Source organism: Alosa pseudoharengus, unplaced genomic scaffold, assembly GCF_046254945.1.
Source record: "Alosa pseudoharengus isolate Yale_2024_CS ecotype anadromous, Long Island Sound unplaced genomic scaffold, YU_APseudo_1.1 YU_APseudo_1.1_scf_5, whole genome shotgun sequence".
Taxonomy (NCBI): Eukaryota; Metazoa; Chordata; class Actinopteri; order Clupeiformes; family Clupeidae; genus Alosa; species Alosa pseudoharengus.
In genome coordinates this window covers 15622035-15694123 of record NW_027468837.1, presented here as the reverse complement: position 1 = coordinate 15694123, position 72089 = coordinate 15622035, and the positions used below count along the sequence as shown (strand labels likewise).

General features: G+C 41.5%; 4 protein-coding genes across 5 annotated transcripts; 1 reads left to right on the top strand and 3 right to left on the bottom strand.

Moving 5' to 3' along the window:
• Positions 1 to 17967: 17967 nt before the first annotated feature.
• cyld2 (cylindromatosis (turban tumor syndrome) 2) lies at positions 17968 to 31556 on the bottom strand. 2 transcript variants are annotated; one of them, XM_076268041.1, is made up of 14 exons: positions 31447 to 31556; positions 25216 to 25724; positions 24760 to 24886; positions 23889 to 24133; positions 23084 to 23258; positions 22818 to 22959; positions 22052 to 22159; positions 21511 to 21590; positions 21213 to 21279; positions 20966 to 21104; positions 20492 to 20600; positions 19976 to 20091; positions 19518 to 19722; positions 17968 to 18718 (listed from the first exon to the last, which is right to left on the bottom strand). In XM_076268041.1, the coding sequence occupies exons 2-14, from the start codon at positions 25630 to 25632 to the stop codon at positions 18543 to 18545; spliced, it is 2106 nt and encodes a 701-aa protein (XP_076124156.1). In that variant the 5' UTR covers positions 25633 to 25724; positions 31447 to 31556; the 3' UTR covers positions 17968 to 18542. The 2 variants fall into 2 exon arrangements, with proteins under 2 accessions (XP_076124156.1, XP_076124157.1); XM_076268042.1 differs by having other exon boundaries at positions 22818 to 22956.
• Positions 31557 to 34173: 2617 nt separating this feature from the next.
• On the bottom strand, positions 34174 to 39930 carry LOC143104577 (glutathione hydrolase 7-like). The gene is made up of 9 exons (XM_076268692.1): positions 39916 to 39930; positions 39158 to 39309; positions 38813 to 38930; positions 38168 to 38235; positions 37871 to 37944; positions 37311 to 37504; positions 36846 to 36933; positions 36457 to 36558; positions 34174 to 34373 (listed from the first exon to the last, which is right to left on the bottom strand). Exons 1-9 carry the CDS (start codon positions 39928 to 39930, stop codon positions 34174 to 34176), a joined length of 1011 nt encoding a protein of 336 aa, XP_076124807.1.
• A 1148-nt stretch (positions 39931 to 41078) lies between these two features.
• tp53inp2a (tumor protein p53 inducible nuclear protein 2a) lies at positions 41079 to 45802 on the bottom strand. Its single transcript, XM_076268619.1, has 4 exons — positions 45604 to 45802; positions 42766 to 43050; positions 42262 to 42391; positions 41079 to 41549 (listed from the first exon to the last, which is right to left on the bottom strand). Exons 2-4 carry the CDS (start codon positions 42881 to 42883, stop codon positions 41288 to 41290), a joined length of 510 nt encoding a protein of 169 aa, XP_076124734.1. The 5' UTR covers positions 42884 to 43050; positions 45604 to 45802; the 3' UTR covers positions 41079 to 41287.
• Positions 45803 to 57776: 11974 nt separating this feature from the next.
• On the top strand, positions 57777 to 61520 carry snai1a (snail family zinc finger 1a). The gene is made up of 3 exons (XM_076268116.1): positions 57777 to 58087; positions 58552 to 59097; positions 60388 to 61520. The coding sequence occupies exons 1-3, from the start codon at positions 58012 to 58014 to the stop codon at positions 60570 to 60572; spliced, it is 807 nt and encodes a 268-aa protein (XP_076124231.1). The 5' UTR covers positions 57777 to 58011; the 3' UTR covers positions 60573 to 61520.
• The last annotated feature ends 10569 nt before the right edge of the window (positions 61521 to 72089 follow it).

Here is a 72089-nt window from a genome sequence, read left to right as displayed (position 1 = left end):
TGGGTGTACTATCAAACATATTACTTGTGTTACCAATAGCCGCCCTTATAGAAATTACTTTGTTTTTGAAGAAGTCTGCAAATTCTTCGCATCTTAGAGAGGATGCCTGACTGAGTGTATCAAAAGGTGTTTGATGCAATAGCCTATCAATGGTGGAGAACAACACCCTAGAGTTTCCACTGTTTTCAGCAATTACCTTAGAAAAGTGGTTCCTTCTCTCATTCCGAATGCTCTATTATAATTTGCTATTTTTTCTTTTAGAATGGCACGGTGAACCTGTAACTTAGTTTTTCTCCATGTTCTCTCAGCTTTTCTACATGATCTTTTTAGATCATGGATATTTTCATTCATCCAAGGTGTCAGTTTGCTAGAGGGCCTTTTTTTAGTCTTTAAGGGTGCCAGTCTGTCAAGCAGAGCGCCTAATTCACAATTGAGAGCCTCTACCATTTGATCAATGGGATGATGTAAAATATCTAAATTTATGGAGTCTATAACTGCTGTTCTGCTCTAATGTCCAAGAGTCGCGATTTGATTGCAATTTCGGGATGAATTTTTGGAGTATGTAGTACTATATTAAAAGATACACAATAATGATCAGACATATTTATATCACTTACTGATAAGTCTGTGACTTCTATCCCTCTAGAAATGACTAGATCGAGGGTGTTGCCAAGGTTGTGGGTGGGTCCTGTAACATGCTGCTTTAGCTCTAAACTGTCCAACACATTAAGGAACTTACTGGCTTTAGCATCAGTTGTCTTATTGACATGAATATTAAAGTCGCCATTTACAATTATCCGATCATAGCTAGTGATGATGAGCGACATAAGTTCAGAAAACTGGTTGAGAAAGCCAGTCCATAGTTTAGGAGGGCGGTATAAGGTTAATAGAAGTAGGCTACAGCTGGGTCAGCCTTCCGAGTGAGGGCAATATACTCAAAGGAAGCGAATTCGCCAAAGTTGACTCTAGTGCAACTATATTTGTTTGAGAGAATGGAGGCAATTCCACCACCTCGTTTGCCTTGTCTAATTGAGTGGAAGAAATTATAATTTGGGGGACAAGTTTCAACAAGAACAGCTTCGCTGTCTGAAGCCAGGTTTCAACAAGAAACAGAAAATCCAATTTTTTTTCACTAATAAAATCATTGATTGCAAAGGTTTTAGTAGAAAGTGCACCTATATTTAGTAGGAATATGGAAAGAATATTTGTTAGGTTTCTAGTTTTAAATTTGTCTTTTCTTTTTCAGGCATGCAAACTGGTCAGGGGTGAAAAAGGTGAGAAGGGCACGCAAAGTGACAATAGTGCATAGCTTCCACGGAGTATGAAATGGCCCAAAACCAGAGATTTACAAAGAAAACAAACTATAAAATCACAAAAAAATTGTGGCCAAAAATATCATATGTATGATAAAAATAAGTGAATATAAAAAAAGTGTCTTCTTCTCCTATTTCTCCTTAAGTGTGAGGGGCCCGTTGCACTGTTTGGCAGCATGCTTCAGCATGGCCCTCCTCTCCTCCTAAGCAATCTACATGAGTTTTCTTTCTTTCTTTTTTCTCTGTGCCTGAAGTTCAGACATTTCTGAAGATTTCAGGCTATTGGACATGAAGACATAGTAGGTATAGTATTAGAATAAAGATGATAAGTTTGAATATTTGTTAAACCAAACCAGGTGAAACTTGCTTGAGACACACACTATTTCAGACTAACATTATATAAAATAGGGTAGACTAGACTAATTTGTAAAATCGATTTTAAATGTTTTAACTTCCTATGGAATGGGCATTTAGACCAGGTCTTGTGAAGCCGTGTGCAAAAGTAGATCAAAATAAAATGAAAAATGAGTCATTTAGACCATTATTTGCTAAGGTATGCTCATGCGTTTTGTAAAATGCCCAATGGAAACTCCCCATAGGACTTTTGGTTACCCAAAATGCATACTGACAATAAAAGCCTTACTGTGTGGTTTCTGGACTATTTGCATTGTTTGTCAGAGGTTCTGATGGAATGACTACACTATAGAATAATTACAGAAATGTCTTTGCATTTTCTTTGTTGGTTCAATGGGTGTGGATAAGATGGATTATACATCTGCACAACAAATATTGGATAAAACAATGGATAAAAATATGGATTCCTGTGACTATTTCAATACCCAATTTGCTGCATCTATCTTATTAATAAGGATACACACTGCAGCTAGAAGGTAGGGAAGCACCGGAGGGGGAGGAGGGCAATTTGATACAATTTAATTGAGACATAGTAAGATTAATCTGATAATGTAAAGCACTATACAGATTGTACATGAAAAAGGTTGTCATATATGGATTCCCAAGTGTCCAAGCTTTCAAATGGTGTATAACATTACTATGCTACATATCAATATGGTGCAATTGATTTATAATGTTGGGGGAGAGGGGGGTGGGTGTGTTGTGGAGGGCACACTGTTTCATAACAAGTGTTATCCTGCAGCCTAGGTTACTTACAGATTGTGGCATTGTGCTAGTTAGTTTGTTTAACCAACCAATAAAGTTGTGTTGTGTGAATAGTGTTCACACTACATGTTAAACTGTAGCCTACCCTATAGGCACAGGCTACTTCAGATCAGGTCACTGAACGTTTCTTAAAGACATGTCAATTAACACTGATTTTGTCTCTGAGCAAGATCAGTATAGCAAATATCAGTATAGCAAAGGCTAATGTGAATAATTAAAGAGTTAAATGTGAATAATTAAAGAGTTAAACATTTTGCACAGCCCAGTTTAGGAGACATTTAACACTTTAGGTTATTCACATTAGCCTTTGCTATACTGATAAGGTCTGTGTATTTGGGTGGTTGACGTTTTAGGCCAAAAAAAGGTTTTTGAAAAGAAATTCAGATTTTAGGCATGGAAATCACTTAGTCCTGTTGTACTGACCCTTCCATTCTCAAAAATGGTATGGTCTTTTAGATTTTGTGTTGAAATTCATATTTATTCACTAATTAGTTGTGGTAGTGACTAAAATTGTCATATGGTGTGACATGAAAGTTATTGTTTGTAAAATTATAATGGGGTATTTTGTTTTTAATATGAGCAATGTATTATAATCTTCTATCATTACTTCATCAAGATCTAGCATTTCCTTGTGCAAATGTATTACATTTTACAGTATATTTCTTCATCAATACACAGAGTAAGGCATATGTCCTCAATCTTTCAATAAACGTCATATTCATTTTGACATACCTTGATATAAAAAAAAGAAAATGCTTGTGACTTTTGCTGACCCTATTTTCTATCTGTTCCATTGAGATTTGTATGATTTAGACCCCAAAAGCCTTTTTATTTTCATAATTTCTTGATGTCACACCAAATGATATGGTGTAACGCCATATGATAAATAACACCACAAAACAATCTGTTAATACAAAAATGTGTATTATATGTATTTCACAAGCAACAAAAGACAGTTTAAGACATATATCATGTAAAGGTTCACTTTCAGAAATCACAACTATGCAAAACAGAATGCCACCAAATATTGTATAGCTCTTGGGTTCCCTGAGTTTTTCTCTTCTCAATGGTGGGCTTCAATCTGAATGTTTGTAGTTCCCCTTTGAGTTTATTATGACCGCCGCGCAGCGAGGTCATATAGGTTTAGTCAGATTTTATTTATTTATTTTTTTTCCCGCATGTCCAAATTTCCGTCAATGATTCCCGGGACACTGAAAGACCGGGGTAGACGAAACTTGGTGGGCATGTAACCCCATATGGATAGCATGGAACCATCGTTTTTCGTTTTGATCTGTAGCCCCCCCGCTGGACTGCACCCCCCGAAAGGAGGGTAGGTCAGACACAGTTTTCTGTGAATATCTCGAGAACCGTAAGGTTTAGGAGGACCATTTTTTTTTGTATGTTGATCTCAAGGGGCCATGTCAACCCATTCCATAACCACTCATTTCATGTATAGCGCCACCTAGATAAACACAAAAAAGTAAAAATGAGGTGTTGTAATCACAGGTATCTGTGACCTAACATAGTCAAAACTACACGAAATTGGAAGTGTAGGATCATTATGACACCCTCTGAATGCACGCCAAGTTTCGTGGAATTCCGTTCATGGGGGGCCACACAATAAATTAATTTATGTTACTATACACCAACTGGCCTGTAGGTGGCCGGAGACAGTTTTCTGTGAATATCTCGAGAACCGTAGGGCCTAGGAGGTCCACCTTTTTTTGTATGTTGGTCTTAAGGGCGCATGTCAACCCATCCCATTACCACTTATTTCATGTATAGCGCCACCTAGTTAAAAATTAAAAAGCAAAAAATTAAGTGTTTTCATCACAATATCTCTGGCTGACATGGTCAAAACTGCACGAAATTGAAAGTGTAGGATCATTATGACACCCTCCAAATGCATGCCAAGTTTTGTGAACTTTCGTTTATGGGGGGCCTTACAATAAAATAATGTATGTGTACATTTAGTGACCGTACACCAACAAGGATTCCTGGGACACTGAAAGACCGGGGTACACGAAACTTGGTGGGCATGTAACCCCACATGGATAGCATGGAACCATAGTTTTCCGTTTTGATCTGTAGCCCCCCCGCTGTACTGGACCCCCCGAAAGGAGGGTAGGGCAGACACAGTTTTCTGTGAATATCTTGAGAACCGTAGGGCCTAGGATGACCAATTTTTTCCGTATGTTTGCCTCCAGGGATCATGTTAACCCATTCCATGTGCACACATGTGCATAAACAGATACACACGCACACACATACATTCACAGTAATCATACGTATGACACATACTCACACAGTAGACATATACGCATACATGCACATGCACAAACACACATACGCAGGCAAACACACAAGCACGCACACACACACACACACACACACACATAAACATAAACGTGTACACGCACACATGCACACAATTCCAGAATTTCTCCGAATTATGAACAGGCAAGATGGGGGTGGGGTTGTATAAAATTAATTTTACATGTGAAATCTATGAACTAATCATGTTTTGGTACTTGTTGTCTAGCAGATACCAGTGAGAATTGAGTGTGACTAATGCAATTTAGTGAGACAGTTAGAATCATATAGGCCTTTCAGCGTGATTTATTTTTGTGGAAAAAATGTGCTGGACTGGGCGGCGGTCATATTTTGTACCGCTCTGCGGTACATCTAGTTTTCTTTATATCTGTTAAAAGACAAATTAAACAATTTATTCAGATAATTTAAAAGAAAATCCTGCATTATAATCAGATTAAATTGTTGCAATTACTTATAGTGCTAAAGACAACATTAATATACTGTTTTCTTTAACACCAGAATTTATTTTCTCAGACTATTATTGATATTTAGAATGGCAAATATGTATCTTTTGTATCCAAGGCTGTAGAGTGAGTGTGTGTGGGGGTGATTTCTGTGTTTTATGTGTGTGTGATTCGCAATACATGCAATAGTTGCACATCTTAAATAATAAATGTTAAATCATGTTAAATATGTCAAAATATATATTACACTTAATTACGAGTTAAACATATGTATTAAAAAACATTATTTATGCAGGGAAATGCAGTTTCTATCATACAGTGTGACAAATAAATCATATGGTGTGACGAGAAAACCCGGTCACACTATATGATATGGGGTCACACACCATATGAGGTTTCATGTACTTAGCATGACATTAAGCAATGTGCTTTTATGCTAACATCCTAAAAACATGCTAACTGCAATATGACAATATAGTTTTAAAGGTAATATTGACTGAAAATAAATTTTATTTGGCCATTTTTGCGTAAAATGGGTCACACCAAAAGACAATGCAAAAGGGAACTGAAGCAGGAGTGCCGGATATACTTGATTTTTTTGAAAACATGAAGAGAGAAAACTCACCTTGTAACTTTCAGTGTCCTTCTGAGGTGTTGTTCTTCCTCATAGACATATACACTAGATGTCGCCTAGAACATTTACCTCTGCTACTACATAGGCTACGTCAGTCGTTACTTTTATAATCATGGGTCAGTGCCATGGGCAAACGAGATGTAGCTGAATTCATAAATGACAAAGCCATGAGAAAGGTGATTTTCTTACGTTTCAACAACAAAGAAGACGATCTGCCATCATTGTGAGAAGTTCCCAAATTTGTCGATAATCGCTAAAAAGGTTTTCTATCGCCGGGGATGGCCAAACGTCTCTAAATAGGTAACGCTGACAATACAGGAGAACTAGTTTAGCGCTTCAGATCCCTGTACCAAGATGGCGGCGGTGTTGACGCATGCTGAGAAGCAGAAGGCGACATCTAGTGTATATATCTCAAGGGGGTAGGCGAATTCCCGGAAGTAGAAGAATTGACGTAGGCTGGAGGGACCACCTCTCTGCTAACTCCCATAGAAGTCCATTCATTGTAGGATTTTTTTGAAATACCATAACTTCATATAACATATATCCTGTGCCGATATTGTAGCTTCTGTGTAATCCACATAAACACTACAAAGGCAAAACAGACTCCACTACCTCGTCCGTAACGTTGGTTACCCGTAAGAAGAACGGTTAGCTTGTTCGGTTGGAGGGAAGCTAGCTTTGACGTAATCTCTCTTTCGCGCCGTAGGGAGATAACCGTATTGTTTGGATCAGAAGCTCAGTCCACCTTACGGTAACTCGTAAGCAAAACCTAGCATACACGACCGTATGTTAAGGTAAAGCATTACACAGAGGGAACCTAATAATAATAAAAAAGTAAACCTAATTTTTTTTAAAAAGGGCACTAATCATTTCAGAGGTTTTCGATGGATTGACCGTAGGTCGGAAAAGTGGAAAGAAGATTAGCTTCAAGGCTATAACTTTGTTTTGTTTTAGCATGACTGTTTTTGAAGATGATCATGTGTGGTAGCTTCAACATTAAAGGAATTATCCGGAGTAAAATGCACTTTAGATCGATTTACGGATGATTGGGGGTACATACGTTGAGTTGACATCAAAATCATGTCATTCGGATGTGTTTTGAGAAAGTTCGATTGTACCGTTTTCAGTCACACAACTCGTAGCCTGGAAGTGAGCAGGGCATTTCAATTTCGCCGCTACAAAACGCTATTTTTATACCTCTTCTACAGTTCCAAACAACATAACACTTACGTGGTAGTGAGTAGAGTGTCCCTAAAGCCAAACCGAAGTATCCCGAGGTCTTTATGTGGTCGAATAGAGAGTCCAGAATAAATTTCATCAAGCCAGTACCTTTTTGGAAATGTTGCCATCTTTGCTGTAGGAGTCTTATTGCTGAGTGTGTTGTAACACGCTCTGGAAATTCACAATTTCGTCGCCGTTTAAAAAAAAAAAAAAACATAGTCCAGTATTTCTTTCGAAATTGAAATGAAGTTGTATGGACTGGACTATGTTTTTTTTTTTTTTACAACACACTCAGCAATAAGACTCCTACAGCAAAGATGGCAACATTTCCAAAAAGGTACTGGCTTGATGAAATTTATTCTGGACTCTCTATTCGACCACATAAAGACCTCGGGATACTTCGGTTTGGCTTTAGGGACACTCTACTCACTACCACGTAAGTGTTATGTTGTTTGGAACTGTAGAAGAGGTATAAAAATAGCGTTTTGTAGCGGCGAAATTGAAATGCCCTGCTCACTTCCAGGCTACGAGTTGTGTGGCTGAAAACGGTACAATCGAACTTTCTCAAAACACATCCGAATGACATGATTTTGATGTCAACTTAACGTATGTACCCCCAATCATCCGTAAATCGATCTAAAGTGCATTTTACTCCGGATAATTCGTTTAACTCGACTTGGTGAGGATGATAATACATAAATAAATGTTTAACTTTGATGACTTTGAAGGCGAAGGAAGTGTGAGAAGAATTTCTGTGTATCTATCAAATGAGTTACAAGATTCAGTTCGATGGCTAACGTCATGAAGTTAAGTGTGAGTCTGCGTGAGTGCGCAGTACTGGGGGGACCAACTGAAAAATCGTTCTATTTGACTCAGTGCCCTCCCATTGAAAACGACGGAGTCTGTTCGTCCATTTCTTTTACTGTCTATGATCAGAGCCCTTCTAAGGAGAGCCTCCCCACTCTCTATTAATCCCATACAAACCGAATTTGGCTGCAGTTCACCAGAGTTCACCTAGATGGCGATCGCGGGCGAGTCCAAAATACATGGGGTCCTATGGAGCTACATGGCTACATTTGTTGTTTTCACCTATTTAACAACTGAAACCCTCAGATTTTATTTTATTTTTCGCAAAATGGATATGGATTTTCAATCAAAAGTGAAATAATCCGGGAGTCATGTCCTTTCGTTTTCTTACAGGTTGGGTCGTTGTTGCCCATAACACGCTAGCATTGATGCTATGCTATGCTATGATCATGCTAATGAATGATGTCATTGGCACGTTTGAAAGGCTTTTTAGAACAATTAAGTGACTTTAAAAAATATAATACTCAACCAAGTGTATTGTCTTTGCCTCCCCTTTCGAATACAATATTCAAATTACTTGAAAAAAAATTATATCCCGAGAAAAGTGGATTTTGAGGGGTACAGCTCCATAGACCTCCATTCATTCTGGACTCGCCCGTGAGCGCCCCTAGATGCAGTACCACACCGGAAGAGTTCCGAGAGTGAAGGTTCTATATATCTATGGTTCTTCCTCCTGAAAGAAGGAGGACCCCTACTCCCCAAAGGTCTCCAAACAATTGCCCGTTTAAAAAAAGTAATATGGCGTCACACCATATGATATCCATTTCTGGGACAAAGTGTTTTAGTTAAGGGTGGCTTCACAATATTATGCCTGAACTTTTAGTCAAGCAGACACACACATAGGCATCTGGGTTATCAATATATGATTGAATAAACAGAAAATGAATTAATTTTCTTGTTTTTATTCAAAATCAAAATTTGTGAAATGTGACTGGGACAGTCACGCCATATGAGCTTTTTCTGGTTTGGCTGAAAATTGTGAAAAAATGGAAGATTAATCCCATGAATGCTCTGTATGTTAATATAAAACAGCATTTTCTGAACAATATCACCATAGTTTTTGATATATTTGTTTATAATTTACCTTTGACACATTGGACCAAAAAAGGCCATGTCATGTCAACCACCCATTTTCTTCACCTTTTGCCGATCTAGACCAAGTACAGCACGTAACCTATTCATCAAATTAACTCGTGTCTTCTGTCTCATATCGCTAACTTTAACAACATTAAAACAAAACCGCCAATGCTACGTTGCTACACTAATCTCAACGTCTTTTGCTAACAGAAGTTGAAAGTTTCAACTAGCCCACCTGTGATCTCTAGGCACCTCTCCTCGCCGTGCTCACATTCCAGCTGACATTTCAGACGCATCTAGGCCTGCGCTCACAAAAGGAGGCTATACCTGCACGAGCGTTCTGTTCACGTTGCCTCTGCAGCAGCAAGCTTCCACTGATGTTTAGTAAACGCACATAGCCTAACATTCGTTGCTGAAATTTTTAATGGCGCTCTGGCAACACCAAGATGTGTTTGCGTCTGCACAATAGTAAACTCAGCTCACGTTGACCCCCCCCCCAAATATTTTCTCATCGGTTCTGCACAAACCACGTAAGTCAGTCATTTTGGATTCAAAACGGCGAATTTCGCCGAAAGGTGAGGAGTTTCAACGTTGGAATAGAACTATAAGCATAAGTCATGCTATTGCATGAAGCTTGATCTATTGTATGTTACCCTGCAGAAAACATTCTCAGACCCATCCACATGTATAATGCCATTCGAATCAATAGGTAACAAACCAAAACAATTTGTTTCACATTCCTCAGACAGCTAAACTTGGAATAATTCCGATTACCACTTACCTACAGCATACCCTAGCCAGCCAATGTTTACTATAATTAGTGTGATCCTCTATTTTCATAGACAATTATACATTGCATCAGTCTGATAACATTTGCATACAGTGGGAGAAAGTGAAAGCATCAACATGTCTTTCAGTATATTTCCCCTGAGGCTATTCACATTAAATTTCACCAGACACCGGTATTAACTCAGGAAATCCGCAAATATAAAGGATTCACAACAGTCTGTAAGTAAAGATATGTGGAATAAAGTGGAATGACACAGGGAAAAAAGTATTGAACACGCTCAGAAAAAAACAGTACACCAAAGCAAGGAAAGGCAATGAACCAGATGAAATCTGTAAGTAGTTAGAAAGTAATTACATCTCCTATCTGTGCAATTAATATCAGCTGGGTAAGTAGAGGAGCTTGATAAGGCTCCATTATTGAAGAAAAGCATGTTGAAGCTTGTTACACAACATTTGGATATGCCAACACTAAGAAGGCAGTCTGTTCAGACAAGAGCAAAAGGTTATAATACAGAAATGTCAAAATTGAATGAATGAATTTATTTTGAAAATAAATTAACTAATCTGACCAATGTAAAATAGTTAATTTATATACTCAATACTTGGACGGGCTGCTTTTGCACAAATTACTGCATCACTGGCATGGTATGGAGGCAATTCGCCTGTGGCACTGCTGAGGTGTTAAGGAAGTCAGGTTGTTTTGACAGTGGCCTTCAGGTCATCTGTATTGTTGGGTCTGGTGTCTCATTTGCCTCTTGAAAAATGTTCAGGTCAGACGAGTTTTCTGGCACACAGGCACACACAGTAATACCTTTAATACAGGCTTTAAAGGTGCGATTTGTAAGATTGTTACCAAACGGCCAAAATCAAAACACTGGTGAACGTTCTCAAGACTACCAGACGCGAGCCTCTTCTGGGTTGCCAGATGTAATGAAGACTTAGCTAACGTTAGTTGACCTGCAGCTGCTTTAACGTTTCTCCAACCATGACCCAGCTACACATTACGGAAACAGTGAAAACAAAAAATACCTCTCTAACCAACGTAACATATTGTAGCGTCGGCGCAGAAAGACAGTGTTAGCGTTCTCCCGCGCAGGGCATCCTGGGATACGAGAGCGAACATTTGGGGGGTTTATGTCGTTAATTCTCCTCAGTTTTGAGTGTAATGTTAGCGTCCCTCGTGTGTGACCCTTTTTGTGTGGGGGGCTGCGTCCTCCCCTGTATGTGTAGTGTGTGTGTCTGCTTGACCTGCCCCGTGTGTATTGTGTTCTGTGTCTGTGTCTCTGCTCTCGTTCTCAGTGAATAACATTGGTGTCAGAAGCGACTTTCGAACATGGCCTCCGCTCAGCGAGAGAAGCTGGGAGCGGGAGACCTCACCACTGAGTGGAGGCCCACGCAAGAGGATCCGGAGAGAGCCCTTGTAAGGGCTGCTGAAGAGCTTGAGGCCTATCGTTACTGCCGCCGGAGGAGAGGAGCTGTTGCCGGGACCTGCCTGCTGCCATGGGAGGAGATCTGGCCGGAAGAAGCGGTCGCGGAGAAGACGACGCTGGCCTGGGCGCTGACTCCACGGCGAGCCGCGACGCGTGAGCAGAGCCGAGGGAGTGCGGCGAGGAAGAGGTTCCTAGACGATGGACGGTTGGCGGAGCCGCTGAGGGCAGCGAACTCACGATGGTGGGGCAGCTTCGACGGAAAGGCTCTCTGAACTTTAAAAACGTTTGGGTGCGTGTGAGAGGCACCGTGCTGTGTGGGCGCCCGTTCTAGTTGGCCTGTTGGCCGGCGCCTTTTGAAAAAGTTTGTGGTGTGGAGTTCGTTAGCATGGCCATCTCGGGGGGTCGTACCTTCGCTGAGGCCACGAGGGAGTGGAACGGGCCGGGAGTAGAGCAGGACGGCTCTGCGAGGAGGCAACACGAGGAGGGACGCCGAAGACGGTAGCTACAGCGGGAGAGCTCAGCGCGGTCCGGTTGCCGCGGAGTCGGTGCCTGTCTGTCCTGGTCGGCGACTCCACGGAGCGGAGTGGCGTTGGTGCAGCTTCATCTGGCCCCCCTCGAACCCCGGTGCTTGGTACAGTGTCGACGGTTGAAAAGGCCACCTAGGGCCCCGCCAGGAGAGGAGGAGTGCCGTGGTGACACGCCGCGAAAAGTGCAGCCTGAGGGCGGCTGCTGAGAGGGAGCTGGTGACGAGCGGGGTCGGCCACGTGGCTGCTAGCACGCCCGAACTGGATTGCTAGCAGCGTGGCGCCCCGTTGAGTGAGCTCCTGCGGCGTGTGCACCCCACGTGATTTGGCGGTACTGTCGCACTGGACTGAGTGGCGGGCGATGCGCGCCGACGCTAGCATGTGGCTACCTCGTGGTCGTTGCCGAGGACGGCAACGGCTTGTTGGGGGAGCTATGTAGCGTCGGCGCAAAAAGACAGTGTTAGCGTTCTCCCGCGCAGGGCATCCTGGGATACGAGAGCGAACATTTGGGGGGTTTATGTCGTTATTTCTCCTAAGTTTTGAGTGTAATGTTAGCGTCTTTATTGTGACATGTTTCCCTTTTAGTTCTCCCTCGTGTGTGATCCTTTTTGTGTGGGGGGCTGCGTCCTCCCCTGTATGTGTAGTGTGTGTGTCTACTTGACCTGCCCTGTCTGCATTGTGTTATGTGTCTTGGTCTGTGTCTCTGCTCTCGTTCTCAGCTAATAAACCTTTTGATTGGACAATTGTGTGTGTCGCTATCAAATCGTTACAATATTTAGCTGAAGTTAGCGATGCAGATGAAGTTTAGCCTAGGCTACCTGTTGTGGAGAAATATGGCCAGCTCTGCGTCAGACTTGATATTCTTCGTTTGACGAAGACGTCACCATCTCAGGAAGCTCCTCCGATGTCCACTTAATTTGTTTCTTGTTTTAATTTTGGAAATTTGCCTGCCTCTCGTAGGCGTTCATGACTACAACTGACAGCTGTTGACAGTTGGCCTTTGCTAATTTGGCAACCCAAATAGGAGGATGCGCTAGCCCATTATTAATACGCTATTCTAGAATTACTCGTTCAAAACATAAACGAAAACGAGATTCCGCCCCGTAACTCGGGTTAGAGTAATGTTGTCAAATAAGCCATTACTTCAATTCATCGTATTTCCTAACTCTCTGACAACATATGGTGATCATTTTTGGAATGGTTACAGTTTATTTTTCATTATTTCCTACATACTGGACCTTTAAGCATACAATCTGGGTCAATTAAGACTACACATCCTATTCAACTGTTTCCTCTGCCCAAAACTGTTTCAAAATAAAAGTCCTCACTACAATAATCCACTGTTAAACAATGTAACCCATTAAACTACTGAACTTTTTACATTCAACTTCTCAACAATATATAAACTTTTACAGATGCACCATTGAAAGTATACTGACTGGTTGTATCACAGTGTGGTTAGGTAATCTGTCTGCCCAGGATCTCAAACTCTTAACAAGGACAATCCGGTCTGCCTCCAGAATCATTGGGGCCGACCTTCCTCTACTACAAAACATTTACCCTGTACGCTGCAGGAGTAGAGCAGAGTCTATCATCAAGGATGTCAATCATCCAGCCCATCCCCTCTTTTCATTACTCCCCTCTGGTAAACGCTACCGGAGCATTACCTCACACACAACACTTCTTAAGGACAGCTTCTTTCCCCAGGCTATCAGAATATTAAATGGACAGTGACCTCAATCATGAACATTCTTAATATAATTGCTTGTGTCATCAATATGGTACCTTATGTATCACAGACATTTTATATATTTTTATAATGCCTCAGTGCATTTCTTTTTTTAATCATCAGGTCTGCAGGTCATTAGGGGCCTGCAGGTCAGTGTAGGTCTATGGTCTTACATGTATGTATGTTGTCTTTTACATGTATGCAGTCTTTATGTATGTATGTGGTCTATATGTCTGTGGTCTATATGTATGCACAGAAGCTCTATGTAGGTTTTCTAATGGGTGCATGTCGACTGATGTGCTTGTGTATCTGTGTGTGTTTGGGTGTCTGTGCATGCTTAGCAGCACATATGTCTCATTCTTTGTATGGTGCCCCCCCCCACCCCCTATACTATTTATTGCCTATATGGCACCATTGTGCTTCTTAGACCTCCCTTTTTACCCCCTGCAACTTGTGGCACAAGCATTTCACTGTATTGCAAAGTATATGTGACAATTAAACTTTGAATTGAATTGAATTGAATTGAATCTCATTATTGTGAGATAGGTATATCATTATTGTGAGATACCTATAATTAAGATAGTATCTCGTTATTGTGAGATAGTATCTCGTTATTGTGAGATAGTATCTCATTATTCTGAGATAGTATCTCGTTATTGTGAGATAGTATCTCATTATTGTGAGATACTATCTCGTTATTGTGAGATAGTATCTCACAATAACGAGATACTATCTCACAATAATGACATAGTATATCACAATAATGAGATATAATAGATCAGAATTGTTTTTTATGTGGCGCAAACGGGCTTCCATAACTTTTAAACTATCATTAAACTATCTATTAAACTAGCTGTCTATCAACAACTTTTAAACTATCTACTGTCTATCAACAACTTTTAAACTATCTACATTCAGCTTTAAAACAGTCTACTTTTAAACTATCAACTTTTATTAAGCTATGCAACCACCATGTCTATCCTAGCATCACCGTAGTAACCATCTCTGTATTATCTGTTTTAACTATACATGATATTTTACATCACAACTTTAGCATTTTCATGCACTGGTAATTCCTTGGAATTAAATTTCTAGTTATTATTATTCCGCTTACCACTTTTTCCGTACGCAATTTCTCTTGAACAGTTTAACTTAGAAACTTCATTCAAACTTTGTAACGTAGGTATTCAAACGGACCAAGCTGCTATGTCTTTTCAACTTTGAAACTTTTATACTTTTTAAACTATTAAAGAAAAACTTTTTAAAAATCCCCATAGACTTAACATTGCCGATTATGACATCATAATACAGCCATTAAGCAATTAGAATCCTATGGCAGGTGTTAGCATTGTTAGCATGCTAGTTAGCATAGTTAACATAACTATTAAAAATGATAAGCTAGGTTAGCTAAAGCATGTTAGCATTGCTAACATAGTTAGCATGTTTAGCAAAACTGCTAGAAAACGTTAGTTAAGTTAGCTAAGTAGCATAGTTAGCATTGCTAACATAGTTAACATGTTTAGCAAAACTGCTAGAAAACGTTAGCTAAGTTAGCTAAGTAACATGGTTAGCATGTTAGCATTGTTAGCACTGCTATAAAACATTAGCTAAGTAGCATGGTTAGCATAGTTAAAAATCTTAGCATAACTGCTAGCAAACATTAGAACCATTCCAACTTTCATTAATCGTCTATATCTACCTATATCTACCTATACACAGCCATTAAACAATTTGAATATCAACATTCATTAAACTTCCAGTCTGTCAACAACTTTTAAACTATTTACCTTCAACTTTTAAACGGTCTACTTTTAAACTATCATTAAACTATCTATTAAATTAGCTGTCTATCAACAACTTTTAAACTATCTACTGTCTATCAACAACTTTTAAACTATCTACATTCAGCTTTTAAACAGTCTACTTTTAAACTATCAACTTTTATTAAGCTATGCAACCACCATGTCTATCCTAGCATCACCGTAGTAACCATCTCTGTATTATCTGTTTTAACTATACATGATATTTTACATCACAACTTTAGCATTTTCATGCACTGGTAATTCCTTAGAATTGCATTTCTAGTTGATTACGTTCCTCAAAAGGAGAACACATCAATCCCATGGTATTGTTTGCCCTAAAATGCATGAAACATGCAAGTTCAAAATCCCGCCGGTAGCCACGTTACATATCCGTTTCATATTTGCCTAGGCTACTAGCCTACAATAAATGAATTGAACGAACTCAACTGACAAGGTAAATCTACTGATTCGGTCAGACTCTGAATACAGTAGCCTACAACAAACTTTCTGTCTTTCTGAAGTTTATTTTTGTATTCCGGGGTAGGCCTACAGTAGCCTAATTGCCTAATGTCTTGACAATAGTTTTTCTTACCGGCTTGCTGTTTAAACTGACTACGCCGCTCTGAACTTTCCTGCCAGGTTTATGACGTAAACCGCTACATCTCGGCTCCCATCGAGTGGGAAATCAGATTATCTGTCAATATTGGGCTTTGAAAATAAGGGATAGCCTATTTGCTCAGTAATAGTAGCCTACATTTTGTAACATTTATAGAGAAACCAAGGGGAAGTTAAATTAGAAATTAGAATCGTTGGAAATTGAAAACACATACAAAAAAAACATTTGGGGCTTGAGCCCCCGAGGCCACCCCCTCGCTCAGCCAATGCTTTCATCCAGGCTGAAATATCCTAAAGGCATGCAGAAATCCGGTGGGAAACACTAGAGTCATCAGGTGGGAAAGACAGGTAAAGTTGAGTGTCGTCTGCATAACAGTGATAGTCAAATCCATGGGAGGGAATGGTATCACCTAAGTGGTGTAAATAGAGAAAAGCAAGGGTCCTAATACTGATTCCTGAGGCACACCTGTGGTGAGGTCATGAGACTTAGATACCTGTCCCTGCCAAGACACGTTGAAAGAACGCCCTTTAAGGTAAGATTCAAACCAATCAAGAGCTTTTTCAGAAATTCCCAGTTTAAATAGTATAGATAGGAGAATGTCATGGTTAACAGTATCAAAGGCTGCAGATAAATCTGAGTAGGGGAGACTAACTTGCCCGACGCACTGTCCAATAATTTCCAGTAGCCTATAGCTTCCAAGAAAGTTAAGTTCCATTATTGTAGTAAAATCGGCATCTTGAGAATATCCAAATACAGTTCAATGTCTATCAATTCATAAACGTCAATAAATCCATTTCCAAGTTTCATGTATTCCACAACAGCAATAATTCCATTCAAAAGCTTAATTATTATCGAATGCAGTCAGCAAAAAGTAAGGCTCCATGACCCCCTCTCTGTTCATTCACAAAACACTTAGCAAGTGAGCAGGTGATATTATGATTCTTGCCACCACCACCAACACCATGTGACCCAATTACAGTGAGTAACCACAGGTGCACAACACAGACGTCATCTGACCCCAACAGTGGCTGTTGATGCAGTCTCAAAGCCTCAGTCCACTCCTTGTGAAGTTCCCACAAGTTCTTGAAATGGCTTGACAATTCTCTCAAGGCTGCGGTCATCATTGTTGCTTGCATACCTTTACCACACGTTTCCCTTCCAGTCAACTTTCCATGAATATGCTTTGATATAGCACTCAATATATGAAACATTCACTTTTTGAAATAAATTATGGGGAGAAAATGAACTTTTCCATGATATTCTAATTTGAGACCCACCTGTAGGTGGACCCAGAGCGGTAGAGAAAATAGAGTGGTGACACTCCCATAAGAGACTGTGGGAGAAAATGGCAGCGCTTTCCCATGCCTTCCATGAACTTAAAACGGCCAATCACTTGGTTAGTAGTCAACTGATGAGTTAACTGATTATGCCCTCCAGCTCAGAAATACATACCAATACTCTTTTCCGGTGGCATTCTACTTTTACAAATAACTTTATAGAATTTGTTTGGATTTCATTATGTCTGGGTTTCTTGAGTTAAAGTCTGGTATACATTTCATGTGAATAGCCTCATTGAAAATACATTTACTGAAAACAAAAATGTTGACATGTTCAATACTTATTTTCCACATTGTACATACAAATTGTGATCCCTCTGTGCTGCAGTTTTGATATTCAAATCCTATCCACAGAGGATCTACAGCCTTGCCTGTGATCATGCTGAAACTGTATAGATTTATTGTCAACTTCATGAAACACTGTTTCATGATAGTAGGCTCATACTAAACTTGTCTTTTATTGTAAGATATGCTGCATGCCGGACTCTGACATCACCGATTACTATTAGGCTACGATCCTTCACACTAGTGCCATGCCAAGCGCTGAGTATTTTTATGGGTACAAAGATAATACACAGCAGCAACAAAGTCGTACCTCTCTTTTCAAACCTTACTCTGAATCGTCTGATGTGAATTGGATCATGGTAATTTTGACTCACCACCATACTAATGTATCTTAAGAGTTTTGAACATTTAATGATATTACGTAAACATACAAACACAAGATTTACAGGCTGACTTCATACTTGGTCAGTTGTCCAAACCTCTCATTAAATATACACCCTCGATCACAAAATAATGCATATTCTGTCTGTGCTGTACACTGTTAAAATGTAAAAATAAAACCACAATTTACAGAAAGAATGAGAGGTGATACAGTACAACTCTAATCATTTTACATGTAAACCTACATCAAGACAAAATATAAACAAGCTAAAAACACGTCTTCAACAAATAAATATTTAAGTTTCATATCTCTAGCTGGACTCAGATCAACAAAACACGACTTCACTTCAATGGATCACTTGTGGTGTTAATGTGCCACAAAAGCCTGACGCAGACCTTGATGGGAACATGGAGTTAATTGTTGTTACATAAACATGTTAAGTTATGGTGCTCCTGTTCCTCCCACTGTCCTCGGACACTTGTCGCCATGACGCCACCTGGCCAAGGTTATGACATCAGCTCTGTTTATGTGTTAGTGGGCACTAGCTCTAGCTGAAGTCAGGCCAGACTTCTGCTCCAGTTTATCTGGAGCACTGCTGGTACAGGCACATGAAGGAATCGCAAAGTAGTCTGCGCACAAGGCCACTGGTTTGTGATAGGTTGACGCAAGCAAGGTCCTCCTCCGACTGGGAGAGAAAGTCGCCCACCTCAGGACACGCGCGGACCTCTGGAATGTTGTAGCCAGTGTGGTCATCCCCTGTGGAAAGTATAAGTATAAGTATAAGTATATATACTCTTGATCCCGTGAGGGAAATTTGGTCTCTGCATTTATCCCAATCCGTGAATTAGTGAAACACACTCAGTACACAGTGAACACACAGTTAGGTGAAGCACACACTAATCCCGGCGCAGTGAGCTGCCTGCAACAGCGGCGCTCGGGGAGCAGTGAGGGGTTAGGTGCCTTGCTCAAGGGCACTTCAGCCGTGCCTACTGGTCAGGGTTCGAACCGGCAATCCTCCGGTTACAAGTCCGAAGCGCTAACCAGTAGGCCACGGCTGCCCAAAGCACACACAATAGTTCAGGTGTCTGCCAAGAGTGCCATCATTTCAGGCGACCTTTTGACCTTTTCATAATGTCATGAAGACTTCCAGCAAACTGGGAGGAATACAGGATGATTCCTTCACATTAAAGCAGTATTTAATTTAAAGGAAACAACTGAACAATTATAATATTTTCAGTTCAGTTCATAAGTTCCCTAATTTTCATTAAATTCCCTAATCTTTAAATCTTTCCCTAATCAGAATTAAAACACAAGGACCAGCAGAGGAACAAACAGCTCAGTATTATGAGCTACTTTAAATTCAGGGTCAAGAATAAACTTGTGTTAATTACCACGATTTGTAAAATGATCCAACAGACTAAATTCAAAAATGTTGACTGTTTTCCTCTGAAACACTAAACTAACCAGAAAATCTCACGTGCATTGTCTGGAGTCTACATTCTCAAGACGTTTGGAATGTAAAAGAAAAACTTGTATGTGAGCATGCTTCACTCACCACTGCGATCAGCCATGCTGTCAAAGAACATCCAGGACTGAGGCTCAGGGCCGTACTTGACAAAGGACACGTAGTGGCTGGTCTGGATGCACAGGACGGCAAACAACTGCATGTGAGTTCTAGACACAGGGCTGCTGACGCTGAGCTCAGCAGGGAGAGCCAAGCTGCGAGGGGTATGACCTTGTCGGGAAGGGTGAGAATGAACCTGGGGGAAACACACCAAGGGGGAGAGACGTCATTGTAGTCAGGCGATTCAGATTAGTCAGCTTTCCTCTGCATGTTTTTTTTTTAAGAGAGGACCTTTAAAAAGCTTCATCAGCTAGACAGAAAATCATATGGGTTTCCAGTACTGTACTGTACTGTACTGTTAGTCACACCATATCAAGTGGCTGTAGCAAATGTTTGCTACTGAAGAACAATGATATGTGAGCCTATGGGACAATAGTATTTGAGTTTACCTGGGTGTTGCAGGTCCAGCAGTATTGCTTGATTCTTCCAGGCAGTTTACGGTCTCTGAAGCACTGGGTGCATTCGTGCTGTGCAAGGTGCCCACAGATAAAGCACTCCCTCGGGGCTGTAGACAGGGGCGAGAGGGTAACACTCTCAGTCATGACCATTTAACTGAATTCAGTAATACTACTAAAGGTAATCATGTCAAACACATTTAGCCCAATGACTAAAGTCTAAAGAACCAAAGCAATTATATTCTATTATTAAATAGAAAGGCAGAGATTAAAGCATAGAAAGTGATTGACAATTCAACATTGCTGCTGTGACAGAATCATGTTGAAGATAGTGAAAAAGAGATGCATCTGAAGTTGTCTGTGCTTAAAATGTGATGGCCCTGAAATGTGGGACATATACAGTAGGCCTTTCTATCTCAATAAGGTAAGGATCACAGAGTCCTTTGAGTTAAAACTTCAGAGTTGCCATTTAGCAGTTTTTAAAGGAAAGTCTGTCTATTAGGAACTCACATTGGTGTAGGAGGTCTGTAATGTCCAGTTCTGTAGAGGGGATGATGCAGGGGAACATCTTGAAGTTTTTTCCAAACCTCGGCATCTGAACCATAAGGCACAATGGAACCTACAAGGAGAAACATCATGTGAAATCAGGTAGTTTCTTTCCATATGAATATCTTTTGGGGTGAAAGGTATTACTACACTTTAGTTTTTCATGATCAAGATCATCACCATCATCATTATAATTTACGCTTCATGACTTTACTTTAAACGGTTTATCTTGATGCCAATGCAATGTTTAATGATGTCATTATAAGTGGCTTTGGACAAAAGCGTCTGTAAGAACCATAAACAAAAACATATTAGGATTTCATATATAATCACTTGAAAAACCTAATCTGCTTGTGATCATTAGATTTGTGAAAAACTATTTGATCAGCCAAAGCCTTAACCTCCCTTCAACCTTTATTTTGACTGCACATAACCCACCTCCTCAAACTTCAGGTTGCAAGACATGAAGGAGGTCTCCAGCAGCTGCTGGACGGAGGGACAGGGGCCCACGTCGTTTTTCTCCAGAATGATCTGGTGCGTGTAGGCATCTTGTGACGACCCTGAATCTCCATTAAATCTGAGGTGAGATGAGGAGATATAATTTGAATAACACATTTCTGGCAAATACCAAGTGTAACGTTTCTGTCCCACTGGATGTACCGAAATGCCAGTTATTGTCTTGTACCTAATTTTCAGCAGCGGGTCCATATGTAGGATGCGCTGAAAGAGGATTGCGATAAACTCTTCTGGATCTGTGGGAAAACAACAACAAAAAAACAAAGGTGAACTATCATTACCTCGGCCAGTTCAGCAAGCCTAGGTGGGGCTGTGCTTCCCTGCTGACTGCTGTGCTTCTCTGCTGACTGCTATCATGTTAACTCAACATTGTCAGCCCATATTGGACAGATACAGTGTGTCCTTATGTTTGCAGAAAGCCTGGTAAGCATCAAGTCTGCGTGCAATGTGGGATGGCTGGGACATACCTTTCTCCTCGGTCACATACGTGTTGCATCCCAGCTGCTTGCGGAAGTTCATTACGTTCTCTGCTGGGACAAAGCCATGCCTGCGGCAGAAGACAGAGGAGTCAGGTTCTCTTTCACAACTAGCATAGGTTGCTTGCAGAATAACATGTACACATAGTTCTACTGCTCTTTTACCTCATGTCATATGGTGTATGGTGTAAAGTTCTTCACATAGCAAAAGTCCAAAGACTAAGGGTGTCCAGTTGTGGAAAACACCTAAAGCTAAAACTTGAACCCACTTAAACAATTGCAGGTATTTTACATGACCTGACCTGCAAAGACACCAAAGGTCAATGCCCAAAAAATGACACTGAAATTGACACCTAAATGAGACTGTGAAATTCCAGCCAGCGCTTCAGTCAAACAGTCAAAACCAAATGTGGAGTCTAGATCGGTCAGTTCCTAAACTCTTTACATTCCCCGTTGACCCTTATGGAGTTCATGTGACAAGTCTGTGAGATAAAATCTACAGGTGGAGTGTGATCAAGTGACAAGGTCATACCTTCGTAGGTGGTTCACAATGTCTCTCCTCATCTGCCGACAGATGCTCATCTCTGCGTTGGCTGAGCTTTGCAAAAGCCTGTCCAGGGTCATTGACGAGGTGAACAGACTACACAAAGAAAGAGTAAGAAAGAAGGAAAGAAAAGAAAAAAAGAAAGAAAGAAGGAGAGAAAGAGGAATTTCTTACATGATCCTTACAGAGGATTAGAGATTATAGATTTGTTAATGGATTAGATATCACTTCCTCTTTGTCACTAAATAATTTACTATATTTACCTACACAATGAATGCAAGCAAGTACAATTACATTATGATTTTTCCCAATCATAAACATTTTTAAGGTGACATTGGAAATGTACATGGTTGGTTACAGAAGACCTCTGCCAGGTACTGACTCAAAAACCCTTTGAATCCTTGTATGCCAGTCTTTAGTAAACTATCTGGCCACAGAGTAACCACTACAGAAAAGAATATTGGGGGTTGAGACTATTGAACATTTGTTAGAGGGAGGGAAATGGAAAAAGAAATGGCTCTCTTTTGGCCGCTCTGAAACCTGTCCCAGCCTCTTCCACCATACACCAACACCAGAATTAACCTTTTTTTCAAGGTCTCAGTAGCCTTTAGGGAAACGTTTGCATTTTTTCCAACAAGGACCTATTTTCACATCTTTTAGTTTTGTTTTTCCTTTAGTTCAATTTTTTCACTAGGTACCAAAAAGGTCACAATGGATTAAATTAGGCTAACTTGTTTCTCAGCTGACTACCTACCTGAAGAGCGTGGCATCCAGGTAACAGGAATTGAAATGGCCTTGGATTCCTTTCATTTTCCCCTCTAGCACACGGAGGACTTCAGATTCAGTGAGAGGGGGTACGTCCTCCTCCCCTTTGTCCTCCTCTATGTGAGTGACTGCTTCAAAACAAAACGGCACATGTAAACATTTCAATCATATGTCATTGTGTCATACTACACGTCATACTGTTTGTGCTGTCATTTCTCCTCAACTTTAAGCTGAGGAGGGGAGGGGTCCGCTCACCTATGGGAGTCCGAGGGAACTCCTCAGTGTCTGCACTAGAAGAGGGGGAGGGGCTGTGGAAGCGTCCGTCTGGCACGCACATTTCCAGAGGTACAAACACTGCCCTGTTCCCTTGACAGGTGAAGTATCGCTGTCCATGGAAAGTCCCATCTGTGCAGGTGCCAACCTCGTTATCCTGCGACAGAAGCACAGAGGGCTAGGTCAGTCAATTCACTGGCCAAAGGCAGTGAACAATACCAGATGTTATTTAAAAAGCTGCTGAACTATGATAGAAAGACTATGGGGAGTTTTTTCTAGTAAACGAATCGGTTTATATATGTAGCTCAACATGAAAAAACCAGTAAGGACTGCTGTGAGAACAGTGTTTTTGTGAATTATGTGTACACTGTGCATATGGAGGACAAGTTACTACATAAATAGCAGTGTATTAGGGCTAAAACATTGATTTTTAATTGCAATTTAAACTAATGCAATTAGGAAGTTGCGAATGCCGGAATTAATCGTGGAGCTCATGGCTGATTAATTGGGAATATTTTCCTACTTCCAGAGGTAACATGATGTACCAACATTTTGAAAAAGCACCATAGGCAGCGTGCAATGAATGTACGGCAAAAAAAACAAGCAGAAGTAGCACTGGTCTTGCCCAGAAAGTAATGGTTCAGTCATTTTTTTATGTATTATATTGAAACTGAAGGTAGACTTTCAATTGCTATATTATTATTGCACATCAAATCACAATCATAATATCTGTCAGAAAAATTGCACGATGATACTTTCCTATAGCCTATAGCTTATATCAACTCACAAGTTCAATCCCTGCCCAATTGCCTTTCTTTCCAGCTGGTACACCAATCCATCGGATCACTCCATACAGAATGACATTTCTGTCTGATGCCATCTCCACCATGGACCCCACTTCCAGCTGGTAAGTATTAGACAGGCTCTTGATGTCAGGGGTGTTCTGAGATGATATTTTCTTCCCCAGAAACCCATTTCTGGACCCCATGATTGGCAAGGAGTTGATGCGGGATACAGTCCTCCTGTTGATGCCTGAGGTGTGTGTGTGTGGGGGGGGGTGGCAAAAAAAACTATTCAAAACAAAGGAATGGCCTCGTGTCACAAGTCGAAAGTTTGGTTTGCTACACCGTGCACTCTTTCACATGATAAGAGTCATGAGTTGCTAATGTGAGTGACAGGCTTCAAGCATTCCAGCATTCTTTGGTCCGTTTTTCTAGTTCTTTAAACAGTCTCATATCTCTCTCTCTCTCCGTCTAATCATGGGATAACATGGTGACTAACTCAGAACTCGGCCATCTAACCCTCAGCCATCCTTAGAGATAAGAGTTAAGATGCGTCATTCTGAGAACAACAGGGTTTCTCCATACCTTAGCAATCACATTAAACATATAACCCTTGGCTCTTCCTGATCAATTTAGAGACATTTTACCTGTGGATATCCTTGGCACCATTTTTAATACAGCTTCAAATAGGGAAAATAGCAGCAACAATGTTGTAGGATTACTACATACAGTATAGGTACACCCATATTTATTAAGCGGACATGATATGATATTACTGCCAGAATATCCAAATGCATCACAGACTAAGTCTTCCGATTGATGACCAAATGTTTACAGCTAACCAAGTCGCAAGAACAGCACAGACACAGCACTCACCAATAGTGTGGTTGTCTCTCAGTGGCTGCTTAGTGCTTGACTGAGCCACTTGTATGATGTCTGCAGCACTGAACACAGGCAGTGGAGCTGGCTTCTTAGATGACAACTTATCTGGATTCTGTGGGGACTGAATAGAAAGCACATAGAAACCATTGAGACTCTCTCTCAGCCTGATTGCACAGTAATTTAGGCTATTGTATTTTTCACATATGATGCCCCCCCTCCTCCCGTCTAGCCAGACTGTTTATTAGTGGCCTATTATGTAAGAACTCATCCTTGTCATGTCACATAACTTATAGGGTCATGTAACAAGCTCGTGTAACAAAACTATACTTGCATAGCTTGCATTCAACTCCAAGATGCTGCAAGATGGAAAAAATATAGCAACAATGACAAAACAAATCAGCAACAAATCAGCAGAAAAAGGAAAATGTCATAGATCACCAAGGAACACACCACAGGCTGTAGTTCAAATCCCAGCATGTTGAGGTCATCCGATCCATCCTTACGTCCAATCTGCATCAGGTTTTTCACCAGACATGGTTGGAAGCCTTTCTTGTAGCGCACCACGACCAGGTCATCTTGTGCCAGCTCACAGATGACCTTGAAGAGCATTTGATTGCAGAGGATCTCTAGCCTTCGGCTGGCCGGCGACACGAACAGAAGGAGTTGAGCCTGGTGGCGTGTGAGTGAGTATGTCTCCTCCCGCTTCAGAAGACCGCCACTTTTGGCCGTGCCGCCACCGCTGCCGTATACAAGACCTACAATATCCCCCGTTTGCGTCTCAGCCTCAATTCGACCAATGGAACCACGAGAGAAGCCTTTCCGGGTCTTGGTACGTGTAACGATGAAGTATTTGTCTATGCTCTCCATATATGCTCTGTGAGGGGGATTCAGCTATTTTAGGCACACGGCGCAGAATTGCCAACAATATTGGATGACAAGGCAAGTAGTGGGTAGGTAGCCTGTAGAGACAAGCACATAAATTAATATACATCTCATTGCATTGTATAAGTAGTAAGTATAAGTATATATACTCTTTTGATCCCGTGAGGGAAATTTGGTCTTTGAATTTATCCCAATCCGTGAATCAGTGAAACACACTCCGCACACAGTGAACACACAGTGAGGTGAAGCACACACTAATCCCGGCGCAGTGAGCTGCCTGCAACAACAGCGGCGCTCGGGGAACAGTGAGGGGTTAGGTGCCTTGCTCAAGGGCACTTCAGCCGTGCCTACTGGTTGGGGTTCGAACCGGCAACCCTCCGGTAACAAGTCCAAAGCGCCAACCAGTAGGCCACGACTGCCCCTATGTGGTTAGACATGGAGGAATGAAAAGTGGTATAGAACTCGTATGGTTAGGAAGCCTAAATTACGTTATAATTTTCATCTGAAAGGTCCTATCGGGCTATCCTCTATTGCTATAACATTTATTTGTGTAAAAATACTGTGCAATATTGCCAACTTGTACATGTAGTGTTAGGCCTTCATACATTACGCAAACGTACAAGTGGCATATGTCTGCTATGACAAGAGAGAGTTAAGAGAGAAAGAGGCATATATTAACAAAGAATAATATAGCGTCAAGGATATGGCCGGATAAATAATCACTTGGACAACAGTTTTAGGGGCAATTTCACTTGAAAGCCCTAGCCTACATTCTCTCTCTTTTCCTACCCTCTTTTAAGCGCCCTTAACTATCATGACCATATGGACAAAACTATGTTTGCACTTTTAACATGACACGTGTAAGTAATTATTCCATTGTGTTTGATATATAATTAATCCATCATTGCATTTCATGCATAGTGAAATTGTCAAACAATTCAAATCCATGTTAACTCTTTCGCAGTTGTAGCCTACCTTCTTTGGGATACTTTGTTTCGGTGTGTCTGATTTCGCCTATGAACAGTTTGGGTTTTCGTTGACGAATAACGAAAAATTTGCGTCAGAAAAGGCATAGGCCTGGCATGTCTCAATCATAGACAGTAAAACTCAATATGCGAGACTTATCATTTCTAAGCACTGTTGTTGAAAAGGATGTATGCAAAAATGTACCGGTATGTACTTGGTATAAGTATACTCTTTCGATCCTGTGAGGGAAATTGGGATGTTGTGTGCCTTCTGGTTTCTCCACCTACTGGTTTCCTTGCGCGTGCATGCGCTGCAGCAGTTGTCAGTCATTCACAAACAAGTTGTTTTTAGGCGGTTTAAAGTCGCTTTTCATATACGCCATGAGCGCTCGGCTACATTACAGCCACTCGGACAAAAGACATGTAAAAAAATATATGTTTTGAAAACTAGCATTAAACTGGATTCTATCCCGCAAAAGCAACACATGCATGAATCTCTCCAGCCTGATTCCCTACTCCTCGAGCCAACTAATACCTGGCTGTAACGCAATACAATTACCTATTGTAGGCTACCATCAATTAATAACGTAGGCAACACCCTGGTAATATGTTGTCCAGGCTATCTGAAACAAGTGGTTGCCCTTCATCTAAACAACTGGTTACCTTAGGCTGCAACCGTCAGTGCACTGTGCACAGTATGCTACTCTTTGTGGTTGATCAAATAAAAACTAGATGTACCGCATAGCGGTACAAAATATGACCGCCGCTCAGTCCTGTACATCCGTTCCGCGAAAATAAATCACACTTCAATTTGTCTCCATATTTTACTCCACCCCCACTCTTGAAACTTTTGTGTATGCTTGTTTGGCATGCCTGAGTGTGTGTGTGCGGCTGCACAGAAAGTAGCCTACTGGTGCTGAAAAGGTGAATAGATTGTAGAATAGCCAAAGAAGATGTAGCATTGTTATAAAACCTTTAAAATCTCTAAACAATCACAAGTAGGGCAGTTCATCACAGTTTATCCATTGCAACTGGATTGATGAAAGGTCACTTACACCTGTAGGTTACATTGTATTTGGGAAAAGCAAAAGGTATCAGCATAATGTTATTTATTTATTTATTTATTAACAAAAACATCTCTGTCAGTTCCATGCCGTTTTCAACAGCTATCAAAAACAAAGGTCATTTTTGGATGGATGGATTTTTTGTGAATGTTTCTTCTTCTACTGTACATAAGATTTTAGTCATCTTTAGTTCATGTAATACTTTATTGTCAATGCACAAATTAAGTAACAGTAGTCTGAAACGAAATGCTGTTTTACATCTAACCAGTGGTGCAAATAACTGACATGTCCAAATGGGCCTTGATAAAATGCGTCGCTAGACTGTTCATACACATTTTAACGGGCCAAAGTTGAAGAGCTGTTGTCCGTTATTGTTCGTGCAAATATAGGCTGATTCATGTTCCCTTGCATTGTGTAACTGAGGTCCATGGCTAGTCTGGCTTTCACCAGACCAAGCTCAATCTTTTAAGAAATCAAAAAATAAATAGCGGGCAGATCAGGCTGGGTTCACCCAGCCTAGTCCATAGGCACCCGATATTTTTTAATTTTCCGATTGAGATATCCACGCTCTGGCTATTCTAAATGCAAAAATGCATCAGGGAGTTATGACAAAACTGTAACTAACAAACTAGATCCTAATAGAAAGCTGTTAGCTTCCCTAAGCTACAGGTAGGCTTATAAGGTAGGCCTATTTACAACATAATTTGTCAATAGGCTATGCTGGCGACACAAATAAAATCTCCTTTGGAAACCAATGGCTTACGCCTTACAGTATCAAGCAGACTTAAACTGCCATATCGTGGCGAAAAGTTGTAATAAAATTCACGCAGCTCCATGAGTCAAGGAAAGCGCGAATGAAGTAGCCACTTCTAAATGGGACCCACTACACAGTAGCTTAAGGTGTGTTGCTAAAGCAGCCATAATGAAATGAAGGTGTCATTGTTTGGATACTTCACACACACGTGCTTTTTAATTTCACAAACTACAACTACCAAGCTGGAATCAAAGCACATCGATTCCCCTCTCACACCCTGCACGCACTTAAAACAAAATAAACAGGCGTCTCAGTCTCACGCATGTATAGGCAAAACTGTATCAGACCGGTGTAACGTTGGTAAATCTTCCATTGCACAGAATGATTTTTGTAGCACGTGCAACAATGACAGTCGAAAGATACAATTACAGTGCTGCTATCAATTTGCTTGGTATAACCGCATTTATAGTTTTCTACAAATGCAATCAATCAAATTGGCCTCCATCACTCAACCAACGCTAACGGTAACATTACCTAGGTCCTTATTGATATTATAAGATTAACGTACCTGCAGTAAAAACCAAGCATGTCCGATAAACATCCTCAGATTTATTTCGGCTTCAAGAAGAAATGGGAATTACATTTCATGTGAACATCATCCTATCCTTATTAGATGTTCTCTGCGGTAGTCCTTGTAGGAAGCGTCCATTGTTTTTCCAACCCACTTTTAACTTCCAACAAAATTACGTCTCACGATGCGCCATCTAGTGGACAAACGACTACTTATCGCAAATACTGGAAATGCAGCCATGATGATGATGATGAATATTTATTTTGGCTTTCTTTTAATCCTACTGAATTTGTAATTATGTATCGGCCGTTCTAATACCGATAGTATGTGGGTGCCTGTGTGTGTGTGTGCATGTGTATATGTGTGCACTATGGATCATAATTTTAGCACTTACATATAATCCACAGTAATTTTTTATAAATACAGATTAAAACATGTTCAATGTTTCTGTCTTGCAATCTTTTACGACATGTGCATACCTGTAATATACACATGTGCATAGCTGAGTAATCTGTACAAAACGTATAGCTATGACACTCAGCACAGCTGCAAATATATATATTGTTTTTCCAAATTGCGGAGCCCACTGTAAGGATGAGTAATAATTTGACCGGTGGCATTTCACTGCGCTATGCCACAGAAAACAATTTATTAGGCTGTCTGCCAGTGGCGACTCATAAGGGAAGCCAAGGTCAACAACACTTTTATATTATTTAAAAGATAATAATGACAGTAATTTTGTTTTAAAGTATTAATTTCTTAAGAAATACTACACATTTGATGCTGTTTATCTCATTTGTAAATGGTGCACTGTCACTTTAAACCCATTGTGCCACTGTCCACACGTTCTCATAATGATCTTTTTTTACTAGCTCCATTCAGCCTATGGCTAGTCCACAAACTAAAACATTTGTGCCACATGTATAGCACAATATTAATTAAGTTGGCACAAACAGTATTCCTTTGGAAAGAGAAGCATGTATGACATGATGCTTGCTTGACATTTTCTGTTTGCAATTAAAAGTGAATTATGGTAGCCAGCAGCCACCTAGCTACAGTAGCTGAGTGGAATGCGTTTCAATCGGCATATCATGTGCTTCATGTAAATAAATTATAGAATACTTCAAGACTAATCAGTTCCATTACACAAAGGCAAAGACGACTCTTCATATTCTTGTCCACTTTCCAAATCACAGTGAGTGCAGCTAGTATGTCATAGTGACCTGGATCTGATAGTTTATAACAGTGAGAACCTAATCTCGTATTTGTTGCCTTCACGATTTCCTAAATACGTTTCTTGTATTTAAAAGATATCAATCATCATCAACAATGACAAGCCAGCTGAAACCTACTCGTTTTCTCTCCCTCTCGTGCGCGCTTAGATGCGTTCTCAATTAAATGCAGTAGGCACTGCACTGCGCTCTGGCCGCTTGTAGAGGCAAAGTCCGAGTCAAGTCTCGAGAGAATAGTATTCAAGTCCAAGTCGAGTCGCAAGTCATGCAGAATTTTATCAAGTCTGAAGTCATTAAAATCATGACTGAGTCCAAGTCATGTGACTCGAGTCCACATGTCTGATACCATTTGTGTCACCTAATGCAAGACCAAATGTTGCTTGCGTGGTTAATAGGTGATTTGATAACGGTTTTCAGAGAATTGGAGTGGCTCAAAGAGATAATGCGCTGAATAGGTCGGTCTGGTTCATAGGTGTGCGTATTTATTGCAGGTTCGAATCCATTTTAAATGTAAACTATGCAGAATTGGCAATTTCCTTACTGTTTTCTCGGTTTTTGCTTCTTTTTTCGCTGGCTCTGTCATGACGAATGTCTGAGAAACTCCATCGCTACCTTTTTCTAGCCGGTGCCTGGCGTGGTATTTGAATGCAGTAAAGCAATTCGTTACACTCGTTATACTTCCTGACACTGAGGCCGTCGGCCCGCCGGCCCACAGTTGCAAGGGTGATTTTTCCGCTCACAGGCGCTAGGGGGAAGTGACACGGCCACCATTCAACCCGAAAAAAGTCATATAACCATTCCAATGACTCTGAAGCTGTTAAATGAAGGTAAATTAAGCTAAAAAACTTGCATATTAATCTAAAAAACCTGCATAGTGTGCCTTAAAGTGCTTTATATGCTATAAAGTGTGCAAAATTATAGCCTTTATTTTACATGTATTTTGTACGAGTGGTTGTAGTGTAATGATCATATGAAATGCGACTTTAAATCCGTCTAAAACAACTTGTTTGTGAATGTCTGACAACTCCTGTAGCTGTGGTGAGCAACGCGAGCACGCGCAAGAGGGAAAACCAGAAGGCACACAACACCGGTACGCATGTAGTCATGTAGGAAAACCATTTCACAGCTAAAAACACAGTTAGGCTACATTGCACCAGAAAGTTTCCTGTAAGTAAAAAGAGGAAAGCGGCAACCCATGTTTGATTTCACTCACCTTTGGATGAGGTTATCCAGGCCTATTTGTGTGAAGGTATGTTCTGGTGATGGACAATTCACTTAACATTCCGGTGCACGACTGAGGCGTCTCTTTCTGTGCTGTAAAGTTTTCCCCGATGTGTCTAACCTCATCACGACCGAACACGCCCCCACTTCACATGAGTTGTTTGCACCTCCAAGTGGTCTGTGACGTAGGCCTACATTTGTGTGAAAGAAATCTGAATCAAACAGACATATGAGGTTGGAGTAGTGGCAAATAATGAAGACCATGATGACATAATTCTGTAAGTATGACATTTTTTCGTAATGTTTAATATTGGTGTTACATACACTTTCCTTTCAAACCAAACCAGTTAAGCAGGCTTAACAATATACTGCACCTGCCTCTGCCTGATATTATCAACTTGAATGTTAGGTGGCTGATTATAAAATAAAGAAATATTAGAGGCTGATTTATTGGCTAGATATTTTTTGCTGTCGAGGAAATTGCATACAGAACATACTTTAGTGTCAATCTGCTTGGTGTCACAGACTTGACGTCACATTAGCCTTTTCTCAGTGTTTTGATTGGCATGGAAATTGGGCCGCTATGTAAATGGTAGACCCCTCTTTAGCCAATGAGTATTCAATAAATGATATAGGTGGATGAGCTCACCGAGTTGCCACACCGAGCTGCCACAAAAATTATTAAATAATCTGCAGTAGGCCTGTGTCATGTCTGCACATGTGCATGACATCATCCTTTGACTTCTGCCAGACAATACATGAGATCTTCATGAAAATTTACTACAAAAATATGGTTACATATGGTTTCATATTTATCAAATCCATGTCAAAACACCACTTTGTGCAGAGTAGTAGTAGTCGTCATACTTTCTATTATATCATGAATCATCACAAATGCCCTTACCATGTCTTGCACACAGACCTTATAATATTGTTAGGTTACTTTAATTTAATTGTATTGTCATTTACTGCACCTTCCAGCATAGGTTTTGCATTTTCTATTGTTCAGCAATCAGATGAGATTAGTGCTGTGTGTCAGGTTGTGACTGCGTGACAGGGATGCTTTGGTCTGATGCCAATCAGTAACTGCTAGGGATAGGGGTGATAGTTATGCAAGCATGCCATCCATTACATAAGTATATATACTCTTTTGATCCCGTGAGGGAAATTTACTTCAACATCACTTCAGCAGTTCAATAAGTTAACAACACTGTTGGACCACACCAAACAGACGTTAGAGGACAATTTAGGAAATTATTATTATTATTATTATTATTATACCAGGTGGCAAACAAAGGCAGAGGCCCACAACCTCAAGATAAAGACTGAAGAATATTTTGTAGCAGGTAGGCTTATAAGTAGATTTGTGTAGAGTGTGAGGGAGAGGAATTGAAAGAGATTACAGCAAAATTGTCTAAATTGTCTCTACAAGAAAGGACAGAGCAGGCTGTACTTCCTGAGGAGGCTGCGGTCCTTCAATGTGTGCAGCAAGCTCCTCAGGATCAGTCTGTTGTGGCCAGCGCCCTCTTCTATGCAGTGGTATGCTGGGGAGGAAGCACAAAGAAGAAGGATGCTGGGCGACTTGACAGGCTGGTAAGGAAGGCTGGCTCTGTAGTGGGAGCTGAACTGGAGTGCATCACTTCAATATCTGACAAAAGGACCCTAAACAAACTGATCAACATCTTGGACAATAAATGTCATCCGACTACAGCACTATCAAAAACCAAAAGAGCTTGATCAAAAGAGACTTCGCTCACTGCCATGCACAACTGAAAGGCTGAGGAAGTCATTTGTTCCTAGGGCCATTGAACTGTTCAATGCCTTACTAAAGGGAAGAGGAGAGATAGACTTCTCTGCTTAGTCTGTCTGCCTCTCCATGTTTGAGTACTGACTGCCCACCACTGCTTTACTACTGTTTTACTAATGTACACAGCCTAATGTTTTCACTACTGTTTTACTGCTACACTGTTTTTCATGCTATATTAGCACACATGATCAATGGCTGCGGTCAGGCTTCTGCTACAATACTGAATGAATGAGTGGCTATAACCCTATTACCTCAACCTGTTCTTGCACTGACAGTTTTTTATTTTACCTTGTCTACATTATACTTTACTCTCCTATTTGTCCATATTATTTATGCTGGTCTCTAGACCTTACTCTTGCACTGTTGGACTAATGTTGGACTACTTTTTGCACCTTCACCATGACACTCACTCTCTTGAGCACCTTGCCATGCACACATAACTAAGGACTATGGTTGGACTACTGTTTGCACCTTCACCATGACACTCACTCTCTTTAGCACCTTACCAGTCCCGGCCCTGTCACTACAAGCGTCTTATGCTTGATCACCCTCAAGCACATTGGACTTAATTTAATTTATATAGTGTATTTAGTATTGTTAGTTTTCTTATCTTCTACTGTCTTTATTGTACAGTGGAGTTTAGTTATATGTTTATACTTATGTTTTGCCATTGCTGCTGTAAGTGCATGTTGTGTGTGATGTCTGTATGCTACTGAGACCCTTGAATTTCCCCTTGGGGATCGATCTATCTATCTATCTATCTATCTATCTATCTATCTAAAGCACAGCAAACACAAAACACTTGTCTGTCCACAATTCACCTTTTTAATCCCGGTACACTCAAACATGGTCATCAACTTGGGCCAAAACATGGTCATTAATGATCAACCAAAAGATCAGCAGTAAACCATCTCAAGATCCTGGCTTAATCTGGACCCTTGGCGAGGGCCTTGTGATAGCCTGAGCCGAGGCCTCAGTGGAGCGTGGATCTGTGACTCCGTGCATCACATCTCCTCTTCGTTCGGCTCCCAGCACCAGGGAGAGATGCTCCACCCTCTGGACAACATGGCCCCTCTGACGCAGGGCCTGTACACGCCCCTCCTGGAACTCAGCTGATAGGTGAAGAAGAGAGGGAGAATGGGGGGGGGGGGGATACAGGACATGAGATTAGAAACAAACCCCAGAGACCCAGATGTTAAGAAAAAGCTTTTTATATGTGTGTGCTTTTACTTTGCTTAAATGTATAGAAGTTTTTTTTTATTATATACTAAACATTTATTTATTTATATATATATATATATATATATATATATATATATATTATATATTTATAATATATTTATATATATTTGTAATTTTGTAAAACATTTTTTTATATATAATTCGTATATATATATATAAAACTAATTATATAAAAAAAAAAACGTATCCCAGTCAATAAATAAATGCCTACAATCAACCAGAATAACGTTTGTTTGCAGACTTGGGTGGAGTCTCCCTTCCGATAAAGAGTAAGTCAGATTTTTGTGGGCTGACATCAGTTTAATCAGCACCTGCAAAAATATTATAAAATCAGTCATAATTAACATAACACCTTGGGTTTTGAAACCATGACCCAACAGTCAACAAACCACAGTAAATAATCAGAAAAATATGCTATAATTTTGCCATTTACATTAAATTATGCAATCAAATCAGTCTCGTCAACCAGCATGACTCATGATTGAAAGCAAAAGTGCACCATGACTTGATTTCAACACAGATTTTAGCCTCACGTGAGGTCCCAAGACAAGCTGACTGCATACCTGAGCTATGCCACTTAGGGCCCAGTGACCTACGGAGGCCCCCAGGGCCACAGACTGCCCACACTGCCTGCCCATCTGTCTCACTATGGTGGGCATGAGAAAGGACAGGGGCCTCTTCCCTCTCTGGAGCCTGTTATGCTAGGATTGTGCAACAAAGAAAAACAAATGTTTGAGAGCGTATTCATCTGACTAAAAATATAATTGCAGTGAGACATACCTAACATGGCATGTCAGATATAAATGCAAAGCTATTCAAAAAGGGAAAAGATGTCTGTTGCAGTTTTTTCCATGGTAATTGGAGCAGAACCATGTCATCATTTGTCAAGGATTTACATGTTTAGGATGTTTTACCATTACCTGGTTCAAAAAGGTCATGTTCGGAGGAGCTGTAAGCCAGGAGAAGTTCATAACTTGGCTGTTTAAAACAATACCAGATGGGGTGATGAGTCCACTTCCAAAGGGCCAATTGAGAGAGCTGCAACAAGAGACAATGAGAACAGGATAAGGTCACGAGCAACACAGCCCAACAGGTTTGAGTGCATCATCGTACTTGTTACTGGTAATACGGTTACAAAAATTACCAAGTAGTGAATCACAGTCAAAGACACTGTATAAATATTCTATTTATTCTTTTAAAATAGAATATAAAGATAAGAATATAGATTTAAGAAGCATACATGACGGAAGGCTTAACATTTTATATTTGCCCCTGCAGTGAAATGTTTACTGTACCACGACAGTGACACAATAACGTCATCAGGGCCCATGACAAGCACTTGGCTGGAAGCACTGGCATCGCCCCGCAGGCTACGGAGTCCTGAGTGTTCAGAGCTTGCCCGGGAGTTGAACCCAGGACCTCCTGCATAGCTGGAATTGCTAATCATATGACGCAGCACGGCGGCATGTGATTTACTACAGTGTAGGCAAAGAGGACAAATACAAATCAGCAGAGCAAGCAAGGAGAGCTGCCTAAGAGATTTGAAATTCAGCATAACTGTAAAGAGGTGTTAATGGCACTTTAAACAGAAAATCTCTCCCTTCTTTGAAGATTCTTTAGTGTGTGAGAGTTGATACAAAAATGGCCTGCACTGGGAGAATTATTATACATTTCCAAACCAAATTATATTTTGTCTTCGCATGCATGAACATATGGACCTTACCTGAGCATGTTAGAGATTGTGCCTGAGACAGAGGAGTCAAACTTGGGGTCCACTAACCCATTTGCCAGGTCTAGGGCTGCTTTTAGGGCCTGAACAAAGCACCTCAGAATGAACGCCTTCACATCTTTCATTTTACATTTTAACTTCCACTTTAAGCGGTCTATTTAGTGTACAACTCAATCAAGGAGGAGGATTGGCCAGTACCTCTGCAATCCAGTGGGGGGCACTACCTTCTTGATTTTGTTCAGTGAATTTAAAGCCCTCTATTATATTGAGGAAGTACAGCAGAGCTCCACCAGCACTGGGTGGAGGAGGTACATGCACCTGGTATCCTGGTCAGAGCGGAGGGAACAAGGAGATAATAACCAGAGTTCTATTTTAAACAATTGCTAAATTTTACTATATGTAATTTCATTTCCTTAACAGTTTGAGTCGAGAGATAGCAGTGGAAGACTGAATGTTCTGTTGGCAGCCAGATTGGGCACCTCTGGCAAATATGACTGTTGTTCTTGGCAGGCGCTTTTGTCCAAAGTGACGTACAACAATTCAGGGTAAACATGTAGCCAACACGAATAATGTAATAGACTAAATAATTTAAAAATAATAACAACACCTTTACCTTTAAACTGGCTTGTTAAAGCCTCTTGTAGCACCGAGCTGTAGTTAGCCAGGTCCGCTCTGGTAAGCACTCCCCCATTTGCCTGCACCTATAACCAACACATGATCGTTACTTTCACCTCATTTGACACCCACTGCAACAACAGAATACAACGATAAGTGGAGTATGGAACCATCACTATCAGTATTTTAGAGTGTCCAGTTTAAATAGCGAATTCTAGGTATTTTCACATCACATGGAATGTGGAGCGAGTGTAGTTACATTACATTACATTTGGCTGATCCACTTTTAACCGAAGTGACTAACATGGTAAACAGTTTAAGCTTTAAAGCAATTCTTAATAGTTCTTATAGCCACAGTTCCTATGACGATTTTAGTTCCTACTTAGGGGTAGGGTCTTTTCCACTGCAAATATGTATATGAAACCAGGAGCATTGACACACCAGTAATGAAACATAGGCCTACTGTTAATGCAATTTCCTCAGACACATTCCCGTGGTAGAACTCCTCCATCCCATGGCTGGCAACACGTTCCAGAAGAGTGGCCAGATGGGGTAGCTTCAGGGTGGAGAGTGGAGGAAGTGGCTGACCCCGAGGTAAGAACATTGCCCTGAAGTTCTTAGAGACATTCTTCCCTTTCTGAGAGTCTATGGCCCGAGCTGCCAGGGAGATTCACAGTCGAGGGGAGTGGAGACAAAGGACAAACACACACAGATCATGAAGGTAAAGAGCTTATAGCATGCTTATACAACATGCAGATTTACTTCACAAAGGATTTCAACAACATTTGGGTCAATTATTACTATATACCTGTAAAAGCCATATCATTTTAAATTAAGTTACAGAAAATACAGGCATATGTCCATCCTACGTATACATAGACACACACAACATATATTTCATTTTTATGTATTCACTTATTTGCAATCTGGTAGCATTTACTTTTCAAAATCAGCTACATTTGAATATTGAAAGAACTATCTGTCAGAAAGGGAAGATATCAAGTTCACAGGATGTTTTATTACCCAGGCTGTCAGAGACATTGAATCCTTCTTTTGCAATGTTGGCTGCTCTCACCACCACATCATGCCATGGCATCCTGGGTAAAGAACATAGACGAGAACATAAAAAACAGGTGGAGCAAGAATACTATGTCTAACAGACATGCAGCATGCACACTAGTAGATTTTAATTGAGTGGTTTAAAAGGTACTAACTGATCCTTGATAATGTCAGATAGCATTTATTTTAGTTCTTAAAAAAAACATTTAATGAGTAAGTGAGAGCAAAAAAAGACTTGGATAGACTGGACAGTGTCCTGACCTTCCATACAGCTGGTGTGCCTGGTGTAGCCCTCTGAGCATGCCTGGCACTCCAACAAGAAGGCCTGACTGGACAAATATTTACATTCATGCATTTGGTAGACTAATATAATCAAGAAGATACTGCATGTTGAGAGTAAGCACAAAGTATTCAATTTAATGTAGTGGTTATCTTGGTCAATATTGAGATCACAATTATATAACAAAATTGTTCAATGATTCTGCAAATACCATCAATGTATTAAACTACAAAAAAAAAAAATCAACTGAAGAAAAAATGTAAATATATGCAACATTTATACAACAGTTACTGTAAAGCAAGGGGTACACTGGATTTTTAACTCAAGGCAAAACAGGCGCAAAATAATCAGAGTATATTTTGTGTATACTTAGAGTATATTTATGTTATTAGAAAAGCGAAATGACCAGGAAACCAAAGACACATCCTCAGAGAATGTTAGCTGGTCATCAGTCATGAAAGAGTTCATTTGTAACATTAGGTGAACAATGAAGAGGACATTTTAATGTTGGACGGATTGGATAGATTACTAGTTGGTAAGAAAGCACCTCAGATACAAACACCCTGATATTTCAGGGTGACATTTTCTTTCTTCATAATCACATAATACACCACTGTGTGGCCTACCTTGTGCTGCAGGTCATGTTGTAGTATTTTCTCTTGAATTCTAGAGGGAGCCGTTTCACCAAAATCAATCACCACACTTTCATTTTTCCGACCATCATGAACCAGCATCACCCCACCACTGTACGAAGGAGGTAATTCATTAACACGGCTTATAGGCCTACACCTAGATGTCAAGGAAAGCCCCCCAACACTTAGAGTTAAACATAACAAACATGGCGGGTACATAAAGTAACTTATTGAGACAGTATTATTATCTTGGTATATACCAAGTAGCCTAACCAGGCCAAAACAAACTGTAGAGGAAACAGAATTAAAAAATATATAAACCATCAAATTCTCACTCACCCTCCTATGCCAGAGAGGTGTGGATGTACTATACCCTGGCAGAGTGCTGTGGTGATGGCAGCGTCCACACTGGATCCCCCATCTCTGATCACCCCCAGCCCTAGCGATGCACACAGCTCGCTGTCAGTCACCACCACCCCAGGGCCCACTACCTGAACACCAAACATGAAACCCAAGGAGATTGTGTTGTCATAAAGTGACACACACCAGCACAGACTCCACCCTGACATACATTCAGGAAGAATGAGTTAATAAGTCATCCTCTTATGACAGTCTTATGATAACTTATAGTTACTGCACACTGTTACTTCTGATCTGACGGTGTATCTGGTGATACTTGCCTCAGGAGGTGCGATATAAATATGCACAACAAGTGCAAGGGTCACTCCCAGTGAAAAGGTGATGAAAGCGGCGAGGAGCTCTGCCTCATCACCAAAGCGACATTTCCTAGATTTTCGTTCGAAAGGGTCACTGTGAGTCTCTCTAAACGAATCCAAACTTTGGCTTTCTGGGTCTCCACTCATGTCACGCAGCTCTGTCATTTTCTCTTCAGAATCAGCCGGCGCGACGCCTACCCCAGCTGTGTGCGATTAGCGAGGAAAGAAACGGTTTAGTCACAAAGGCTACTCAGAAAATAAATGGTCCATTTGCAGTTGCACATAGCCGTATTTTCGTTGGTATTGGGGGAAACTGGTGGTGATAAAAGTTTACTTTACTGTCAAACAATTTATGATGGGAAAGTGTTCCGGTCTGACTACCTGGTGGCCTGTCATGAAGACCTGTCCATGATCCAAGGCTCTTGATAGACGCAGCTTGTAGGCCTGTGGAATTATAATCGAGCACAGACTTGCCGCCGATTAACTTCTTCTCGTGTATTAATGTTGTCCCATCACAGCGAGTGTTTTGTCCGTACGCTTGTTCGTTACTGGTAGAAGAGTTATGCACGTCCATTATAGACTAGCCTACTACGCTCGTTGTAAAATATGTCGATGTCCACACAAAGCATGAAGATACAGAAGTAGGCCTACTAAGCGATCCTCATTTTGAGGTCAATGGTTATCAGGTGCAAAATGACAGGATCAGAATGCACACAGGTGATGTGATGTCATTACAAATGACTATCGACCTTTGCCATGGTGGATTCATTAGAATGTTGATTAAATTGCAGTTTATACCATATAGCCACTACACAGTTTTGCTGTATCACTTGCACTTGATACCATTTTAGCTAGCCTGGGTGCCAGCCGGATTTATAGTCCCGTCCACAACATTTGAGGTCGGAAAGTTCGGTCTGAGACGGAGTTAGATTATTCGTCGGCATTTGTCATACGGAAGTGCTATCTTACATGCCACTACGTGCCATCTTACATGCCAATACGTGCTACCGTACATGCCACCTGTCACTTTGCCGTGGCATGTAGGCCTACTTCCGTATGACTCATGCCACCGAATAATCTAACTCCTACTGAGTATCAGACTCATATTCTGACTAGAATTGAGTATGCCTATTTTAGCCACTATCACACAGTTTTGCTGTGTGTCTATCCATACAAAACTACTGAAGACATAAAAGTATTAGCATACTGTAGAAGGTTGATTTATCTACCCTATTAAAAGCAGTGTTTTAATTTAAGCAGTTTGCCTGAAATCCTGATGAAGACACAGACAGACATGAATTACCCTGCACAACATGATTTATTGCCTGGTTTGTCAATATAATTGCATCATCTTGTCAATTCCTCTCAGTTCTCATTGTATGGACAGTACTGTGAGTTAATGTTTTAAACAATTCATATTCTTTGTAAACATGACACATTAAAGTCAAGCAAAAACATGTTCTTTAAAAAACACACAATCAAGTTGCCTACATTGGATCGAAAACAGGTTAATGACAACAAAGAGTAAACTGTGCAAAATGCTCAAAACGTTTGAGGCAGGATTTTATTTCCAACATTGTGAAACTCCTAAACAAAATGTGTGTGTGTGCATGTACGCAATATGTGTGTGTGAGGGCTTCTGGAGTGTATCCGCTTTCTTACAGCTTCCTTGCTGAGCTAGAGTGTGTGTGTCTGTGTATGTGAGTAAGTCTGTGTGTTTGTGTGTGAATGTGTGTGTGGTGCTTCTCGCTTCTCAGTGGCAGAAGTTGCGGTGGCCGGGCTGCTGCAGCATCTTTGGGTGTTGCCGTGTGGCGTGGCGGGGCAGCCTCTGCCGGGTGCTGTTCTGCCGCTGGATGCAGTTGCGGCCCAGGTAGCAGCGGTGTGCCCGTGCCTGTGCGTGCTGCACGCGGGTAATCTGTGTGACCTTAGCCAGGGCGCCAGCCTGCGACGCTAGCCCACGAACCAGGCGACCTGCCGTGGCTCTGAGTGGAACAGGCACCTCTTCCTCTGCCAGGCTGGGGGATGTCATGTGGACATACATGTGTAAGCACATCATCATGTACATCGATGCTAAATATAGTTATCTTAATATACGTCAGGGGTCTCCAACAGGTAGCTCGCGAGCTACCAGTAGCTCCCCACCTGTTTCTTAGTAGCTCTCAAAGATTTGAAGAAGATGTTTATAAATCTGATAACGCAGTCATTTGGGAAGCATGTTAAAATTCCTATGAAATCAAATTCATAGTCTACAAAGAGAGAAGGTAAATGAGTTGAAAGAAACCTTTAAAAAGCATACAAATCTTATTCAGCAGTTTTGGGTGAAGATCAACTATGTGAATACATGGCATACTACTAACATAAAAGCTCTCGGCCATGTCCATTTTGTCAAAGTAGCTCTCGGAGAAAAAAAGGTCGGAGACCCCTGATGTATGTGATTATCGATAAGTGAAACATACATTCAGAACCTCACTGCATAACTTTAAAAGGTAATTTCATCTGATAAACATATCTTTGTGTGTTTATGGGCCACAACAGTCACATGAAATTGATGTGAGTTCCAATACCTAACAATCGAGACATTTGATGTATTGGAAAGTTATTTTGAAAATATAAGGTAGAACTGACCATTCTGCAACAAGACAGCAAGACAGCACAGGAAGAGAGTGTTAAAGCACAGACGGCTTCACTATAAAACAGGTGTCCCACAATTGTTCACTTTGAACCTACCTAGTGTTGTTCATGAGGCTAACAACACTCTCCTCAGAGGCCTGGCTAGGCTGGGGAAGACACACTGGTAGGCTGGGCTGGTTCATTGCCACATCTGCCAGAGAACTGGACCCACTGGGAATGTCTGCTTCTGCAGAAGGGACCAGAGAACATACTTATCACACAATTCCATGGAATGGATAAAAAAAGCAGACTACTACAGACAACACTGTCTCTAAAGTCAACATGGAGCATGATCAAGCAGGACAATTTGTGGCTAGCCTGTAAATGAATGGACAGCAAATAGGCCAACAGGACATTTGCCAGAAACAGAATAGGAAACAGACAACCCCTTTTATCCAAGCCATTTCTCCTTTCTTCCTCCTCCACACCAAGGCATACACCGAAATGTCAAGATGCCTTTTCCATTTCAGAGAACGGACACATCCCTTTTGATTGTTCATAACAATATAGCCAGTACCACTTCTGTTGATTGCCCCATTCCCTGCCCACAGAGCTGCCCACCAGTGATGTTGACGAGCTGCCATTCCTCCTCATCCTCCTCATGAGGTCTGGGCACCGGAACTGCAGGGGAAGAGTCCTCTGCACTCCCAAAGAAGAGGCTTGTAAGACGCTGGAACATGGCTAGGAGTCTGGGTTTCTGACTCTGATCTGGTCCACTTGTTGGTTTGTTAGCTTGTTGGCTGGTTGTACACTTGGCCCCTTCGTCTCCTCGAGGGAAGTAGTTGAGGCAGGAAGGGGTTTTGTGTGGTAAGTGTGGAGTTGATCAAAGCAACGTGCACCAAAGGCCTGTGTAGAACAGAGACAAAGGAAAATGTATACATTTAAATATTTAGCATATGCTTTTTTTTTTTATCCTAAGCAACTTACATATGTCAATTATATTACAAGGGCCATCGTTCCCGGAGCAACTCGGGGTTAAGTGCTTTCCTCAAGAGTAAAGCGGTAGAAGCCAAGAATTGAACCCACAACTTTTCAGGCTACTGCATAGCTCCTTAACCACTACGCTACCACCACCCCATACACCACAGACTATTCCACACTTGTGTTTACTTCCACAATCAGATATTGAGGCCAAATACTTGTAACTATTTTTTATTATGAAGAAAGGATTTGCTGTTTCACACTTAGAGAAAAAAACATTCAGAAAACCTTGTAAAACAAATGCATAGTCATAATTAACATCTAAACAAGTTGCTGGCTCATTGTACCATGACACATCTTGGGTGCGAGTTTGACAGTGTATTTTGCCGACAGTACCTGCGCACTGTGGCCAGAGCGAAGTCAGGCGCACAGAGTGGGCATTCAAGCTGAAGTTAATTAATAACAGATAGGTAGATACTGTAGATCAGAATTTAACACTGGTTGCATGAGATTGGTTTATTCAATTTCGCTTCACCGGGGAGGTTTTGCCCATTTCAGAGTCCACCCTTTAACATAGCTTCACGCTACCTATATCACCACTGAACTTGGGCCCCTTGTCTTTGAGTACTTGTCACTCATTTATAGTATGCTGATATCTGATTGGTTTAGGAACTCATTTTCCAGATATGTTTATTTGACTATGTATGGTTGTTTTAAGACCAATTAGTCTATGGAAATGTCATTAAAACTGAGCTCTCTGCATGACTGAACTTAACTTAATATGATTTGATATGATGTTCTGGATTACTGTGCTATATTTAATCATGTGTATTGAGGTCATTCTCTGTTATATAGCTGATAACTTGAGTTTGATTAACTGAATCCTAGTAAGTAGGCCTACTCACTACCCTAAAAATAGTCTTAAGAATCATATGAAGTATTCCTCTAAAAATTTGCCACACAGACACCATTATCACATTGTGTCCTAAGCAGGAGGTCATATGACTCAAAGCTCACAAGGCTTCTGGGAAATAGGCTACAGGATCTCTGAATTTTAGTGCAGGATCACCAATTGTAAGCCAAGGCTGGGAAATAGGCTACAGGATCTCTGAATTTTAGCGCAGGATCTCCACAGCAGGTCAAGGCTGTGAGTCACACCCCTGCACACATCCCTCCCATGTGAGCACTCCCTATGGTGTCCCGGAGTGGAGACACACAGAGACACAAACACAGCATTTTGTTTCTCCCAGATTAATTAAAGCTAGCAGACGCGTGCTGTCATTGCCTTGTGTGGCCCACTGGGTGCACAGCAACACAGCGTTATCAGTGGGCATGGCTGACCCCCAACTGAGCTGCATTGTCTGGGCCCATCTGCTCTACGCCCCTGCTGGGGGGGATGGGCCGCGTTAGGCAACGCCAGGACCAGTGCACAGTTACAGGGTTACCAATCTTCCTGATTACTAGTCTCAAATTGGTAAGAACAAAACAAAACAAAACAAAAAAAAAACAGTTCTGGCTAGGTTGGCTTTTTTTTCTTCTTCCAGGGATCCCATTTTCAGCAAAATTCTTTTCCGGGTCTTGTTTGTTTTGCTTGGCGTGTGTAGGTGGGTTTGCCAAATCTGAAGCAGCTGTGTCAGATCCTTTTTTGGGTAGGTAACAAACTGGACTAGTCAAAAAATTTGTCATGAGGACACACACTGCATTTCTTGTTCCCCTGCTGTTAAAGATAGTTTGGAGTCATGGGTGCTGGGTGGATCTTTCCACTCTAGTCCAAAAACTCTGAGAAAGGAATATCTTACATGATTTATTATTTTGCTTATTTCTATAGGTAGATCATTTAGAGTTGTTTTTAGTTCTTTGAAACAGGATAGTCTATGCAGAGTCCAAATACAATGGGATACCACCAGTAAGCTACTAGGCTACAATCCACAGTCGCAAGTGGGAGGGATCTTCAGATTCTGAAATGGACCTTGTCTGTTAATCGACTTGGACATTTTAGTTGGTACCATTCCAAATATGTGAAGTACAGCGGCAAAACATCTTGCAGGGAAGAGGAGGAAGCTACTGTTTCTTAATAACATTTTGAGAGGATTGGGTTAAGGCAATTAAAAAGCCGATATTATCCATTTAAATGAATAGGAAACATTCAGTGAATGTAAAGTGATAATTAAAACGTTTACTAAAAGCATCGAAACAACGACTGCTATGTATTTGGCTGTTTACGTCCAAGCAAATGTATCATTGTTAAAAATGGATCTATAGCCTATAGGCCTACTGCAGATGAGTTAGTCTATAAATAGCTTCATGCAAAACATCAAGAGAACGTTGCCTCTGTCGAAGGCTGGATTGCTTTAGTCTATTTCAGACTGCTTCAGATAGCCTACTGTGAACCACGGAATGAGCCAGTGCTTTATTTTACTGTGCAGAAAGCTTCATCCGTAAAAAAAAGCAAATTGTGTCAGATCTGTTCATTCTTACCTGCTTTGGATTTTTCCTTCGGTCAAATTGATATCCAAACTGCACTAAAACGCAATTGAATATAAGGTAGATTAGACCATAACGGTTGCGTCGAATGAGGTAGGCTAGCTTATTATTTTTCCCTCTTGGTGAAAGGCAAGTGTTCTTCTGTCAAGAGAATCGCCCCATGTCAGACGGGCAAGTACACAATAACAAAACAGCTGATCGTGGTAACAACAGTCTTAGGACAGCCTCTGTCCACGCAGCAGCGCACACTGGCCAATCGGCGCTTTACACACACCCAAAGAAGGCAGCCTCCGTAAGAAAAAGGGGCAGCACTTCCAACCCAGACCTAATCCCTGATCCACAATCGGCTTTTTGTTCTTCTAACAGCTTCGGTTACATGGGCTTGGGTGCTAAGGGCTGACTCAAGAACGGTTACTTGAGGGGAAACTTGTACTATAATGAGATGGGTGGAACAACCCGGTTTAAAAATCCAATGAGGAATTGTTATTGGACAGTGATAGGTCTCTGGTTTTAGTGGGCAGGGTCTCTGTAGGCTATATTGCCATCAAGGAGCCCGTATAACCGTTACATTGTAACATATTTTGTCATAACTCACTCCGCAAGTTATGATGATGTTTGCAAAACCTAAATTTAGGCCTAATCAAGGTAAACTGAGGCCTACTTACCCTTCTCTGGCAACAGGATAGGTGACAATAATGTTGAATGCAAACAATGCAAACAAATATATTCAGTGTAAGGATGACGCGCCATTGTTGCGTATTCCTATGACGTACAGTTAAAGGCACTATTCCAAAGTCCTCATCTCGAAATTGCATTAGCCTAATGCTCATAATATCGCATGTGAAATCTGCATTAAGACATGATGCATTTTTGTATAGTTGGTTATTTATTTAAATATTGTAAAGGAAGTTAATAGATATTGCTCAATAGGAGCAGGAATGTCTAGACTATTTCACAAACTATTTTCTGGCCAAGCAAAGTGTTATGAAAATTCAGAATAGGGGTGGTCGACTTAATGGGATGATGGGATATGAGGCGGGGTTCAGTTTGAATGTCGCCACATTCTCAGGGCAAGGCAAGCTGCTCCCTCCTATTTGAGTCAAACCAAACAGGAAACCACACTATCCAACAGCCAACCTGCTCTCTCTCTCTCTCTCTCTCTCTCTTTTTTTTTTTTTTTTTCTCTCTCAATTTCAACTGTGCTCAATTGGCATGACTCTGCAGTGTACAATAGCCTACCCTTCTCAAAGCTCAAATCTCCTTAGACAGGACAGTGATCTTGGTGGTTTTATGTGGTGGTTTAGTCCCTTTTTATTTCTCTTCAAGGCAAGTGCCAATGGAAGGCTGGCCCCAAGGATTAAAGTTCTCCGTCATAGGACGGATTTCCGTCAATTTGATTTTAGAAATGTCATATTTGAGATCGATGCAGATCCGATGAGAAAAAAAAATAGGAGGGGGGGGGGACTGTCACCTTTGCTTTTCCTTTTTTAAGGCAACTACAAATATAAGGTAAATGTTTAAAGACCTAATGTTCTTGAGAACTTTCTGTGTCTCAATCCGTGACCGCTCAAGAAGATACGTCCTACGTCAGCCATGAGTTTCGCTTTGTATGTTGTAGCTACACACTTGTCTCGGGCGTTTGCTTATAAAAAAGAACACGTATGGGGGACTATAACGGTCTAAAAGTTGGATTATAGTGACACAATCGAGACAGCTGATGAGGTTGGCCAATCCGTCTAACTTTTTTGGATATGATATTGTGAGCTCTATGTGCGAATTCGGAGGCTGTGTTCTTTCCGTGCATCAATGTAGACACTTACTATCGCGAACTCTTGTCAGGGGAGGTCATTCATTTTGGGTGTCACCTATGACTTGAACAGATAGCCTGCTATGCCACCCGATGTAGGCTACTATTATTGTTACAGTTTTTAATCAATGCAACTAACATTATGTGTAAAGCGACGCAATATAAACCGTAGCCTATGCAATTTATTATCCCGTCTGTTATGACATACAACAATGTTTTTCACAATTTGCGACGGAAGGTTTTGACTGAGCGTGTCGAGTAAGGGGGTCAGTCGTGTTTGTGACGCACAGACAGCCTTGTAGCCTATTTTGCTTAGGCCTCACTTTTAACGACAATAGGTTGTGAGTGTATGTTGACAAAAAATAACCATACAATTAAAATAGTCAACTTAAAACTTTGCTATAAAATATTATTAATTTATAGCACAAAACCATAACCAGTGGGCCTACCAGAACCTCGCATATTAGCGTCATGATTTGTGTGCGTCTATTTGGCAAGGCCACTAGCTGTCATGGATGCGTTGTTGCTAAAGGAAGGCAGGTGTCAAAAGTTAAAAAATAAATGCAGATGGGCAGCTGTTGGAAACGGGGGAGAACTAACAAGCCATGGTGTAAAGAAATTAAAGTGCCAGGAGTTTGCTTTTGCGCGGTTCGCTGCAAGAAAATTGTTTATGGATGCAATAGGAAAACGTTTTAGCACGCCACCAATCAGAAGACCGCCATAAGGTTAACGTTCGTGCACTTCAGGACATCTTCCCTACCTGGTGCAACTAGCCACCACGACAGAGGTACACAGCAAAATCAGTATACCCAAATTAACACTGTCAGAGTTGATTTCAACACTTTTGAAGTGTCTATATGGGTCCACACCACAAAGTGTTAATTTAACACTTTTTGGAGAGTTGGCACATTAACACTGATTCAGTGTTACTTATTGACTCTCTGTAGAGTAAAACATTTAACACTGCTTAACACCAACCAGTGTAACATTTTCTCAACACTTAAAGTAGTGTTAAATGTTAACTCTTACTCTCTGGTGGATTATTTTCAAAATAAAGTTTGCTAAAATAATGAGGCCAAGTTCAGTTAAAACACCTTTATTTTTAAATCATGCACCACATTAACATATTTACATATTAAAAAAAATATTTTAAGACATATAATAATATGGAACAATGTATGCTCGGTCACTGTCATTAGAGTATTGTTTATCAAAGGGTCTGAAATAAGTGAGCTGGTCAATGCATATCACTACATAGTCATAATTTTGCTCCTCTATACAGAATGCATGTAAGTGTTCATCAAAGTACAAAGTATCAACTGTACAACCTACTATGAATGCATGCTGTTCATGTATTATAATGTGGCATATTTACATTTGTATCCAGTCTATGCATGTTATCCTTGGTCGTTTCAAACCATTTCTTACCCGTAGGATTCAGTCATTTCTGCAATCAAAATATTGATCATCTGTCTACGCGTTGCATCCGACAGCGTTTTCTTTTTGTAATATTCTTTGAAGATTTCTTCACCCTTTGGATTGGACCTCAGGACAGCTTCAATCTTCTGCAAAGACATTTTTTACATATCAGCTTAAGCAAATTAATTATTCTAACAGTAACTCCTGTTAAATTAATTTTAGATATACTTCTAACAATGACCTGCTATGAGATGCATGGTGGCAGTTCAAGTGCTAGTAATCTAGGCGTAATAATTTTCCATTCTAATTTACATTTAAAAATTTGACTTTCATTGTTTTCACCTGTCTTGCTTCATCATGGTCCAGGTCACCAAGGCCCCTCTTCCTGTTCTTAGTGGATGAGAGAATAGTAGAAGCTGTTGAAGCAGAAGAAGCTGGTGATGCTGATCGGTCTGACGTTGACACAGGGGGTGCTGGCAATGACACTGGTGACACTGATGGGCCTGGTAATACTGAGGATTGTGTCTCGTCTGCCACAAGACATACTTCGACTACTAAAAATGTTCCACAGGAAATAAAATAAATATTTCCATAAGGATTAGGGAGAAGCGTTAAAAAAAATATCCTTGACAAAATGACAGTGAAATCATATTTTAAAATACTTAAAAGAATTTTAGAGTTGGCAAGAAATAAACAGCCTAAATTACACACATTTTGGAATATGCATAAACAGGTGTAAGACCTTATATAAAACTATTTCTAAACTTAACTCTCATAAGTAATCATAAACTGCTAGGATATATCAACACATAACTTACACCAAGATAACGTTATTAAACATACCTGATACTGGATACTGACAATATCCAATCTTGAAGTTCTGGATCCCTGACTTTTTCAGCTCATCAAATATGTCTGCGTCGACCTCAGTACCTGATGTATCAGTCAAGCTGAGGAGACCTTCATTCAGAGATTCAGCCTGCAGGCTAAATATGTCTGTTACTAGGATAATACAAAGAGAAATTACATTTAGCTACCATGTCAACCATATCATTTGGATTTGACCTTTGTAAGTCATTATTGTTTTGAGTTTAAAAAATAGGTGGATACAAACCTGCTTGAAGAAACTGGAGAAAATCAAAGTTTTCATCATTTTGTTGAACTTTCATGTATTTTTGGACTCCTATATTCTACCCTGGCCAGCATTTTCTGTAGAAATTTTAGAAAATTCATGTTCAAATTCAAGCTTTCAACATATTTTCTCTGGCAAATGTAATGCAGTTTAAATTAGTGGTCGATGAAAGCCAATGTCATGCAACTTTTACAACATTTTATCACAAGAAACGACGGGGATGACAAAAATCCCATTCATCTCGTGTGCCCTGTGTAACTGTGTCGCAACCACCGGCGCGAGTATAGTTACGGTCTCGTGACGTCACATTGTCACGCAACAGGTCGGGAACGTCGAGTATGAATTTATAGTATAAATCAGCCCTTATATCATTACCGAAGTTATACTGAGCATCTGCCAAATGCAGTGTAACGGCTACCAGGCAGTCAGGGCACACAAGATGAACTAGGATTGTACATTTATTTCCACAATGAACCTGATCAAACACAAACGTTTCTGTGATCAAATACAAAGGTCTTCTGAATTACAACAACAAAGCAAGAGCCGCACCGCGTTACATGAGCTACATAGAACTATTAAACAATCACTACACAATCGTACACTATCAGCGCTTGCTAGCAAGCGAGGCATGCCAGACAGAATGTTCACGCACATGGAACTATAGCTAATTAGCGTTCGTTAATGCTAGTCAACGTTAACGTTGGCTAATGATCACGTTAACGCTAGCTAATGCCAAGCTAAGCCATCAAAATACTGACACGTTAGCATTAACTTACTTAGCTTAAGCTCTTCAAAGTGAAAAATTCGCGCAAAGTTGCAAACTTTTCATTACCATTAAGGGCAAAGTTTTAGTTAACTAAAATGTTTACAAGATGGTGCTACTGCAATTAGCACAAGTTGCGGTGGCGTGTAACAGTGTGGTGGTATAGTTAGTTTAGTTTACCATCGAATGAAAAAAAGAACAAGAAAAAATATTGATATCAAACTATTACTTTAACATACGATATATTAATTACTTACCGAACAACATAGATTTGTTGAGGACCGAGTGTGGACAGCAGGAGAGACTCTTGAGATTCTGTCGGTGCCGGTGGTCGGTGCATGTGAGGAAATGAGGGCGGGGGTGACGTTCACACGTTGAGTGTCACGGCCAGGTTCAGAGTTACAGAGTTGTCAAATCAGGTATGACACTTGAAGTGTCAATTTAAAAGCACTCCGTCATGACACTTTGTTTTTACACTAACTATATATCAACAGAGAGTTGAATATGTGGGATTTGACTCTATTCAGAGTATAATTAACTCTACCCTCCTTAAAAAATCACTGACACCAAAAAAATAACTCTTTTCAATTTGCTGTGTAGGGTAGGCTACGTTTATCTATGGCTGACCGTTTTTACGTTTAGAAAGTAGGCTACGCATGTTCTTTTTATAGCGCAACACGACCTGTCCTTAACCATATCGCAACCTCTTGTCAACCTTATACAATCTGTTGCTGAAGACAAAAGCGCCGTCTCCAGATTGTCGTTACAAATGCGCAGACCTCCTGCATGAGCACACACAGTATTGCTGCTCATTGGAAAACTGAGTTGTCTGTAAAACTCAAAATTACCATGTTATCATTAAATGCGGATGGGGCAACAAATGGAAATATGAACAATATCTAGAATGTTCTGATTTGTTACTTTGATGAGGAAATGGGAAGTCTTGCAAACTTGATTTTATAGATTTTACTTGGTGTTGAATTGCATATTAACAAGAAAAAAATCTCCCCTTTAAACACTTTTGGCCTGAAGTAATTAAATAAGAGTGTGTTAATTCTACAATATTGCTGCAGTAGAAAAGAACAGCAATGGCTAATCAGCAATGGTCAGGGATGGTACTAAAATATATTTTTGTTCATCAGGAAAACTCAATCTCAATCAAGAACACTCTCAATTCGCCTTATTCACATGGCGGCCATTGGCGGCTAAAACGAGGCTAGGGTACACAAACCATAGGATTGTTATGTTCTATGCATTCACCTGTAGGTGGCATTAATTATATAGTAAGTGTACCCTGTAGCCTCGTTTTGGTTTAAACAATGGCCGCTGTGTGAATAAGGCGAATACTCCCTTTACTTTGCTGTTTGCATCTTTTTGTACATTAAAAACCAATAGGTCGCGACCGCAAAAGGGGTGCTATCTCTATAGGTAGATATGAACAACGTATGACTTATGGCCTGAAAAAAGTTCAGTCAAACGATTTTTTTTCACTTTAATCCCTGAGGCTGGCACAAGTAATAAACATACGATTTGTCCCATATGAAAGACTTCAGATAAAACATATGCCGCATACCTGCTCAGCATGAAGTCTAGTTCTAAAAGACAGGGTCACTGGTGTGGAGGCAACTAATCCCCGACCTTAGCCATATATTTCACCAGGAGTTAAGGCTTGTGTGATCACAATCTTCCATAGTTCTGTCATAACAGCCTTTGACAGTTGGTTGGAATGTTGAGAATGATTCACAGAGGTAGTAGACACGTTTTTGTAAATAAAAAACATATGTTTATGTTTGTAGTTCTTAGTAGACACTTATGTTCATAGCGACCTATAATGACATCAATAAATATTACATTAACATATAATAAGCAGTTTGAAGTAAAGTCATATATCCTACTTATAGTTTTTCATAATTGCTAAAACCCATGTTTTCAAACCTTCCACCCTTTTCTCAAAACAAAAACAATCATAAAACACATTTTTCAAAACACCACACACACTTTTCTACCTTCGGCAAAAATTCTACTTTCTATTCTCTATATAGGTATAGACCATAGACTGTCTATATGGTACAGACCCTTTCAATCTGTTCCTTGAGGATTTATGGTTCAAATGTTCAGAACCAATACAGATACCTTGAAATTTGAAATGAAAATGATTGGACTTTTGCGTAATGTTCTACAAAAAGTCGACTTTACGTAAAACTATGAATATATAGGCCTATGAATATACTTGTCCAACTGCCCCCCCCCCCCCCCCCCCCCCCCCACCAACACACACACACACACACACAAAACTCCATGTACATCTGGTCATTGTATTTTGCTTCATTTTTCTGGTTGGCTGGGAAATACCATATTCACAACAGCAAATATTTGGGATATCTCTGAGATGACTTTCACTCTTGTATGGAAATATACTGTACATAGAAGCCCATGAAAGACAGAAGAGCTTTAGGTTAGGTTTTGAGCAACAGTGTGTACATGATGAATCCAAAATGTCATATTATGACAAAAGTGTTTATAATGTGAGGTGAATGTTTGCTTTATAGATGTGTTTATGACATTTTGAATGTTGTGTATCATTTTGCTGGAGATTTGAGGCATTTTATCATTTTGTGTGAGCAATTGTGGGTTTTGTGTGTAGAGTTTTGAAAAATAGACACAGAGTTTTTAAAATGTGTGTAAACAGTTGTAAAAAACTGTAATTGATGACAACATTAAAAGGAATCAAACGTGTAGCGATGATGAAATTATAGAATACATGATACAATCTCAACAAGCAGGGAGCAGTGTTGTAGTCAAGTCACTATGCCTCGAGTCCGAGTCCAGGTTCGAGTCTCCAGTGTTCAAGTCCGAGTCAAGTCCAAGTCATTAAAAAAAATTCCAAGTCAAGTCCGAGTCGAGTCCACTACTCATCCGAGTCAAGTCCGAGTCGAGTCACTATTAAATGAAAAACTGACAACCTTCAGGGCATTCATGTCTCCAGGCATTTGGCACCATTAAAGTTACAGTTTTTTACAATTGTTTACACACGTTTTTAAAACTCTGTGTCTATTTTTCAAAACTCCACACACAAAACCCACAACTGCTCACACAAAATGCAAAATGCCTCAAATCTCCAGCAAAATGACACACTACATTCAAAATGTCAAAAACACATGTTTAAATCAAACATTCGCCTCACATTACAAACACTTTTGTCAAAATATGACATTTTGGATACATCATATACACACTGTTGCTCAAAACCTAACGCTCTTCTGTCTTTCATAGGCTTTATGTATTTCATTACAAGAGTGAAAGTTACGGTACAGAGAGAAGTTGAAATACACGGAATTATTGAAACCAAAAATAGTGATTTTTCGCAAATAATTTGCTGTTGCAAATACAGTATTTTACAGCAACAAGAACAAAGCAAAGCAAAATACAATGACCACCAGATGTACATGGAGCTCTGAAAAAGCTGATCTTGCCTAAGACGGAAATGACTGACTACTATCAAATCACTTTGCTTTTTCCAAAGAAAAGTGTGTGTGTGTGTGTTTATGTGTGTTGGGGGTGGGGGGGGTGTGTATGTATTCATAGGTCTATAGAAAAAATTATTGAGCTAATGGTAACTTGGGGAGACACAAAAATATAGTAAAAAAGACAAGTTTTACTGTACATAAAGTCGACTTTTTGTAGAACATTCCTTTCAAAATATCTGCATTGGTTCTGAACATTTCAACCGTATTGGATTTCAATCCATACCTACATAGAGAGTACAGTATGTCTACTCATAGGCCTATACTAAGGCAATGATTGGATGGTGTTCAGTAAAGTAATGAGTGTTTACACATGTGAAGAGAAAAAGTGAAGCACTGGTGATTTAGTGTGGCATTTTGATGGGTTGTGTTTAAAGAACGAAATCAAGTTACGTCCTGTTAGATTTTTGTGTGTTAGGTAGAAAATTGTGTGTGGTGTTTTGCAAAATGTGTTTTAGTCAATTGAAAACTGAGTCAAACACTGAGAATTAGTGTATGGTTTTGCAGATTTGGTGTCAGGTTATGATGTTTGGAGAACATGTTTAGAAAATTGTGTGACAAGCAAAGATTTAGTGTGTTTTTGACATTTTGAATGTAGTGTGTCATTTTGCTGGAGATTTGAGGCATTTTGCATTTTGTGCGAGCAATTGTGGGTTTTGTGTGTGGAGTTTTGAAAAATATACACAGAGTTTTGAAAACGTGTGTAAACAATTGTAAAAAACTGTAGTAATTTAGATATTAAAATCCTATACCAAATAATATTCTAATGACATATTACAATTATAGCCTAATGACATGACAAAAAGTCGAGTCCTCGTCTCAATTTCCGAGTCTGCATGGTCTGAATGTACGAGTCCTAGTCCAAGTTTGAGTCATTCAGTGCTCAAGTCCAAGTCAAGTCACGAGTCTCTAAATTTAGCTCATGACTCGGACTCGAGTCCGAGTCCTGGACTCGAGTACTACAACACTGGCAGGGAGATAATGAAGGGCAGTAGTTCTACTCAAACTACTTGCGCTATGGAAGATTGGTCAAATCTAGCAAATGGGAAAGTTTAAGTGGATGATGTGCGAGTGAAAGTAAGACATTAGAAAGACCTGCGAAAGTTAAGTTTTGATATAGTACAAAGAAGTAAAACTGGTGCTCTGAATAGCAATTCTGTTGTCTTTGAAAGTTTCTCCTATAGACGCATTTAACCGCAAATTTGGATTCACACCTGCTTTTACAAGGCCAAAATATTTCACCTCAGAGGAATTACATGTGCCCTCTTTGACTGATTAAATACCAGAAATGCATTCAACATGGGGGTGGTGTTTCACTTCCCGAGAGGACAATAACTCATACACATATTTAATGCTATGCAAATTCATATTTTCTAAATCAAAAATTAAATCACTGTTTTTTTCAGTCAGATTCATTGATTTCTTCTCTCTTGATAATTCACCATGTAAAATTCCTTCACACTCGCTTGCTAATAAAAGAGACTGGCTGGTTAATCATCCTTTTGGCACTACAAGAAGTGCTACATGATCAGCAGTGGCAACTGCAGTTCCGAAAACAGGTACAATTCATACACACTATCCTGCATACCAAAACATTTAGTCTCTCCATAACAGATCCCTTACAAGGGCATAGAGAGATGGACCACTTCTGTCCTTGGCAGTGTGGAGAGCAGGTGCCAGGAAAGCCCACACACACACACACACACACACACACACCCATGCACACATACATGCACGCATGCACACACACGCACGCACACACACACACACACACACACACACACACACACACACACACACACACACACACACACACAAACACAACTACAAACACAAACACACACACACACACACACACACACACAACTACAAACACAAACACAGACAGAGACACATACCAATAAATAGTCCCAACCCTGGCAAAATTGAGAAACCATATGTAAGATTGTGGTCAAAACTGGTACTACAATCACTTTCAAATTACTGTAGAGCGGTGTATCCACTCTGACTGGCAGAGCTGGCAACCCGGAATGCGAAACACTACTGACTTCGTGATTAGTAGATAGGTGGACGGTGGTGCATCAGGCCAAAACACAACATGACAACATCAACATCAGTTGAGGGCTGCAACTTCACTTTTTAAATGACAATATCCTGGCCGGACTACTGTTGTCAGTGATATAAGTATTTGAAATGAACATGATTTCTTAATGTCTAGTGACATATCAGGGCCATTTTATGATTAATTGAAGTGCATTCTTACATACGGTTCCTTTAACTGATGTTTTTTTTCTTCTGAGAACATTAACAAATAATACATCCCACTGGTTGTGTGTTACATTGTGTTAGGGCCTAGAGAGCCACTGGGATTTCAATCAGATGTGTGACATTGGTAAAGTGGAGGAGATAAAGGAAAGCATAGTACTGCATTCAACATCAAGCTTGATATAGGAACAGCTTGTGGATGTCTCATTTTGTGCTTTTTGGGGGCATTCTGTACATTCATGATCTACTTATTTTAACCTAGAAACCTAAATGCTTTTATTCTATCTGTTATATTTGTTATTGTAACACTTTACTGTAATTGAACCATCTGGAGACCTCCTCTGTTTTGCTGCCACCTTGTGTTATGTCGTGAGGGTGTGGCCATTCCCTGTCGAGCTGCATTAACCATCTTTTGACAGAAGGGGGTGCACTTTCTCTTCCCAAATAATAACACTCTGAATGCGCACCGTGATTTCATTTGCCAAAGAGTTGCAGGGTGCGCTGGTTTGTTGACAGATATGCATGTGAGATTTCCTTTGCCTCTGCCCCTGTGCCTCCGTGATACATTGTCACCTGTCAGCCATTTATCCAGTTGGAATATTTTAGTCTGACATTGATACGGGGTTCGTTTCTGGAAGGGACTATTGTTAACCTACTAAAGTCTTCTTTTATGTAGCCTAGTGCGTGAACCAGCTGGAACATTTTGCCAGTCTACCATTCCCATATTCTGTATTTAAGTGATCAAACTGTAACTTGACTAACCTATTAAGCAGCCTATTCACGAACTGGCGTCAGGAAACTGCTTTTGTCAGCTGGTGACAAATTTCTGTTTTTATCTGTAGGAATAAAATGCAGTATGTGGCAAAGGTGGTCTGGTGTCTGAGTATATCTATTAACATATCTGTAGGCCTACATTTTGCAATAGTGTGTCGATGAGCCCTGTTGCATTTGAATGGTCTCCACTTTGATTATGTGAGCAGGTGGACAAAGCAGCTCCAAGTATGTGTTTAGCATCACCAACTTAGATCAGCTAACTTGTCCATGGGACATTCGCTATAATGCTCGGGCAAATGATTTGCATAGTCATCAGTCAAATACGCTAATCGCCCTTCTTGCTGCAGTTTACACCTTTCGCTGAGCGCACTGAGAAATGTGCCACCAATGACGCTGCTGGGCTGCGGTGGAGGGCTGTGCCTCAGGGCGGGACTCAACCACCATACACCCACTCTCCTGACAGACAGTTTTAGATGAGTAGCCTGTAGACTGACTAATTGTGAACATGTTGACTGGGAACTAGCGGCCGCTCTGACTAATTAGAGTTCGAAGACATCAGTAAATACGCATCACATTCCATGAGGACTTTGCACTTAGAAATCTAATATTTCAGCCAGAGTCGGAGAGTTTGGACTCAGTTTTCAATTCCTCTACTGCCAAAGTTACTCTGAGGCGTCGACTATCGTGCACTGAAGGGACATAACTTTGAAAGATCATCATGCCTCGGTCTTTTCTCGTGAAAAAGTATTTTACCAACAAGAGACCTAATTACAGCGAACTTGAAGATCAAAATGGTAAGTTTTAAAAACACAGACTACTAATATATATATTTTTTATTCTCAATGATATTTTTAGTATGTAGGTCATGTGTAGACCACTCCTTTGGTTAATGTGTCGTTTCGTAATTATTTTCCAACATTAATATTCATTACAGAAATAAAAACATAACATTGGAAAATGAGAAAACTGGAAAACATGTCGTGTATAACGGTCTTCAAATTTGGTTATATCCTACTTGTTGAGTGTTTAGGAAAGGGCGCCTGTTCGACTAGCAGTAGTTCATCATTCCATGTAAGGAATTTTCAAACCAGACAGACCACCTATTATTTAACGTCTCTCTGCACGAAAAACGAGTCGATGCACATGAAGAGCATGCGCTGATTAAATATTTAAGAGGGAGTATGTAAAATTCTGTTCAGTTGATTGTTTGACTAAACAAATATCTCGAATGCAAACCGTCTCCCTCTACCCATCCTAGACGCCCCTATGGAGAGGTACCCGCTGGCTGAGCTAGCCCCAGGCGACAGCAGCCTGCCCGTGACCTGCATTACCGCTGGTCTACTATGGGACGTGAGTCTCCTCCCAGCCCTGCAACTCCCCATGTCTCCGGCTAGCCTGTCCTCTGCCACGGCTCCCCTGGACCTCAGCTCTCCTTCCAGCTTCAGCGGCACCAACAGCAGCAGCAGCAGCACCAGCAGTAGTAGTGGGGAGGAAGATGAGGGGGGTCGTACCTCTGACCCCCCCAGCCCTGAGTCCACAGAGAACTACAGGCCCCCCCAGCGCCAGCGCCGGGCCACCAGCGGCAAGAGCCGGGCAGGTGCTAGGGATGAGCAGCGGGAGGCCACGGTGGTGACCGCTGCTGCCAGGCCGGCCTTCTTCTGCAAGCACTGTCCCAAAGAGTACACAAGTCTAGGCGCCCTGAAGATGCACATCCGCTCACACACGCTGCCCTGCGTGTGCCCCACCTGCGGCAAGGCCTTCTCCCGGCCGTGGCTGCTGAGGGGCCACATCCGCACTCACACAGGTGAGGAAAACACACATACACACATACACACACATACATACAGGGACACAGCTCCGCTCATGGGATCTGCTGTCAGCTCTTCACAGAGTAACAAACGTCTCCAGACTTGTCTGACATGCACTGAATCACTGCCAAATGCTGGTGTTTTAGTTCGGCAGGTTATGTGTGATAAAGACAGACCATTCCCACACAATGTTGAAACAGAAAGCAGGTTTGGTGACACCTAGCAGATGAGTGGAGATATAGCATAACAGAGATGATCTTGACAGCTTAACTTGGATTGTTGTTTTGAAAGTTGTGAAGACATTCAAAGTCTCCAGAACTGATCCGTTTCTTATCCTGAACCGAATGCTAGCGTTATAGTTTAAAACCCAGCTAGTACTTTTATGTAATAGCTTTAAGTGCTAGCCTGTGCTACCTCTCCTTCAGATCATTCTCTTTCCCATGATCAAGTGCTGAACCCATTCATAGGCCTTGTTCCCAGTATTAGCAGTGTGGAGTGAATTGAAGTCTGGGAAGCTCTGCTAGTTGATTAGCTTCACCCCCACTGTGGTTAGGCAGACAGCAATCACATGTAATGGGTCTTTAGGCCATTGCTCATTGATCTGGCATTGTGTCAGTAGCACTCTGGAACAATGCATCTATGGGGCTAATCCAATCGGCAACCCTCAAGGAGAATGGTGCAACTCCATGAGAACAAGGAGATCAAGGGGACTCCCACGTCTTATCGTTTACACTCGCAAGTCACTTGTTTTCCCTGCATTTTAATTAAATTAGTGGCCTGATTCAGTCAAGGTTAGTTATCAGCTGCCCTGTAAATAGAGAACTGTGTGCTTGCTGGATGGAAGTGGTGGATGCTGGTACTTTGTACTGTGTATGCACTTCATTGACAGCCCCACATTGATTGCAAAGCTGTTTGCGATTGCAGCAGCCCTAACCCCCAGATCTGCACTCTGCTTGACATGTTTGCATACAGATGTTGGGACGGTTGGGAAGGCACAGCCTTGTTGCACAGTATTTGCATCAGAGTTAAGATATTTCAGGGACATTGTTAACCTCATAGGAAGTCTGTTTGTTTGTCTCATGGTTTCTTAGATAAATAATCCAACACATTTACATCTAAATGTATCATCGATCTAGCAAAAGGAATCATTTAAGTCCAGATAATGCCACGTGGGGTGAAAATGTAGGGCATTTATTGATTGATTTGTTTGTGGTATGTGTTGATAGTTGGTCATTGTAGGCTAGTTTATAATCTCTCTTTTTCTCTCTCTCTCTTTTTCAACAAAGGCGAGCGCCCCTTCTCCTGCCCGCACTGTAACCGTGCGTTTGCTGACCGCTCCAACCTGCGGGCCCACCTGCAGACACACGCTGACGTGAAGAAGTACCAGTGCAGCACCTGTTCGCGCACCTTCAGCCGCATGTCCCTGCTACAGAAGCACAGCTCCGCTGGCTGCAGCGTGCCTACGATCTGACCGCAATGCATTCTGGAAGAACACAGGAGAAAAGGGGGTTGGGTCGGGAAGGGGAAGGTGGTCACCTTTGCCCCCTCCCCCACCCACTTAACTCCCCCACAAACACATTACCAAAGAAAAACGAAAGCGTCGGTCTGCACCTTTAAGTGCAGTCATTTTACCCACAGCGGAACATTTCTCTCTCGGTACTGGAGAGACTGGGTTTTTTTGGACAGTGGGTTTCTCTGTTGCTGAAAATGCAAAGCCAAGAAATGTGTGCCTTCGAGAGCGCGACTGACCAGCAGCTGTTCACCATTCGGCTGTGACTCCCTCCCTCCCTCGCTCGTTCGCTCTCTCCTTCCCTCCCTCCCTCCCTCCCACCGTCTCGCTCTCTGCCCCGTCCATCAAAATGCTCCCTGGAGCGGCAGACTAGGGAGCGGTGCCCTGGTGGAGAAATGGTGCTTCTCTGACTAATTGTTATTCCAGAGCGGCCTTCGGTGCCGGCTGACGGAGACAACCACTGACCAGGGACAGCTGCCGTCAGGTGGGGGGTGGGTTTGGGGTGGGGGCAAGGCTGTGGGGAAGGTCTGTGTTTTTTCTGTTTCCTCTCCTCTTCTCTCTCAGACACATCCATGCACACACATTTAGGCTACTCACTAATTCTCTCTCTTTCTCACACACACACACACACACACACACACACACACGCACAGCTGTTCCCTGTGGTGTAGCATAAAGACAGGGTGCTAACAGGTGTAGTGGTACTGGCCTTCACAGGGCTGATAACAGGTGAGTTCCACTTGTTGTTTTGCAAAAGCAGAGCAGAGGGAGATAGAATGATGCAGATGGGATGTTGTTGCTGTTTGGTGTAAACTTAGTAGGAAGGATTATCACATAGTTCTTGTGAGACCAAAGATATGAACAGACCTCCTTGAGGTCCTTTTTTTTTTTTAAAAAAAGAAAGAAAAACCTCATTGGTTATTTAAAGATGTGCATCTGCCAATGCTTTGTCTGATTGACTCTGTTTTTCAAGTAATGCACTCAGATCTACCACAAAGTGTTAATGGTTCCCTCCAGATTCCTGATAAGAGTTTAAAAGCAGGACAACTGAGAGGAAATCACCAAGCCATATTTTATACTTTGATTTGTATTTCTATGATAAGATGTTATTTCTTAACCAAAGAATTGATTTAATACCTCAGTAGGTTGTCACATGTTGGCTGCAGTATTAGTATTTGGTGTAAAATGAATTTTGAAGTAATTTACCTTCATAATTGGGACCATTCAGATGGATTCGTAATGAAAACTCTTTCTTGGACCTGATTATAGAGCATTCCTGACTGTTCCTTGTAATGATCGGGTCATGTTGGCTTGCAGGTTCACAGCTTTTGTGTGTCTTAAAAACCTGATTATTAATGATTTTATACATTTCTGAAGTATTCTGTAAACCAAAAAGTACAGTGCAATCTCGAAAGTGTTTTTTGTAATCATGTTAAATGTCAATTTATAAAATATGTGATTTTCTCTCCCCTTTGCCCTTGCCCCTAAATTCACATTTCAATAAAATTATTTATGTTTGTAAAAAAAAAGAAATGTTCCTCTCATCTTTCCTATTCCAAAGACTAACGGATAACACCTACCAAACATGGTGAAAATCACAGACCAATTCCTCATTCTGACCAAGGTAGTTGCTTATGTAAAGTACAAGAATCAGTTCTGTTTATCCCAGGACGGTCTGTACAGTTTTAGTCTAAAAACGGACTCGTAACGGCTGAATTGATTCAGAGGGGAACCACTTCAGCAGGCTCCACCTCAAAGACAGCACAGGAACGAGATCACCACTGCAGGCAGTCCAGCAGCACAGCTAACACGCTAGCTGAGCCAAAACCATGAGATGCTATTTTCAGTGAAGGCTCTGGATAAATATATCTGCTGAGGGACTCAATGTAAATGTTACCCATAGAGCAGTAATTCTGTCAGCACCCTGCATATCAATGCTCAAAGACAGTTTATCTCTGTCTATCTTTAACTGCACAAACCACATGAAGGAAGTCTGGAGGTAATTAAGGAGGGTGGAGTGGTGAGTTAGCGGGGATAAATCCTCGATCTCTATCGGAAGCTTAAGTAGAGCCGGTACTTTTCATTTGAGGGGCTTTTTGTGAAGTTGTGAAGTTGCGAAAGCACAATGGAAAGTGGACACACACCTGCCAGTTAACAGGGTAACTGTAGTTATTGTGTGTGTCCAGCAGTGAGTGAAACTGAATAAGTGTGTGTGTGCGTGTGTGTGCGTGTGCGTGTGCGTGTGCGTGTGTGTGTGTGTGTGTGTGTGTTTGCATTTGTCACCAATGTTTGTCAAGTGGCAGGTGGACAGGTGAACACAGGGTGTGACAAACGGAGACAACTGTGTGCACCTGCTCAGCTACAGAGCCTGTCACTCAATACCCTCCCACACACACACACACACACGCACACACACACACACACACACACACACACACACACATGCACACACACACAGAGGCATACACACAGTCTATGTAAATAAACCAGCTGACTCATTACTTGAAGTTGCTGTGTGTACGTATGCTTGGTCACTTGTGTGTGTCCAGCCATTTCCGCAATTCAAATACAGTCTAAAGAAATACTCCCTGAGCCAGCTCGGAATTTTTTCACCCTGTGTGTGTGTGTGTGTGTGTGTGTGTGTGTGTGTGTGTGTGCTTTTTTTAACCATATGCTGCTGAGGAAGGGCTGGTGGCTCGTTCAGTGAGCAGATCCTCAGAAACAGCCCCTAGCGCTGCTCTACGTCACCTCCTGAGCATCTGTTGAACTCCCATTCCAAGAGCCTCCGCTGCTTCACCAGCCAGCAGCAGTAAGTGCTGATGCATCATCAATAAGAACAAACCTCTCTCTCTCTCTCTCTATCTTTCTTTCTCTCTCGCTCTCCCCTTGGGCGACGGGGGGACTTGTGTGAACATCTCCGAGTGCCAGACGGTGACTCAGAGAACGCACGGTTGACTTTCCCATGGTGCTCTGGGTGCTTGAGGCCAGCAGGCAAGCAGGCAGGCAGACACGGCGCTAGGTGCGTAGGCAGAGGGTGAGGTAAACTCTTCCACTAGCTGTTCCTTTTATTGGAACAGTGTGTGTATGTGCGTGTATGAGTGTGTGTGTGTGTGTGTGTGTGTGTGTGTGTGTGTGTGTGTGTGTGTGTGTGTTTTGCTAAACACTCATGTATAACTTGTAATTTCCCTTCCTAGTCATCAAGATAGTTAAAGAGCTGACAGATATACAACACTGAGAATGGTGGTACGTGTCCAGGGCAGAAGGTAACAGTGAGGGAAGAGAGGCAGAGGAAGGATGCTTGACTCAACATCATCTGGGAGAACAGGACGCAGTGGAGGAGTGGGCCCTGCACTTTGTAGAGAGCGTCTGAGGACTGTGATTGGCTGTTTAACACTCCTGCGGGGAATACTGAAAAGGGGTGTGGGGGTGTGTGTGGGGGACATGTCTCCTGGAGAGCTCAATAAAACAAACCAGCTGTATGTGTATGACTGTGTGTGTGTGAGTGTGTGTGTGTGTGTGTGTGTGTGTGTATGACTGTGTGTGTGTGTGTGTATGACTGTGTGTGTGAGTGTGTGTATGTATATGTGTGTGTCTGTGTGTGTGTGTGTGTGTATGACTGTGTGTGTATGAGTGTGTGTTTATATGTGTGTGTGTGTGTGTGTGTGTTGAGTATGGGACAGAGCACAGGCAGGGAACAGACCTGTAATACCCAGAGGCATGGGTGTCGCTGGGGCTTTTATGAAATGACACCACTGGCTTGGCAGCCGTGAGCAACTCTCAGAAAATCTGATTACGCCGTCCGCTCAGACGTAGCAGAGAGGGCTTATCTTTGTGCCATGTGTATGTGTCATAAACAGACAGACACACATCCATGCACACACACACGCACAGGCACACACACACACACACACACACACACACACACACACACACACACACAGGCACACACACACACACATACACACACACCGACACACACACACCACACACACACACACACACACACACACACACACACACACACACACACACACAGCCTGCCAAAGGATAAGTCACAGTCTGTTTCAGGGTTTGCTGTCAGGAATCCAATGGAAGTGTTGGGGCAACATGTCAGCGAGCCACTGTGTCAAAGAGGATTCACTTTAATGCAAACCAATACAGAAATATCAGGCTGTGTATTTTTGTCCTTCTTTCTCTCTCTCTGTGTTGAAAAATGGAAACGGCGACTGTGTTCCCCTACGCTCATTCCACTGGGATAATAAGATGTTTGGCTATGAAACCTGATACCTTTTTCTGAACTGTGTGCTGCCTATTTCCAAGTGGCGGAACATTCTCTGTAATTTACCAAAAGTGGCTACAGCCCATGCCATAAAGAGAGTGTTTAACATTCCTAACTTCTCTCTCTCCCTCTCTCTCTCTCTCTTTCTCTCTCTTTCTCTCACTTGCTTGACTGTATGTATCTGTACTCACACAGCCTCTCTCTCTCTCTCCCACTTTCACTCTCTGCATATCTATTTATGTATGTGTGTGTGTTGAGAAAAAGAAGCCTTTCCCCCTCGCTTCACAAGGGGATCATCTCTCCTCCCCAAGCGCCTGTCTGCGCTCTGGGCAGGAAGCAAGAGTTTACATTGGCCTGCTCAGCAAAATAAGACGGCGCTGAAGAAGAAGAAGAAGAAGAGAGAGAGAGAGATACAGAGAGAGTGATGGAGATAAAGTGGGAAAGAGAAAAATAAAGAGTGGAGGAAGAAATGAGAGGAAAAAAATAATCTAGGCTGAAGTACATTCAATTGAGCACCCCTCCCCCCCGCTACCTTCGTTTTTTTTCTCCCTCTCTCCCTCTCTCTCTCTCTCTCTCTTGCTCCCTCCCACACGTTCTCTGTCCCAGCCCAATGAGGAGCCTGGGACAAGCCTGGGGGCCTGGGATACAGGAAGAAGCTGTCAGACTCCCATAAACATGACCCATCCTGCACCGATGACACAGAGGGCCCGGGGGGGGGGGGTGGGAGATGGGGGAAAGGGGGCGGGGGGTTAGTGGAGGGTCTCACTCACTCACTCCCACAGGCTGATCATGAGAGCCCACTTTACTGAGTCAAAGCCACTGAATACCAGGAAACAACGCTCGAGTGGGAATGTCCACGCTGTTGCACAGGCTGGCGCGAGCGGCAAGATTCCGGCATGTTTAATCATTCAGATGATCCTTCCATCCAAACATACAACATGGACTTGATGGATGTGTGGTCAACACTTGAGCTCCCTGAGAAGTGCATGTCCTTGGCAGTGGCAGAGTCTTGCTTAACGTGGTGGACCACCACTGGAGATTAAGCCACATTTCTGCAGTTTAGTTCAGAATAAATGATGACAGTGACGCAGATCAAAACTTGCTTCACTTTCCCATATGATGCATTTACTCCTATGTTAGAAATTGGAGGCATTCTGTGTGAGTTGTGAGATCAGAAAGCCTGAATTAATTAAATGAGGACACTGCATCCTTGAACTGTGCAGTGTGTTGCAGCTGTTGGAGGCATTCCTTTGGGGGTTTTAAAAGCACACACACACACACACACACACACACACACACACACACACACACACACACACACACACTCACACTCACACTTGACTTCATACTTCATGTAAAGCTGGTTTGAGGTTGCAAATGATTCTAAGCATTTCTACTGTAGTCAGTCCCTGGGATGACTTTGTAATGATGAAAATGAGTTTGTTAGAGACTGAAAATTTCCTTTTAAGCAGAAGCTATGTATCATCAGGGATTTTTTTTTTTTTTGGGGGGGGGGGGTTGCTGTTGACTTTACTTTGCTTACTAAGCTGCTGCTCTTTTGAATAGATATCAAACGCATATCTACAAATTTCCATGACCAAGCATTTGTCACACTTCCACATATCTGTTTGTTAAATAGCCCCTTATATGTCCCTCATTGAATTGGGATATCCTAATAAATAATATGCCCTGATATATCCCTCATAGGATTGGGAGGGCTCCCTATATTTATTGTTGTTATCACTCCTGAGTTGAGAGAAATTCCTGTATTTATACCCATGGTATGTATACTTGAACCATATCCAAGATGAACCAAAACATATATAAACCTATATGATACTGACAAAAAGAATAACAGCTACATTCCCACATTCAAACTATGTGGAGTTCAGTATGAGCAGTCGAACCAGGGCCCCAACATTGGGATTCACAGTAGGGGCCCAAGTTAAGGATTGTTTACATGACAATGACAATGTTTTGCATTGCGTTTTTTGAAAACATTTTATGCGGCAAATTATAGCCTACAATTTAACATTATTATCAAAACAATGGCACTTTGAGATTAGATAATCAGAATCAGAATCAGAATCAGCTTTATTGGCCAGGTTTGCGTAAACAAACAAAGAATTTGACTCTCAAAGTACAACACTCACTTAACATATAAGAATAAAAAAAAAAAAATAATAAAAATAATACAAACAGAACAGTATAATACACAAAAATAATTTTAAAAAAAGAATACAAACAGAACAGTAATGTATCAACATCAGCCAAATATGGTTACAGAAAACAGAATTTCCCCAGTGAAGTAAACATTTTTATCATCCTGTTTATGTTGTTGTGTGTGGTGTCATAAGCTACTGGGACCTTGAATTTCCCATTGGGGATCAATAAAGTATCTATCTATCTATCTATCTATCTATCTACATTGGAAACTGTTTTCAAAAATGTGCATTGTCAGAACTCTTTTCCACCAGCCATGTGGACAACATGCAAAAAACACAACAAAAGTCAGTTTTCACTGTTGTCGTGTGGACGGGCCCTTACAAGGCATAACTGATCCTCTGTGTTCTGCCCAGCAGGGCGTCCACGTGGTGGGTCTGAGTGTTTCAAGAGGAACACTGTTTTTTACCCACACTAAGGCAATACAGGCGTGTAGGGAGAGCTTACGCTCCTCTGAGATGCTCTAACTAGGCTTGAGAAAGTCTTAATGGTCAAAAGCGCAATATTCACTGTGAAATGTAACTTCTGAACTAGCATGTCACAGGACGAATGCATTGGTCCAAGGAGAGCGGAAGAAAGAGAGAGAGAGAGAAAGAGAGAGAGAGAGAGAGAGAGAGAGAGAGACAGAGGAAACAAAAACACATGATATTAAAATAAAAGACTTATTCCGCAATCACTGAAGTCATTCATTTATTTATTTGAACGTCGTCACAAATCAAGACAAGACTTATCAGCACAGTCGATGTCTACAAAAATGCCATTCTGACTTCATGTCTAAAAGGTTCACTCCAGCAATGCAGGGGCGTCTGTAATCATCTGCATCAGAACTGTGATCAGTCGAGTCGAGTCAGGTGTGGGTGTTGAGGCAAGGATCTGCGACAACATTGACAACTACGCTAGTTCAAAAAACTACGATAGTTTCACCCCAGACTATTCTGCAATGAAATTACATTTTTCTCATCCACTCCATAAAGGCCAAAATAAATGGATTTTTCTTACCATTCCATTGGAATGCACATCTTAAACCATATTAATCCTCAAACAGATTAGACTGGCTAGACTAAAAACCTGTCTTGCTCTTTTATGCTGACATTAAGCCATATATGCTCAGCAGATGTTTCTGTATGAACTAACTAAGTAACGTATGGGACAGTGAGGTCATACATTTCAGGGGAATTTCTACATCCTGGGCTTCGGACTGACCGCAGCATTCCTCTGCTTTCACTGCACAGACTGGGATATTCTTAGCCCGACACATAGCCTCTTAAAGGTTTCCTGTTTTGTGATGGTGACCCTGTGATGTGATAAAGTTGGTAGAGTGCTGGAGCCAAGATTTCGGTGTGTTTAGAATAGCTGCATGAAGTGAATACATAAAAATGTCCTCATTTTTCAAACTGCGCCTCCAATCCAAGCACTGCCCTGAATGCGCTTTTTTCCCTCTCATGAACTTCCTCCACAAACATAAGAGGCTAGTAAATACACCCAACACACACACACTTTCTCTCTGTCTCTCACACACACACACACACACACACACACACACACACACACACACACACACACACACACACACACACACACATACACTCACACACATGCTACCCAAACACAGCTCCCCTCATGGCTGTATGGCACAGGATCTGGCAATAAGTGGCTGGCGATGGAGAGAGTTGAGGTGGGGGCCGCCATGAGGAGACGGGGGCTGGGGGTCTTGGTGGGTGGTGGAGGGGCACTCTTGTTAAAGCATAATGAAGCACACACTCAGTCACACGGCCTCGCTGGGAATGAATGTGCTCTCTGTTGGGCTTCCTGGACTCAGAGTTTACTGAGCGATGACGCAGGATGCACTTGATCAGAGACATGTGTTGCTGTGGACTCACTGCCAGTTGCGGGAGGGAGAGAGAGACAGAGAGAGAGAGAGAGAAAGAGAGAGAGAGAGAGAGAGAGAGAGAGAAACTGAGAGCGGAGGCACTTAGAGGGGGAGGAGAGTGGAGGGAAGGATGGCGCCTCAGTGTGCTGGCCCTATTCCTCACTGGCTTCACCTTAAGATATTTACGTCACCCGTTTCTCTTTCTGGCCCCTCTCCCTCCCTCTCCCTGGCTTTACCTCCAAAAAGCTGAGTGTTGTATTTCTTGCTGTCATTTCCTGCTGACGTTCTCAACCCCTCACTTTCATACATTTCACCTCGTTGTGTGCTTGTGTCTCTCAAAAGGTTCTGTATACATCCTCCCCTTTAGATCTCGCTTGTTCCTTCAGATCTCTCTGTTCTCTCTCCAGTGTTCCGTCACTGATAGATCGATGGCACCAAGTTGATGGACAGAGGTAAAGAAGGAGATGAAAAAATAAACTCAAGCTTGTCTCGCTTTTGAGCATCTTCATAAAGCTGTCGGCATATCATGCATATAGTCAAGGAGCAGAAAAACTGGAACAGCAAAAACAGCCATTATTTTCCAGAGAAAACAATCATAAGTTTCCAATCAGCAACACTGATTGGAAACTGATACATATCTGATTGCTTCCATGAACATGAGCTCTCCTTTTCTCAGAAATAGAAATCATTTTTCACTTCTCTTCCCTGCCCACACAAAACCACATCTAAATTGGCGACCTCTCTCGTGAGCTTTTGGAATCTGTGAAAATGACCCGGAGACAGGAAAAAGTCCAAAGCCTGCAAAAACTCTCACTCCCTCCCTGTCCATTTTTAGTCTGTGTGTCCTTCAGGGTCAAGCCTCGACCCTGATAGCGGCAGTCCCGTATCCTGTGCCCCCTCCCTCTCTCCCTGGCTCAGTATTTCCCCCCCAGAAACCATGTGAGAGGAAAACCGGGCGAAATTACCCAGCCACAAGCCCGGCCAGACAAGATGCCAAAGCAGAGGGAGACCTCTGAGGCCCAGCATCACACCCATCAATGGCACCTCCCTTAAGGAGGACTCCGCTGACCCCCAGCACCACCCTCACCACCATCCCCACCACCACCTGCTGTCTGCCCTGTGTGTTATTGAGCATTTAAATCATTCCCTGCTAGGGAAGGTGGAGTTGTTGGAGATGTGATGATGATCTTGGTCAGGACTGAGGAGCGCTCCCTCTACACCCAGTGGTGGGGAGGAAACTCTGTGGTCCCAGGCTTGCTGGCTCTGGTGTGATAAAACAACAGTGGTGGATGATGTATGTCTATAATTGGTTTGGGCAAAAATATATACATAGTCATTAGTGTTGTCACTCTCCTTTTCCTCCTCATGCGAATATTGTTTAGCTGTTGCACTGACTCTCACACACCCCTTTTATTCTTGCACACACACACACACACACACATACACACACACACACACACACACATACACACACACACACACACACACACATACACACACACACACACACACACAAAAACACACACACACACACACACACACACACCCTGGGAGGTAGGCTGAGTGAGGAGAGCTGCAGCTGCTTATGATAAAAGTGTCCCTCATAAGTGCGTAGGCTGGCTCTGTGTCCCGGGCCTCCACTGATGGTGTCAACCTGCTGTTGGGGAATGGCTGACAGCCCCACATCACAGGAAGCGAAGAATTAACTGCACTAACAGCCAGGACTTAGAACAGGAAACAATATGCAGTTGGATGGGTGGACTTCACAGACTTTGCGAAGTGATCACGCTATGTACACATACACTTATAGGTTTCTATTTATTTTATTTTATCGATCATTTACTGTTTGTTTACATGTTGCTCCTTTCATTTTCTCTCCCATTCTCTATCTCCCCCTCCTTTCTTTGGCAGCGAACCACCGCCCCCTCCATGCAAACTTCAAGCTCTCACACCCCCAGCCATACACACAAACACACTCACACACACACAGACACACAGACACACACACACAAAGACACACAGACACATGCTGAAGTGATTACTGGCCAGTGCGTTGTTTTCCTTACCCATGAGAGGGAGTCTTTGCAGGGGGAATGCTGAGAGATTTGCCACCCAATTGAGCTTTAAGACATGGGAAAGGAACTTGAAACGCAGGCCACACAGTGAAGCATGGGAAACCTCAAATACACAAACTTTTAAGAGCTTCATGAAGCTTTTTAAAAATATATTTCTTTTCAACAACAAGCAATGCCACACAGAGGAGTTTGTCCCCTGGCACAAGTGTTTTGATTCCTCTCTCTCTCTCTCTCTCTCTCTCTCTCTCTCTCTCTCTCTCTCTGTCTCTATCTCTCTGTCTCTCTCTCCCTCTCTCTCTCTCTCTCTCTCTCTCTCTCTCTCTCTCTCTCTCTCTCTCTCGCACACACCCACACACACACATACACATACACACACACACACACACATACTCTCTCTCCCTGGTTCCATGTGGCATCACTTTGTTTACACTACCAGAGGGGGTGGTCCGTGCCCACCATCATTCTGCCACCCATAACTCCAAGATCCCCCAGAGTCCAGGTTCAAAAGGCACACTATGTTTACAGTCATACATGCTTCTGCCATACAAGACATGAGAACATCAAACAAGCTACCTAACTCCAGCATGGAGTTCATGACTTATAACTAAACACTAAACACTGTCCCAAGCTATGTGTAATCACCCGTGCTGCTTGCTTTTCCCAGGAGCTGTAAAAAGTTTTGGTTCAAGTTGTGCTAACCCCGCTATTATTCTTGGGCTCAACATGGGGCTGTTTCTAAAAATAAACGGAACCCCATATTTCCTTCGTGACACCCTCTGACTTTGGGCAACATGGGGTTACGACCGCGGTGATAAAAAACATGTTGATGTATATGGAAACTCCTTTGAATGTTCATCACTTAAATGTGCACTCTGTCGTGATGATTCCCATGTGCTCCTCATAACACCACCAGGCTCTGGTGAGCTGACAAAACCATCCATTAGACACATAAAGCAAAACACATTTTTATCTTCTATCCTTCTTCCTCATTGTTCATCACATACTTAGAGTAGGCATGCATATGTGTTGAG

Excerpts from the sequence above, each read along its gene's own strand:
- snai1a (XM_076268116.1), top strand. The coding sequence starts at position 58,012 with ATGCCTCGGTCTTTTCTCGTGAAAAAGTATTTTACCAACAAGAGACCT. Across the intron at positions 58,088-58,551 it reads CGAACTTGAAGATCAAAATG|ACGCCCCTATGGAGAGGTAC; the intron begins GTAAGTTTTAAA and ends TACCCATCCTAG. Across the intron at positions 59,098-60,387 it reads CCACATCCGCACTCACACAG|GCGAGCGCCCCTTCTCCTGC; the intron begins GTGAGGAAAACA and ends TTTTCAACAAAG.
- cyld2 (XM_076268041.1), bottom strand. The coding sequence starts at position 25,632 with ATGGAGAGCATAGACAAATACTTCATCGTTACACGTACCAAGACCCGG. Across the intron at positions 22,160-22,817 it reads CTGGATGCCACGCTCTTCAG|TCTGTTCACCTCGTCAATGA; the intron begins GTAGGTAGTCAG and ends TTCTTTGTGTAG. Across the intron at positions 19,723-19,975 it reads GCTGGACCTGCAACACCCAG|GTTCATTCTCACCCTTCCCG; the intron begins GTAAACTCAAAT and ends TGTTTCCCCCAG.
- tp53inp2a (XM_076268619.1), bottom strand. The coding sequence starts at position 42,883 with ATGTTCCAGCGTCTTACAAGCCTCTTCTTTGGGAGTGCAGAGGACTCT. Across the intron at positions 42,392-42,765 it reads GCAGCTCGTCAACATCACTG|AAGCAGACATTCCCAGTGGG; the intron begins GTGGGCAGCTCT and ends TCCCTTCTGCAG. Across the intron at positions 41,550-42,261 it reads AGCCTCATGAACAACACTAG|CCTGGCAGAGGAAGAGGTGC; the intron begins GTAGGTTCAAAG and ends GACATCCCCCAG.
- LOC143104577 (XM_076268692.1), bottom strand. Across the intron at positions 37,945-38,167 it reads GCACACCAGCTGTATGGAAG|GATGCCATGGCATGATGTGG; the intron begins GTCAGGACACTG and ends TTCTTTACCCAG. Across the intron at positions 37,505-37,870 it reads CAATGTCTCTGACAGCCTGG|CTCGGGCCATAGACTCTCAG; the intron begins GTAATAAAACAT and ends TCTCCCTGGCAG.